Source organism: Eleutherodactylus coqui, chromosome 1 (assembly GCF_035609145.1).
Source record: "Eleutherodactylus coqui strain aEleCoq1 chromosome 1, aEleCoq1.hap1, whole genome shotgun sequence".
In the NCBI taxonomy this organism is placed as follows: domain Eukaryota; kingdom Metazoa; phylum Chordata; class Amphibia; order Anura; family Eleutherodactylidae; genus Eleutherodactylus; species Eleutherodactylus coqui.
This window is the reverse complement of record NC_089837.1, coordinates 314,634,597-314,696,485: the sequence shown is the minus strand read 5'-3', so window position 1 is coordinate 314,696,485 and position 61,889 is coordinate 314,634,597. Positions and strand designations below refer to the sequence as shown.

Genomic DNA, 61,889 nt, shown 5'->3' with positions numbered 1-61,889 from the left:
AGAGGTATCTAGTGGATAGTAATTAGTAGAGATGAGCGAGTATACTCGCTAAGGGCAATTGCTCGAGCGAGCATTGCCCTTAGCGAGTACCTTCCCGCTCGAGACATAAGGTTCGGGTGCCGGCGCAGGGGAGCGGTGAGTAGCGGCTGTCAGCAGGGTGGAGCGGGGGGGGGAGAGAGAGAGATCTCCCCTCCGTTCCTCCCCGCTCTCCCCTGCAGCTCCCTGCCCGCCGCGGGCAGCCGAACCTTTTGTCTCGAGCGGGCAGGTACTCGCTAAGGGCAATGCTCGCTTGAGCAATTGCCCTTAGCGAGTATGCTTGCTCATCACTAGTAATTAGTAATCAAGTCATAATATTAGATTTCATTAAAGACCAATGAATGCCCCATGGGTCCCGAGTCTTAGTTTATTTATCCAAAGGCAATAAGAGAACATTCCAAATAGATGTGGTATGAGGACCCACCAGGAGCATTACAATGCCAACCTGAGTTGGGCATAGTCGAGTTTAGCTTATGCAATAGCTCATGGGTGTGATACCACATCATGAGTTTATATTGATTCTCCTTGTACACAATCTGCAAATACAAGAACTCGTGGAATTAGCCCAAATGCGGTGTCATGTGACAAGTGATTTCCCTACCCGGTAAACTTTATTTAATCATGTAGCCATGTTTGGGAAAAGGATCTTGGGGCAAAATGATGAGCATGTCATAAATAAGTTCTTTAACAGATCGCTCATAGCGCTTAATCTTTCAAAGGGTGATGTCTGAGGAGTAAAATACTGTATTTAGCTTGAATACACCTATAAAGGGTAGTGGATGGTAAATAGTATTTGGATTGTGATTCTGCAAATGAATACAATAGTAAAAATATCTAGATCAATGTCCCCCAGTCTGACTATATTGACTTTATATACAACATTCTGCATGCCTAAGGGTGGTTTTACACAGGCGATAAAATCGTGTGATGCGAGAGTGGGAAAAAACACAGAATTATGAAACTAATGTTTTTCCGTTGCTTTCTTCACATTTGTGATGTTGCAAGATAAAAAAAAAAATCGCAGCATGTCCTTTCTGCGTTTTGGGTTTATCTATGGAGCCTCCTTTTTATTGCATCACAAAGCATGAACTTTCAATTTTTGTTCAATGCGTTTTTTAACATTAGAAAGTCCTATTGACTTTCGCGCAAAACAATTGTGCGCAAAACATCGCAAGTGGTAGTGATGTTTTTGTGAGAAAAAGCAGCGCTGACGCTCAAAAAACGCAGGAAAATAGCAGCGGCTTTGCCGCAATTTTCTCATGGTGATATCGTGACTACCCATATGGAACTAGCCTAACTGAAGACTGACTAGTGGAATACGGGTGTATAAAAATGATGATATAGATTAGACTGATATCAAGTATTACGGTGGACCAGATACATTTAGAAAAGAGCATGGGTCCCAGCATGGAGGTGGTAAGGGAATATTGTGCCAGAGGAGAGCATTGAGATGTACCAATGCTAGTCAATGTTTTACAGTTTTGACACCATTTTACCTATAAGAGGGTGGAAAACAGGACCATTTTGATAGTAAAGTTTGGGTCTCCTTAAATAGAGGGAGAAAATTACGGTGATCTAGTTGGGAGTACAATGAGATGATCTTAATGCGGGTTATCCGATTTCTAGCTCCGGTGTAAAACCCTTTTAACTGGGCATCTGTTTTCCTGGTATCTTTAAAATTAAGCATTAAACACTGTAATAGAGAAGGTGATAGGATATAAAATCAACATTAATAAAACACAGAGGAACTCCCAAATAACCTATCATATGATGTAATAATTGCATGAAGTGACAGGAGGGTAATCAGTGGTGTAAGGAAAAGGAAGACATCAGCAAAAAGTGACATTTTTAAATTCCTTATCTCTTGCACAGACTTTACAGACATCATGATTAAGCTAGATTAGTGCTATTAGAGGCTCAATATTAAGGCCTCGTTCACACGAGCGTTGTTTTGCACACACGTATGTGCGTGCAAAACAGCGCTGCACGGATGGGCAAAAAAAGCGCATGATCGAAGCTGCGTGCCCGTTGCTTTCAATGGGGCCGCCACTGCTGCTGGCGACCCCATTGAAAGCAATGGGCTGCAGGCAACCACTGCAGTGATTTTTCGGGGAAGGGCTTTAAATATAATTCCTTCCTTGAAAATCATCCCTAGCTTGTGTAAAAAAAAATAAAAATAAAAATATATATATATATATATCTCCGCTTGGCTCGCCGGCACTATACTAAAGCTCTTTCAGCAGGCGTGGATTTAAAATCCCCACCTCCTGAAGAGGCTGCGTCTGATTGGCTGAGCGCTCAGGAATTAAAAAAAAATTTTTGCTGATGTTTTCCTGTCCCTTAAATCTTCACTGATAACCCTCCCGTCACTTCATGCAATTATTACATCATTGAGTGCTGCCTGTGATTGGCTGAGCGTTGTGACCAATCACAGGCAGCGCTCAGCTGTTATTCAATGAATCGCAGCAATATTGCATTGTTGGTCCGTGCGATATCGCTGTGGTTTCTTGCAGTGATACCGCGATTTTCTAGCAATACAAAGTCGCATGTGGTTCTACAAAGTCACACAACTTTGGAGCACCACATGCAAGGATTTTTGGAGGGGTGGGGAGGGGGAACTTGAAATATGAGCCCTAGCTGCAGAAATTTTTTTTTTAAATAGGTATACATGAGCTTGGAAGCACTGTCTGGCTCCGCTGCAGCTTCCTCCTGTCCCCGGCACTGGTCTTCTTCGTCTCTTCACGGCCAGAAGAGATGAAGGAGATTAGTGTCGGGGAGAAGACACGCTGGAGATGACAGCGCTTCTAAGGTGGTGTATACTTTTTTTTTTCCTGCAGCTACGGCTTAGTTTCGGGCTTTGACAGTGGGATTTCTTACTTGCAAAGCTTCATCGCACTGCACGAAAGTCGCATTTTCATGCAATGCAACAGGGGAAGGCTCCTTAGGGAAACATGGGCTACAAAACCTCACGAGTCATGTGCATATCGCCGGACCCGCCAGGTTTTTGTGTCGAGATGTCACTTGCTACAAAACATCATACATGTGAATTAACCGAAAGGAAACCATGGGCTTCTCACACATGCGATTTGTAGCATTGCAGCTACACGACAAAATTGCATGACTTTGTCGCCTCTGTGAACGAGGCCTTATTAACTAATTGGGGAAGCCAGACATTTAATCTATTGGCAATAATCTTAGGGCGCTTTTACATGGGACAAAAAAATCGCTTGAGTCAGCGACTCGATGATAACTGTTTACACGTGTAGATCATCGTTTAAATTTCTCAGCATTTCGCTAGTTCATTTCTCTGTCGTGTGTAGGGCTTAGTCTGCACGATTAATTGCTCATATGGGAGTGGAAATGTGCAAACAAAGTGTGTAATTCGCTGTTGGAAGAACAAAAGCAGGTATTAACACGCCCACAAAGTGCTCTACTATTGTCAAGGCATTGGATGGTCGTGGAAGTACGTCATGATGAGCGCCACAGGAACAACATAAACACCTCAAGAAATCATTGGCTCTTCTGATCGCCAGGAGAGTGCCATGTGACGCTGCTGCCTGTGTGACATTTCTTTTTGCTACTTTGAAGGATACTTCGCGCTCTGCACAACACAATGACGATTACTTAATTTGATCACCTGGAGGTATTGCCAGCTTCTTAGAGGGCATATTTGTAAGAGTGAATGGTTCAAACTATGAAGGTGAGTTTTCTCACTTGCACATTGTCTTACTTGATCCTTTCATAGCCTCCAGTATTGTTACCACTTCATTACGGCAAATAAACATGTTGAAGTAAGTATGCCTCAAAGTAAAAAATGTCTTCCTGGCTGCAGCGCCACGTGGCTTTATCCAGGCGTTTGTAATGGTGAATGGAGAGCCACGTGGAGCCTGTGAGACGTTTTTGCTAGCTAATTTGAGCGATACTTCAACGTGTCTCTTCGCTGCTACAGAAAGTACGCCATTTGGTCGTTATAGTCCTTGGTACTCCCAGTTTTATTTCTTGCAAAGAAAGCGAAGTATCCTTGGAGGTTGCAAGCACCAGTGCCAGTGGCTTTATCCAGGTGTGCGTGATGGCCGCGTGGCACCAACGCCATGATGCGTTTTTGGTAGTTACCTCGAGGGATACTTCAAAATGTCTGTTTCGTTGTTATAGTCATTGGTACTCCTGGTTTTAATGGTAAAGAAAGCAAAGTATCCCTTGAAGTTGCAATATAAAATTGTCTCACACACTAGCGAGATGTGGTTTAATTCAGGTGTTCGTAATCGTGAATGATTCCATGAGTAATGGAGAGCCAATTGGCGCTTTTGCCTACAAAACATTTCTGTTCGCTACTTGATAGAAGTTGCACTGAAACATTTCCCTGCACAGAACATCAATCTAAAATTTGTCAAAGTAAAAACTCAAACCCTGCAAACCGTTTATAAGACAAAAATTCAACAAGGTAACTTCCAGCCCAAAATGATTGTCCCTCCTAATGTCCAGTCACCTCCTTTTACAACTTTGACGCGTACAGACTGGCACACTGGATACAGCTACCATATGTTGTAGTTAACATAACTAACATTTAGGCCTCATGCACACGGACAGATTATTGCTGCGGAATCAAGAGCTGGTGATGATTCTTCATGCACGAGTGGAAACCAATTGCGGTTTCTGCTCGCGGACGAAAAATCACAGCATGCTCCATTTTCGCGCGGTTCCCGCACAGACGGCTTCCATTGTAGTCAATGGAGGCTGTTCGATCCGCGGCTCCTCCGCATTTAACATTGCGGACGAGCCACAGATTCCGCTGGAAAAGCAGGAGTTTAAAAAAATTAATGTGTACTGCGCATGTCCAACGGCGAGCCGCGCAAACCATCTGCAGTAGGAGAGAAGCCGGAAGAAGACACATTTGCACGGATGCCAGCGAAGAAGTCAGATAAGCAAGGTCACTTCCCCCGGTCAGGGCAGGATTCCGTAAGCAGAATCCGGACCTGCTGTGTGCAAGTGGCCTTATACTTTTTTTTTCTTTTAAATGTTCCTTTTACTTGTTTTTGGTTTGATTCAATAAATGGAGCTTGTCATAACCTTTGAATTACATAAACTACGTAATGAAGCTCAAAGGTGAGGGACTGGGGAGAGCTGTTTTATACTCGACACTCTAGTCTGTGTGCACCAGCTGCGTGATTCTTTTCAGTCACTGATGCACATGGACTTCGGGGTATACGTAATAGTCCATTAGGGGAGCGTAAACTAGACAGATATCCGTAGTAGTCAACAGACACGTCAAAATATCCATTTGAAGTAGCCAGCAAAAATGTCTCATATGCTGCAGAGCCACATGGTTCTCCATTCGCCATTACGAACGCCTTGATAGAGCTATGTGCAAGACATTTTGATTGCCATTTGGAGAGGTACAGTGACATTATGGTTCACTGCAACTGTGAGGTAAGGTAACAGTAAACAGGACACTACTGGAGGCTACATGGGGATCAAGTAACAGAACATACAAGTGAGAAAACTCGCCTTGTATATATAGAAGTCTCAACTTCTGCAAATATTCCATTGAAGAAGTGGCTGTTCTGCATATGTATGTTGCGTAGCGCTGTCCTATATACTGTAGCATACATATGCAGAACAGCCTCTGACATCGGAGAGCTGTCTTGCATACTGTAACATATGTATGCAGAACCGCCTTTGACACTCTCCCCCGCCCCTCTCCATTGACTTAACATAGCGGCCGCTCAATACTGAATGGTCACTACACTGAACGATGAGCGATCAGCTCACCATCCATCGTTTATGCAGCAGAAACGATGGACGATGAGGTGATAGCTCATTGTTCAATCTAAATAGCGGCCATTCAGTATTAAACGCCGCTATGTTAAGTCAACGGAGAGGGGTGGGGGAACGCGAGAAGAGAAATCTTCTGCAGCCTTCTCATCCCCCTGCTGTACGCTCTGTGAGCAAGCTAGCACTACTAGCTCCCCTGTAACAGCACGGGAGCGAGGACACACAGGAAGGAGTGTCGGGCATCGTTTGCCCGACATTCGTCCCATCTAAATGGACTATTGGAGACCACCCCTACGTGTTTTCATGTACTGTGTGTCTGGGCTTTATTCTACGGGACGTGAAAACATGTTGACATGATAAAGCTGCGGGGTCGGAGATTGTGACAACTCCCTGCTTTTAGGCTTGAAAAAGACTTGCTTAAGTCGAAACGTCGCCATTTTTGTATGGAGCAATAAACTTTTCTTTACATTTGCTACACCTTTGATGCTGCTGCTTCATTTGGATACTACTGCACAGTTTTGGGATTTGAGGTCCGTGATCCCACAAGTGGCTTGGCATAACTATTCATTACACCTCTGCACTTAGGTGCATATCCTAGGTGTGCTGCGGGACCCCTCTTAATAGAATTGAACTCCCTGCTGTTGGGAAATGGAGCTTGGAGCTGTCACCAGGGGCCACCGTGTGCGATGCCTTTTCATATTTAACGGTTAACGAAGATCACGTGATAGTAAAAAAAAAAAAAAAATTTAAAAGTTAGTTTCATCTCCCCTTCATGGATTTGATCAGTGAGGTAATATGAAAATACTCACCTAAGGCCTCCGGCGATGTCCCCCGATGTGATCTTCCTGCACGAACCCTCCCTAGCTTTAGTGCATGCACCCACCGACAAATTGGCGTACTCATGTGCGGAAGCCAGTCAGAAAATTTAAAATCTCCTTGCTCTCTGCTCCCAAAGGCAGTTGAGAGCCTGGGGCAGTGATCAGAGGCCCTGGTGAGCGGTCCCTGGGCACATGACCGCAGTTATCCAATGGTATAAAAAGGTACCTTTGTCAAAAGGAACTTATTCTACCTTATTCAGATCGCTACCTATAGTACCTAAGTAATTTACAAAACGTCCCCGGGAACGCTCACTTTCCTGTAAATCCAGGAGCAGCTTGTCCAGCGCCTTCTGTTTAAGACCGCCACACCTCAGCAAATTTATGAGTCTGAGGAGGTGTGAAGGCTCACAGAACGGCACCCCCAAAGAAATATCCCCCAAAAGAGTGCTGGGTTTGCAGCAAGCATGTGAGGAGGAGGGATACCTGTTTTTATTGCCCCATGTGCCCGTCTCAAACAGGCCTCTGTAATTACCCGTTTTAAGACATACCACACAGTTTTACGTTATTAATTTTATCTAAGATTTAGGGAATATAGAAAAGGTGGGTGGGGTAAGGGGGATTCTTTTTAGGGAGTCAATTTTTTTTTCTGCACAAATGTGCAATAGGGCCTGGAATTTATTCAGTTGTGCCCTGAAAGCCTCCATGTGTCCATTAAGCAGATTGGGGCTACAATCTGGGGGTATTGCTGAACACAAGAACTAGTGCTATAAAATTTGGAGTTTTTCCTGCTTGAAACAAAGAAAACTGTCATGAAAGTGACATATTTGTCACAAAAAGTTATTATTTTTTTTACTTTTCACATGCTTTATATTAATGTTTGCAAAAAAACTGTGGGGTCATTTTGGCAGTTTGATGGCTCTACAAGTGAGCAATGGGACCTGAACTTTATTCAGTTGTGCCCTGAAAGCCAAAGAGAGTTCCCTCCATTATAGGCCTAGCCTTGTGTCCAGTAAGCAGACTGGAGCTACAATGGGTCTGTTACTGAACACGGGACAAACGGGGAAATCCATTTTGGGGTGCACGTAGAGATGAGCGAACGTACTCGTCCGAGCTTGATACTCGTTCGAGTATTAGCGTGTTTGAGATGCTCGTTACTCGAGATGAGTACCACGCGATGTTCGAGTTACTTTCACTTTCATCTCTGAGACGTTAGCGCGCTTTTCTGGCCAATAGAAAGACAGGGAAGGCATTACAACTTCCCCCTGCGACGTTCAAGCCCTATACCACCCCCCTGCAGTGAGTGGCTGGCGAGATCAGGTGTCACCCGAGTATATAAATCGGCCCCTCCCGCGGCTCGCCACAGATGCGTTCTGACATAGTTCAGGGAAAGTGCTGTCTTGCTGGAGTTGCTATAGGGAGAGTGTTAGGAGTTATTTTAGGCTTCAAGAACCCCAACGGTCCTTCTTAGGGCCACATCTAACCGTGTGCAGTAGTGTGGAGGCTGCTTTTTGCAGTGTTGCACTTTTTTTTGTATATCGGCCGTGCAGAGCATTGCGTCCTGCAGTAATTTTACATTGTCCAGGGCCAGTAGGGGTGAGGCAGGGACAGAAGGCATATTTAGTGTATATAGGCAGTGGGCCTTTCCAAAAACATTTGGGAAAAAAAATCTATTTGGGCTGCCTGTGACCGTCCTCAGTGTACTGGGTCTCTGCTGGGGGTAGTTGTCCTAATTCATACGCAGCCAGCTAAGTGTTACAGCAGGCTTGCGCAAAATTCTTTCCTGGCTCTGCTGTGCGTTCCGTAAGCGAAGTCAGCCTCCAACCACAGGCCAATAAGCGGCACATTTAATTACAGCGTTCTGTTTCTGCACTACTGGTAATACAGCATGCTGAGGGGTAGGGGTAGGCCTAGAGGACGTGGACGCGGGCGAGGACGCGGAGGCCCAAGTCAGGGTGTGGGCACAGGCCGAGCCAGTGCGGTGGCCAGGGGTAGAGGCAGGGCCAGACCGAATAATCCACCAACTGTTTCCCAAAGCGCCCCCTCGCGCCATGCCACCCTGCAGAGGCCAAGGTGCTCTAAGGTGTGGCAGTTTTTCACAGAGACGCCTGACGACCGACGAACAGTGGTGTGCAACCTTTGTCGCGCCAAGATCAGCTGGGGAGTCACCACCACCAGCATGCGCAGGCATATGATGGGCAAGCACCCCACAAGGTGGGACGAAGGCCGTTCACCGCCTCCGGTTTGCACCACTGCCTCTCCCCCTGTGCCCCAACCTGCCACTGAGATCCAACCCCACTCTGAGGACACAGGCACGAGTGCCTACCGGCCTGCACCCACACCCTCACCTCCGCTGTCCTCGGCCCCATCCAGCAATGTCTCTCAGCGCAGCGTCCAGACGTCGCTAGCGCAACTGTTTGAGCGCAAGCGCAAGTACGCCGCCACGCACCCGCACGCTCAAGCGTTAAACGTGCACATAGCCAAATTGATGAGCCTGGAGATGCTGCCGTATAGGCTTGTGGAAACGGAGGCTTTCAAAAGCATGATGGCGGCGGCGGCCCCGCGCTACTCGGTTCCCAGTCGCCACTACTTTTCCCGATGTGCCGTCCCAGCCCTGCACGACCACGTCTCCCGCAACATTGTACGCGCCCTCACCAACGCGGTTACTGCCAAGGTCCACTTAACAACAGACACGTGGACAAGCACAGGCGGGCAGGGCCACTATATCTCCCTGACGGCACATTGGGTGAATTTAGTGGAGGCTGGGACAGAGTCAGAGCCTGGGACCGCTCACGTCCTACCCACCCCCAGAATTGCGGGCCCCAGCTCGGTGCTGGTATCTGCGGCGGTGTATGCTTCCTCCACGAAACCACCCTCCTCCTCCAACGCAACATCTGTCTCGCAATCAAGATGTGTCAGCAGCAGCACGTCGCCAGCAGTCGGTGTCGCTCGGCGTGGCAGCACAGTGGTGGGCAAGCGTCAGCAGGCCGTGCTGAAACTACTCAGCTTAGAAGATAAGAGGCACACGGCCCACGAACTGCTGCAGGGTCTGACAGAGCAGACCGACCGCTGGCTTGCGCCGCTGAGCCTCCAACCGGGCATGGTCGTGTGTGACAACGGCCGTAACCTGGTGGCGGCTCTGCAGCTCGGCAGCCTCACGCACGTGCCATGCCTGGCCCATGTCTTTAATTTGGTGGTTCAGCGCTTTCTGAAAAGCTACCCACGCTTGTCATACCTGCTCGGAAAGGTGCGCCGGGTCAGCGCACATTTCCGCAAGTCCAAGACGGACGCTGCCACCCTGCGGACCCTGCAACATCGGTTTAATCTGCCAGTGCACCGACTGCTGTGCGACGTGCCCACACGGTGGAACTCTACGCTCCACATGTTGGCCAGACTCTATGAGCAGCGTAGAGCTATAGTGGAATACCAACTCCAACATGGGCGGCGTAGTGGGAGTCAGCCTCCTCAATTCTTTACAGAAGAGTGGGCCTGGTTGGCAGACATCTGCCAGGTCCTTGGAAACTTTGAGGAGTCTAACCAGATGGTGAGCGGGGATGCTGCAATCATTAGCGTCACCATTCCTCTGCTATGCCTCTTGAGAAGTTCCCTGCAAAGCATAAAGGCAGACGCTTTGCACTCGGAAACCGAGGCGGGGGAAGACAGTATGTCGCTGGATAGTCAGAGCACCCTCATGTCTATATCTCAGCGCGTTGAGGAGGAGGGGGAGGAGCATGAGGAGGAGGGGGAAGAGACAGCTTGGCCCACTGCTGAGGGTACCCATGCTGCTTGCCTGTCATCCTTTCAGCGTGTATGGCCTGAGGAGGAGGAGGAGGATCCTGAAAGTGATCTTCCTAGTGAGGACAGCCATGTGTTGCATACAGGTACCCTGGCACACATGGCTGACTTCATGTTAGGATGCCTTTCTCGAGACCCTCGCGTTACACGCATTCTGGCCACTACGGATTACTGGGTGTACACACTGCTCGACCCACGGTATAAGGAGAACCTTTCCACTCTCATACCCGAAGAGGAAAGGGGTTCGAGAGTGATGCTATACCACAGGACCCTGGCGGACAAACTGATGGTAACATTCCCATCCGACAGCGCTAGTGGCAGAAGGTGCAGTTCCGAGGGCCAGGTAGCAGGGGAGGCGCAGAGATCAGGCAGCATGTACAGTGCAGGCAGGGGAACATTCTCCAAGGCCTTTGCAAGCTTTATGGCTCCCCAGCAAGACTGTGTCACCGCTCCCCAGTCAAGGCTGAGTTGGCGGGAGCACTGTAAAAGGATGGTGAGGGAGTACGTAGCCGATCGCACGACCGTCCTCGGTGACGCCTCTGCCCCCTACAACTACTGGGTGTCGAAGCTGGACACGTGGCCTGAACTCGCGCTGTATGCCCTGGAGGTGCTTGCTTGTCCTGCAGCTAGCGTCTTGTCAGAGAGGGTGTTTAGTGCGGCTGGGGGAATCATCACGGATAAGCGTACCCGCCTGTCAACCGACAGTGCCGACAGGCTTACACTCATCAAGATGAACAAAGCCTGGATTTCCCCAGACTTCTCTTCTCCACCAGCGGACAGCAGCGATACCTAAGCAATACATAGGCTGCACCCGCGGATGGAAGCATCGTTCTCTATCACCATCAAAAACGGGGACCTTTTTGCTTCATCAATCTGTGTATTCTATTCATCCTCCTCCTCCTGCTCCTCCTCCTGAAACCTCACGTAAGCACGCCAAACGGGCAATTTTTCTTAGGCCAACAAGGCTCAGTCATATAATTTTTGTAAACAATTTTTATACGTTTCAATGCTCATTAAAGCGTTGAAACTTGCACCTGAACCAATTTTTATTTTAACTGGGCTGCCTCCAGGCCTAGTTACCAATTAAGCCACATTAACCAAAGCGATTAATGTGTTTCACCTGCCCTCTTGGTTGGGCATGGGCAATTTTTCTGAGGTACATTAGTACTGTTGGTACACCAATTTTTTGGGGCCCTCGCCTACAGTGTAATCCAATTAATTTTTTGCCCACCTGCATTAAAGCTGACGTTACATCAGCTGTGCTGGGCACTGCAATGGGATATATTTATGTACCGCCAGTGGCTTCCTGGGACCCACCCATGCTGTCAGTCCACATGGACTTCCCATTAGGGAGATGTACGTGCCTGTGTATACTTATAAAAAACTCGAGCCTGACTGGGGCATGCAGTTTGGGCCGAAGCCCACCTGCATTTAATCTGACGTTAGCTCTGCTGTCCAGGGCACTGCAATGGGATATATTTATGTACAGCGGGTGGGTTCCAGGGAGCCACCCATGCTGTGGGTGCACACGGAATTCCCATTGCGGAGTTGTACCTGCCTGTGACTATTTATAAAAAAACGCAGTCTGACTGGGGCATGCAGACACCTTGACAGAATGAATAGTGTGTGGCACATAGGTTCCCCATTGCTATGCCCACGTGTGCAGCTCCTGATGGCGGTGGCACAGGATTATATTTCTCATTGCTTCTGTACAGCATTGTGGGCTATCGTCCTGCCCCTTTTAAAGAGGGTTGCTGCCTAGCTGTGCCAACCCTCTGCAGTGTGTGCCTGCGGTTCCTCCTCATGGCAGACGCACTTATAAATAGACATGAGTGTGGCGTGGCATGAGGGCAGCTGAAGGCTGCGCAGGGACACTTTGGTGTGTGCTGTGGACACTGGGTTGTGCGGGCGGGGGGGGGGGGGGGGGGTGGGCAGCATGTAACCCAGGAGAAGTGGCAGCGGAGTGTCATGCAGGCAGTGATTGTGCTTTGTTGGAGGTAGTGTGGTGCTTAGCTAAGGTATGCATTGCTAATGAGGGCTTTTCAGAAGTAAAAGTTGTTCGGAGGGGGGGGGCCCACTCTTGCCGCTATTGTGGCTTAATAGTGGGACCTGGGAACTTGAGATGCAGCCCAATATGTAGCCCCTCGCCTGCCCTATCCGTTGCTGTGTCGTTCCCATCACTTTCTTGAATTGCCCAGATTTTCACAAATGGAAACCTTAGCGAGCATCGGCGATATACAAAAATGCTCGGGTCACCCATTGACTTCAATGGGGTTCGTTACTCGAAACGAACCCTCGAGCATCGCGAAAATTTCGTCTCGAGTAACGAGCACCCGAGCATTTTGGTGCTCGCTCATCTCTAGGTGCAAGTCTTCATTCATATGTGTGCTGTATAAAAAAAAACTTTTTAAAATGACATAATTGCTGAAAAAATGAAAATCATAATTTTTTTCCTTCTGCTTAGATTCATTCAAAAACTGTGTGTCAAAATATGCTGTACACCCCTAGATGAATTTGTTAAGGGGTTTAGTTTTCAAAATTGGGTCATTTGTGGGGGTTCTCCATCGTTTTGGCAGCTCAATGCTCTACAAGTGGGCAATGGGGCTTGAAACACTTTCAAGTAAAATTACTGTTCTGAAAGCCACCGGCTGCTCCTTTCAGTTTGGGCCCCGTTGTGCATACAGACATAATATTAGGGTCACAATGGGTATGTTTCTGAACACAGGACAAACAGGTATCCCTTTTGGGTGCAAATACTCAAAAAATCTGTCTTTAAAATGACATATTTGCAAAAATATAACATTTTATTTTTTCTCCTCTAAATTGCATTAATTCCTGGAAAAATACTGTGGGGTCAAAATACTCATGACACCCCTCAGTGAATACACTAAGGGGTGTAGTTTTTAAATGGGGTCATTTGTGGGGGTATCTATCATTCTAACACCTAAGAACCTTTGCAATCTTGGCTTGGTGCAGGAAAACAAAATGTTCCTCAAAATTTTAATACTTAGGCCAGCTTCACATGGATGAAAAAAATCGATCGAGATTTGTGCGTTGCGAGACACACAAATATTGGACGAATGTGAACGCCGTTCTTTTGAATGGGGTCATACGCATGAACGATGTTTTCCCACGTAGTATCATGATCTTGGAAACAAATTGCGGCACATCCTATATTTCAGCATGCTCTTGCATCGCATCGTCCATAGTGTTCAATGGGGCCGGCGGCAGCTAACAGAAAACAATGGGAGAAGATCCGCCGCAGCTAACAGACGTGGTGGAGGGTCACTATTTCCCTGAAGTAATGCGGTTTTGTTACAAAAACACCAGTAATTTTGTGGCAAAATTGCATGTTGGCGATATCAAGTCGCATGCTGTTGAATCACGGCCCGATATCTCCCTCGTCCTTAATGTTAAATTTGTACGTCTCCTAAATTGGTTTTTAAAAAACTAAAGTTTTTCAAGTATGCTTCCAGAATAAAGTAAACAGATGGAAATATATATCACATCAAAAGTTTGTACAGCATGTTTGCACATATTTGACATATTGCAGTTAAAAATGTGAAGAAATGACAACTTTTTAAAATGTTCCCAATTTTGGCACTTTTAATAAATATCCGTCAATTTTTACCACCTTAATGAAATACAATATGTGGCGAAAGAACAGTGTCAAAATTACTTGGATATGCAAAATCTTCACACGATTTTCCGGCAATGCAACAACACTACAAAACGCATGTTTGTGAAACCCATGCTTTTCAATGGGTTCCTTCACATTTGTGATGTTTTTACTAATGCCATGCGGTGTGCTATATTTTGTAGCCCATGCTTCCCTATGGAGCCTCCTTGTTTACTGAATCGCATAGCATGAACTTGTGATTTTCGTGCTATGTGATACATTCTTAACATTAGAAACTCCTATTAATTTTCTCATGATAAAATCGCATGATTTTATTGCGGGTAGCGACACAATGCAAGATTTTTCACAAAAACATCACTGATACTACAAAATCATGGGAACAAAGCTGCGATAACGCAGCTATTTTCTAGCGGCAATATCGCTGTCGTCTGCTGGAGGAACCAGTGTCAGGCAGCTGCTGCCAAGACAAATAGGATCATGGGGTGCATCAAAAGAGGTCTATGGGCACATGACGAGAACATCGTTCTTCCTGTTTACAATCACTGGTTAGACCACACATGGAATATTGTGTACAGTTTTGGGCACTGGTACTTAAAAAGGATATAGCAGAGATTGAGCGGGTTCAAAGGCGGCCAACTAAAATAATAAATGGAATGGGCCGACTACAATACTCAGAGAGGTTATCAAAATTGGGATATTTAGTTTAGAAAAAAGATGACTGAGGAGCGACCTAAAAACTATATATAAATATATCAGGGGACAATACAGAGATCTCTCCCATCATCTATTTATACCCAGGACTGTGACTGTAACAAGAAGGCATCCTATACATAAAGGAAAGAAGGTTTCTACACTGACATGAGGCCGCTTTCACACCGGTGGGAAAATAGTGCACGATTTGTGTGCTGCTATACGTGTAAATCTCGCATGAATATGAACACAATTCTTTGATGCGATACAGGAAAATATTGCGCATGATCACATACTTTCGCAGGCAGTCATGCGCAGTACACCTTTTTTTAATATATATTTATTTCTTGCGCTGTTGCTTAGCGTAATTACGTATGGGTAGCGGGTTTATCCGTGACCATAGAGAACAATGAACTCCATGTCGCAGATATTCTTAGTATAATTAACCCTTTCCAATCCAATTTGTATCCTGGTTTTTCTAGGGGGCTTACTCTTTTTCTGCTGTTATACAACGGCGCTATCTGCTGGCTAAAGCCAGTACTGCATGAGGTGACAAGTTGGATAGGCTCTGACAGCAGAAAGGCTGGCAATATACAGTAAGAGAACCCCGACGGACGTCTTCCAACATCAGAGCTGTACAGCCTTAAATAATATTGTCTTTAGAAGTCAGACAGTGGATTGGAAAGGGTTAAAAATGCTGCTTTTGTCACAAAACATTGCACATACGATTTAACCCATAGGAAAGCATGGGCTTCACATACATGCGATTTGTAGCATTGTAGCAGCGTGACAAAATTGCGCGACTTTGTCGCCCATGTGAACGAGGCCTAATAGATACACCGGACGCATCACCATAGCAACCTCTATCCACATTATGTCCCCATTCAATCGCTTGCGCAGAGATAGCAAATAGATAGGGGTTGCTATGGTGATGCGCCAATCAGCATTATGTCCCTTTTGATCTCCTAAAAAAGGACAATAAATACCGGTATGATGACAATCACTCCTAAACCATGACAAAGTGTTGAGTCTCATATTAGTCAAATGGCATAAACACCTAAATTCTAACTAGATCTATCATTAGCCCTCTAAGACTATAAATGGGGTCTCATACATATCAGAGGGGTCTCGTAGTTGCATCATGCAATCATATATATCCTGTCCTCCCCTTTACCACTAGAAATATGCTAAGTGACAAGTAGTGACCACCTTCAATCCCCATGTACATGGTACAATGAAAATATCAATGACATCCATCTATGTTCAAAGGAGTTTATTACAAATAGACATCAGAGTGAATCCCGTAATCAACAGGTCACATAGTTCCAAGCACCATCAGTGTACGTAATTGATTGGACAGTTCCTTTATTAAGTTTTCATATTTTATAAGTTGAGGAGTCCAAGTGCCACACACCATCACCAATTCCCAAGGGTTCTGTAATGAAAACAAAAATGTATGACTACAGAGATGTCTTCATAAAGATAAAAAACATGTAAATATATTAAAAAGACAAACTCACAGAGGACCACCTCAAATAAAGGGTAATGGATTATATTTAAGATTTAACCCCTTAATGACATGGCCTATTCTGGCGTTGAGGACCAAGCGATTTTTGGTATTTTTCCATCTCCATTTTTCAAAAGCCATAACTTTTTTATTTTTCCGGCGACGCGGCCGTATAAGGGCTTGTTTTTTTGTGTGGCGAACTGTAGTTTCTATCGGTGCCACTTTTGGGTACATAGACTATATTGTAAAACTTTTATTTTTTTATGATAACAGGGAGAGAAAACACATCAATTCTGCCATACATTTTTTTTTTTACGGCATTAATCATGCAGCATAAATGACACACTAAATTTTTTCTGCGGGCCGGTACGGTTACAACGATACTAAAATTCTTATATTTTTTTTTGGGTGTTTACACTTTTTTGCAATAAAAACCCTTTCTTTTGGAAATCTTTTTTTTCCTCTATAGCTGCATTCAAAGTCCTGTAACTTTTTTATTTTTCTCTGTACGGAGCTCTGTGAGGGCTTATTTTTTGCGAGACGAGCTGTAGTTTTTATTGGTACCATTTTGGGGAATGTACGGCTTTTTTGATCGCTTTTATTGTATTTTTTGGGAGGCAAAATGCTAAAAATTTGCATTTTGCCTCCGTTTTTTACCGTTTTTTTTACGCTTTTTGCTGTACAAAATAAAAAGCGTGTTCAACTTTTTGTACACGTCGTTACGGACGCGTCAATACCAAATATGTTGGGTTTTAATTTTTTTTTACCTTTCTTTATGCTAATATTATAAAAAGCACAAAAAAGGGTTTTTTTTACATTTTCTTTTTTTTTACTTTTTTCTTTTCTTTTTTTTACACAATGTGAGTCCCTCTGAGGGACTTGCAGCACTGAACCTATGATCGCTGTGATAAGGCATGGCAGAGCTACTGCTCTGCCATGCCTTATCGCTTATACAGCGATCATAGGCATAGGCAAGACAGGACGCCAGTGTCTGGCGCGCTCCCTTTGTGAACTCTTTCCCTGCCGCGATCTACTTAGATCGCGGCAGGGAAGGGGTTAACAGCGGGGGGGCGCATCTCCAATGCCCCCCCCCCGCTGTTGCAGCGGGATGCCGCCTGTGACTGACAGCCGGCTCCCGCTGCGGGATAGCGCGAGGTCAGTCATGATCTTGCGCTATCCCGATGACGTACCGGTACGTCATTTTGCGCGAAGTACTCGCCTCCCATGACGTACCGGTACGTCATGGAGCGGGAAGGGGTTAAACCCCTACAGGGTGTCGAGCTCAAAGATCCATTTTAATTCTAGAAATTTCAGTTTCTTCTCTCTGTCTCCGCCTCTAATGTTAAAGGGTACAGAGTCAATAACATGAAATTTTAACTGGCTTATCGTATGCCCCATTTCCACCAAGTGTTTCGCCACAGGTAGATCAACTTTCTTCATTCTGATGGTACTTTTATGTTTCGTTATCCTACTCCTGACTTCCATGGTCATTCCACCTATGCCCAATAGTCCACAGGGGCACATTATCATGTACACAACAAACGCAGAGGTGCATGAATATTTTTGGTTTAATGTAGTAGACTTCTCCTGTATGCGGTGAACCTGTCACCCTTCGTCATACTGTGTCAGCACGCACATCCCAAACAGGGAAAATGAACCCCTTTAACCAGAGCTAATGTGCGTTGTGCCACATGTTCTGTTGGTCTCTGCATGTTGTGTACCAATCTATCTTTCAGATTGGTCCCCCTTCTGTTGGCCATCATGGGTGGTAATCCAAACTCAGTAACAATGGAACAACAATGAGTGAGCATCGGACAGTGTCTACCTATGATCTGTTTGAGCCTGCCACTGAGAGGTCCAAATGTTGACACAAATGGAATCTGAATCGAATCGTTTTTCTCTGTTCTAGGTGTCAAGAGTGTCTCACAATCTACTTGAAGTGCTTTCCTAGCAAACTCTTCCACATGTTCTCTAGGGTAACCTCTTTTACAGAATTTATCGCACATTTGTGATAAGACGGCTATCGATAAATTCCTCGTCCACCACTTGTCTCACCCTTAGCATCCGGCTCCATGGCAGTGAGTTCAGCATTCTAGAGGGGTGATAACTGCTATAACTCAACAGGTTGTTACTATCTGTGGGTTTGATGTACAAATCTATTTTGAGGGTACCATCACAGTTCAGGACTAAAATGTTCAAGAACTGTACCTTTTCTTTAGAAAAGGTTAAAGTTAATTTGAGCTCAGGTAGTATACTATTGAGTTCAATATGGAACTCTGTCTCAGTGCCCTCCCGAATTATGAAAAAGTCATCAATATACCTCCCCCATGCCTGAACTTTGGTCCAGGATGGGGAGGTATATATGTATGATTCTTCTATGTGGTCCATAAAAATGTTGGCATAGGTCAGGACCACGTTCGACCCCATAGCAGTACCCTGCATTTGGTGATAGAATGTGCCCTTGTATAGGAAAAAAATCCTATGCAGCACAGTCTCTAGCCGAGACAGAACAAACTCAATATTTCTATTAGAAAAATAAGATCTAATTAGACAATTCCTGGTTGCTTCCTGGCCCCTATTGTGATTAATGATAGTGTATAATGAAGTCAGGTCAAATATTCCCAGTATAGATTTCTCGGTAATAGTGACCTCTAGTTTTAATTTTAAAATTTGCAGTGTCGCGTATGTATGATTTTGCTTCAATGGCGAAACACCTCAGGACCCTATCTAAAAACTGAGAAACATTGTTATATAGTGACCCCCTCCCAGATATAATAGGACAACCAGGAGGGGATGCCAGGTTTTATTAATCTTGGGAAGTGTATATAAAATCAATACCACAGGGAAAGAAGGAAGCAGAAAGTCGAATAATGCTTTATCAATAATCCCTTGATCCAGGGCATCATCCAGTATTACTTTAAAACTAGCTTGATACTGTGTGCTGGGATTACTTTTCAGAGGTTCATATACCTCTATGTCTTCCAGTTGAGTGAGAATTTCACGATGGTTATAACTGGTGTCCATGATCACAATCGCCCCACCTTTGTCTGCTGCCCTGACAGTATTACCGGACTCCTCACTGAGTATCTTCATTGCCTATGTCTCTGACTTGCTAGAATTATGTCTCTGTTTTAGTTTGTACCTCTATGATCTTAATCAATACACATCTTGCATCACCAAGTCACATATTCATTATCAGGTGGCTGAAATCTACTTCTGTTGCGCAGTCCAACACCCCTCGAAGTAAATTTATTATGGGGGTTGGACTGCACAACATCAGCGGATCCAGTGTCACTCTGGATAGAAAAATAAGGCCTTAGTTTCAACTTTCTGAAAAAGTTCCTATAATCTAGGTCAATCTGGAACCAGTTGAACCTAGGAACTGGACAGTAGGAAAGTCCTTTGGAAAGGACATCAATTTGAATATCAGACAGTACCATTGAAGAAATATTCACTACCAGCGACCTGTCCATCACTTGGTCCTCTATTGGTCCCGGGCCTTGTAAGGATGGTTGGACCTTCTCCTTCGAGACCTATCATGCTTACTACCACCCCTCCTGTGCGCTCCTGTTTTAGGGTTTGTCCTTCGATTTAAACGGTGGGGCGTCGTTCTAAAAAATGCTGCCCATCTGATGCTGTTCCTCTTATAAACTCGTCCGTGGAGTCGGATCCAGCCGATGTCAGACCAAAATTAGGAGTATTCCACTTTATCTAAAACGGGCCATGCTGGGCAGTTCCCACTTACATCTGACAAGGAAAAGAAAGACAACATTTGAGTCAGCAAGATCGTGGCTACAAAGCTATGCGGCTTGTAGCACTAACATGAAGACATGACAGGTCCTCTTTAACTCTACAAAGACATGAGTATACTGAATTTATATAATAAAAAAGTTATTTGAGCAGTACATTAAAATCCTATATATTAAATAATACTAATAAAATTATTAAGAGACCCAGTAGATAGGACTTGGACGTCATTCCCAACACATCAATAACTCAGTAATCCCCTCCCAGAATGACATAACGTGGGCAACCCCAAAACAGGTGAAAGAAATCAGCCCTTTCTTCAGGGCAGCTAAGGGCCTTTTCACATGGAACGACTATTGTTCCGATTGTCGCTGGATCATGCGAATCTGAACAATAGTTCAGTGTAAGCGCTGCCAGCGACTGAACGATGGACTTTGTTTCCTTATCATTCGTTTCTGCAGGCATAAAAATTAAACAACAATCAGCCTGAGTAAACAGGAGGTCACTTCTCTATTGTGGGGGGTCAAACTCAGACCGTTGAGCTAATGCTGTCCGCCTCCCAATTGGTTTCAGGATTGAGTACTCAGAGACAACTTAGATGGGTGACCACACGAGTATGCGGTTAGCCAAAGAAGAAGTGAAGTTTATTCAAAGAATTACAGATGATATAGAAAAGGTTTGCTGACGTATTGATTTGATTACTGCGCATGCCCCAGGCATGCATAACATCTGCAGATTTTTAATTAGCATTACACATCTTTCAAAGAAGTCTCCTACATGAGCAATGCATCAATGTCCCGTGACACCTGTAACAAAAACAAAACATTCCCGGACGCTTCTTCTAGAAGGGAGTGAACTTTCTCAAGGGAAAGGAGGCATGAGAGAGAGAAAGCTGATAAGGATTCAAAGTCATTATTATAATTGGGTCTAACATTTTTCTAGGTAGAAGGTGAAATTAATACAGATACATGTGTTGAAGCAAAACAAGCAAAGAGATACAAAATGGAGTCGCTGTAGTCTATTATTAAGCGTCAGCCCTTACACGTATAAGCTTAAACCTTTAGCAGAAGAAGACGCAAATTATAAACACATAAGTATTCTGTGAAATGCACTTATCAATTTAAAAGGCATAAACGTGAATTAACCCCTCACATTCCCCCGTTTTGGACATGGAGTCAAGACAAGTATGACTCCTAGTCCATAAACACGTGATTCATATCGGCGAAAAGAAAGCTTTTTCAGTACATTTAGAAATACATGAAATTATAACCTTAATTGCTCTATAAATGCATAACAAAATCATCACAACTTGTAATATACTTTGTAGGATCCCCATAAACCAACCTCCTAAACCAGAAAACCAATTGGCAGGGTTACTCGTCCAGTGTTCTCCGCTCTAATCTTTGGCCTTGAGAGGCACGCATTCCTTCTCTGTAAACTCTCACTATACCCCCCTTTCGGAGACAAGGGGGGGGGGGGGCTTGCAGCTGCGGCTTTTCACAAGAAGCACACATTAACCCTTTATCTCTTTCTAATCTTCCATTTTCAAAACCATACAATTCGCACAATACATTCAACGTCTGTCTTTCTTCTCTGACTTTGAATTTTTATCTCTCTCTGGAACAGAACAATCTTATATTTTTGGAAAACAGCCAGAATGTCCAGGCTCCAAGCAACAAGAGAAAACTAATATTTCTCTGCACTGACTATCAAACCCAGACGGCAGAGGAATAGTTAAACACATAAAAGAAAGGACAAAACATATAGATTACATAACATGAAGACATACAGACAATATTGGTTATTTGACACATAATTATCCACAGATTCTACATGAACTTGCTATATGTCCCAAAGGAACACAAACTATAAAAGAATTCCCTTTTTCTGATAATTACCGTATCTACACGTGCCTTACTCCATCTATCTAACATACGTTACCCAACTTTGGCTTATCTCTGAATCTTTCTGAGACTTGTGGGTCTCAGATTCCCAAAATTCTAACTTGCTTTGTCTGTCCTTTGTTATTTCTCTAACTTGCTTTTCTCAACAACTTGCTAGATTATCTATGGAGTCTGTCCCGGAGCTGAACCTTCTCCTCCTGGTTGCTATAGTATTTAACCGCCACTGCGGGGCGCTCCTCATCCATAGCAAACCCTACTGCCTTTTTATACAAGTCTCCGGGCTTGGCTTGTCGCCAATCAGGGGTGCATGCTTTTATTTTATCTGCCAATGATGGGCCAATGCCTTGCATGAACGCTTCACACATCATTGGGTAGTACACTTCATCTGCACAGAGGGTGAGACCCATGTCTCTAGCCTTTGTTTCTAGTCTTCCAAAATAGCATTCAACGGTTTCATTCTTTCCCCGTCTGCACATAGTTAAAGCTGTTTGTTTTCGTAAAGGGTTTTGTTGTCCGCACCTGGGACAATGCCAATAAGGTTTTTCTCTTCGGGGCTCTTGTGGCGGATTTGCAGCAGTACAACTCTGACACTCAGGAAGAATTCCAGAGCTGTTTGCGGTTGGTAAGATCGGGTGCATTCTGGCTGGATCAGGCACTGGGGGTGCATACACAAGTATGCCCTCATCCCTCGGTTCACAATCCCACCGTTCTACGTTTACCTTTCTACTGTATTTGATTATGGCCTCTATTCCTTTATCTAGACCGGCGTCTTTGATAGCTTTCATGTGTTTTGTTCCGTACTGCCGCCAGAACTCATAGTTAAAGGTTCCTGCTCTTTTAAGCCCTATCAGCTTGTAAACTTTACTGGCTTGCTTATTACTGTCCTCCCCCTCTCTCTCCCTAATTATCTCAATAGGGGTCAAGAAAGTCGTAGACTGTCTGGACCCCATACTAATAATTGGACTTGCCATTTTTGATTTACCCAGTCACGGAGTAGTGAGGATGTACAGAACGTCCTCTGGGTAAATCTGGCGGTCGCAATGACCTTTTAGTCCCCTCTGCCAGGTACGCGGCTGGCAGGGCACGTATGCTTACTATGGACTTGATGTCCGCTGTTTCTACCTCAGTCCTTCGGGTAGATCAGGACAGTCCCTTCTGTCAGGTACGCGGCTGACAGGGCACGTATGCTTCCTTATTAGTAGACTTTTTTATGGAGAGAGAGGAGACCACGGCTCACCTCTATACGCAGCTTTTGTAATCTTATAACAAATTACAGCTAGGAAAATGAGTGCGGCAGTCAAAGTACAACAAAAAGCTATCAGTTCAATGCTTGCAGCAGACAGCATGGCAATATACACATGTGGGTTCTTCCGTCTAGCACGGTTATCAAGAACACCGTAAATAACGGGCAGAAGTATCCTATAAGCATGCAGCGACAAACCTTTCTGTCGACACGTGACTTTTGAAGACAGGGGAGCTCAGATCTAGAATGGTAAGTCAATGGCTTACCTTACACCGGTGTTTTGTAGATCTGGGGTCCCGTGGCCTCCAGTCCAGGTGGTCGGCAGGCAGGGTCGTCAGATATCGTCTGCAGGTAAGGAATTAAATTCTGGCCCCACGTTGGGCGCCAAGTAATGTGGGGGGTCAAACTCAGACCGTTGAGCTAATGCTGTCCGCCTCCCAATTGGTTTCAGGATTGAGTACTCAGAGACAACTTAGATGGGTGACCACACGAGTATGCGGTTAGCCAAAGAAGAAGTGAAGTTTATTCAAAGAATTACAGATGATATAGAAAAGGTTTGCTGACGTATTGATTTGATTACTGCGTATAACATCTGCAGATTTTTAATTAGCATTACACATCTTTCAAAGAAGTCTCCTACATGAGCAATGCATCAATGTCCGGTGACACCTGTAACAAAAACAAAACATTCCCGAACGCTTCTTCTAGAAGGGAGTGAACTTTCTCAAGGGAAAGGAGGCATGAGAGAGAGACAGCTGATAAGGATTCAAAGTCATTATTATAATTGGGTCTAACATTTTTCTAGGTAGAAGGTGAAATTAATACAGATACATGTGTTGAAGCAAAACAAGCAAAGAGATACAAAATGGAGTCGCTGTAGTCTATTATTAAGCGTCAGCCCTTACACGTATAAGCTTAAACCTTTAGCAGAAGAAGACGCAAATTATAAACACATAAGTATTCTGTGAAATACACTTATCAATTTAAAAGGCATAAACGTGAATTAACCCCTCACATTATAAACGACTGCCTGTTTACTGTGAATGGTTAAACAATTTCTGGCCCGCTCCACCTTCATTCAATGGAGCGACAATTGCTGGGATAACTGTTAGGTGCTTAAGCGCCCAACAACTGTCTAGTCTAAAAGGACCCTAAGACATTGCGCTGGTGTGAATTTTGGACACTTGTAGTATCCACCACTTCTATTATATCTATATTGAAAATTGCACTGCAGCAATGTGCATACACTTGCTGAAAGGTTTCATGTAATATATAGAGTTATGCTATACTAAGCACACTTAATCAGGCTGAATTGGAAGTGGATGCTGTCTATACAAGTAACAACAAGCCAGGCTGGCATCAGTACACATGCCTAACCTGTCAGAAAACAGAGTGTGCAAGGATAGATATTGTACAGTAGGTGTCAGTAAGCCAAGTCAGAGGCTGCTTCTCATTTGCAGATCTACTGATACAAAGCAGGAATTGTATAATATGGGTGATGAGTGCTGTTGTCCGGCTTAAAGGGGTTGTCTCGCGAAAGCAAGTGTGGTTAAGCACTTCTGTATGGCCATATTAATGCACTTTGTAATATACATCGTGCATTAAATATGAGCCATACAGAAGTTATTCACTTGCCTTCCCTGCGCTGGCGTCCCCGTCTCCATGGCTCCGTCTAACTTCAGCGTCTAATCGCCAGATTAGACGCGCTTGCGCAGAAGGGTCTTCTGGCTTCGGCTCGGCAGCAGCGGCGTTCTGGCTCCGCCCCCTTCTACGCGTCATTGCGTAGCTCCGCCCCGTCACGTGTGCCGATTCCAGCCAATCAGGAGGCTGGAATCGGCGCACATGACGGGGCGGAGCTACGCGATGATGCTTAGAAGGGGACGGAGCCAGAATGCCGCTCGTGCCGGACCGAACAGATGGCAGAAGACCCTTCTGCGCAAGTGCGTCTAATCGGGTGATTAGACGCTGAAGTTAGACGGAGCCATGGAGACGGGGACGCCAGCGCAGGAAAGGTAAGTGAATAACTACTGTATGGCACATATTTAATGCACGATGTATATTACAAAGTGCATTAATATGGCCATACAGAAGTGTATAACCCCACTTGCTTTCGCGAGACAACCCCTTTAAGGGCTCCTGCACAGGGTGGATATTTGCTGCGGAATCTGCAGCTGACATCCGAGCGGAAATCAATTGCGATACTCCATTTTCATGTGGGCTTCGCACGGACCATTAACCTTCCATTATGGGAGAGATCTCTCTTTTGATCCTTGATATATTTAGTTATTAGGTTACTCTGAAACAGGTGATGGTGTTGTGTGTGGCATGGTGGTGACAGACGGTTCTTCTGGTGCACGGCAGGCTGGACTCCTTCACCAGCAGAAGTGCCTGCACAGGGGGTGGAGACTCATGGCTGCAGCTCATAGAGCTGTGGAGTGATGGGGGGAGGGAGGCAACCCTCCTACAGCCCCTCAGTCATCTTTTTTTTTTCTACTACGTAAACCCAATGTTAATAATCTTTATGAATATTGTAGTACAGCCAGTTAATTAATGTATGGAAATTTAGTTGCCCCTACACCCTCCTCCTGTGAAGGCAATTTTTTCCAATTTTCAATACATTTTTCTTGAGTACCAATGTTTGAGACTGTACACAGTATTTCATATGTGGTCTTCAATGTGATAGACTGCTGTTTCCTATAATTCAGAATTCTATAATAACAGGGTCTACTCCACTGAATTAGCGCATAGCCAATGTCGTGCCAATATTCAAAAAGGGGTCAAAAAGTGAATCAGGAAACTTCAGGCCGGTAAGTCTTACTTCCATTGAAGGGTTTCTAAGAGATGCTATCCTGGCATACCTGAAGGAAAATAGCTGTCTAACAACATATATTAGCATGAGTTTGAGAGATCGCTCCAGTTAAACCAACCTGATCAGCTTCTATGAGGAGGTACAGTTAGGGCCAGAAATATTTGGACAGTGACACAAGTTTTGTTATTTTAGCTGTTTACAAAAACATGTTCAGAAATACAATTATATATATAATATGGGCTGAAAGTGCACACTCCCAGCTGCAATATGAGAGTTTCCACATCCAAATCGGAGAAAGGGTTTAGGAATCATAGCTCTGTAATGCATAGCCTCCTCTTTTTCAAGGGACCAAAAGTAATTGGACAATGGACTCTAAGGGCTGCAATTAACTCAGAAGGTGTCTCCCTCGTTAACCTGTAATCAATTAAGTAGTTAAAAGGTCTGGGGTTGATTCCAGGTGTGTGGTTTTGGATTTGGAAGCTGTTGCTGTGACCAGACAACATGCGGTCAAAGGAACTCTCAATTGAGGTGAAGCAGAACATCCTGAGGCTGAAAAAAAAGAAAAAATCCATCAGAGAGATAGCAGACATGCTTGGAGTAGCAAAATCAACAGTCGGGTACATTCTGAGAAAAAAGGAATTCACTGGTGAGCTTGGGAACTCAAAAAGGCCTGGGCGTCCACGGAAGACAACGGTGGTGGATGATCGCCGCATACTTTCTTTGGTGAAGAAGAACCCGTTCACAACATCAACTGAAGTCCAGAACACTCTCAGGGAAGTAGGTGTATCTGTCTCTAAGTCAACAGTAAAGAGAAGACTCCATGAAAGTAAATACAAAGGGTTCACATCTAGATGCAAACCATTCATTAATTCCAAAAATAGACAGGCCAGAGTTAAATTTGCCGAAAAACACCTCAAGAAGCCAGTCCAGTTCTGGAAAAGTATTCTATGGACAGATGAGACAAAGATCAACCTGTACCAGAATGATGGGAAGAAAAAAGTTTGGAGAAGAAAGGGAACAGCACATGATCCAAGGCACACCACATCCTCTGTAAAAAAATAGTGGAGGCAACGTGATGGCATGGGCATGCATGGCTTTCAATGGCACTGGGTCACTTGTGTTTATTGATGACATAACAGCAGACAAGAGTAGCCGGATGAATTCTGAAGTGTACCGGGATATACTTTCAGCCCAGATTCAGCCAAATGCTGCAAAGTTGATCGGACGGCGCTTCACAGTACAGATGGACAATGACCCCAAGCATACAGCCAAAGCTACCCAGGAGTTCATGAGTGCAAAAAAGTGGAACATTCTGCAATGGCCAAGTCAATCACCAGATCTTAACCCAATTGAGCATGCATTTCACTTGCTCAAATCCAGACTTCAGACGGAAAGACCCACAAACAAGCAAGACCTGAAGGCTGCGGCTGTAAAGGCCTGGCAAAGCATTAAGAAGGAGGAAACCCAGCGTTTGGTGATGTCCATGGGTTCCAGACTTAAGGCAGTGATTGCCTCCAAAGGATTCGCAACAAAATATTGAAAAAAAAATATTTTGTTTGGGTTATGTTTATTTGTCCAATTACTTTTGAGCTCCTAAAATGTGGAGTGTTTGTAAAGAAATGTGTACAATTCCTACATTTTCTATCAGATATTTTTGTTCAACCCTTTAAATTAAACGTTACAATCTGCACTTGAGTTCTGTTGTAGAGGCTTCATTTCAAATCCAATGCGGTGGCATGCAGAGCCCAACTCGCGACAATTGTGTTACTGTCCAAATATTTCTGGCCCTAACTGTATTCCTGCACATACTTACAGAGAACTTGTGGAAAAGCCTTGACGGGTTGCCGCTGCAATACAAGCAAAAGGAGGGCCGACACCTTACTAAATAGAAGAATACAGCACTTTCTATGTAAAACATCCAATGTTCAAATACTTTTGTCCATATAGTGTATATCAGGGGACATGATCTCTCCCATGAACTATTTATACCAAGGACTGTGACTGTAACAAGGTACATCCTCTGGGTCTAGACGAGAGAAGGTTTCTACATCAACATAGAAGGGGATTATTTACTGTAAGAGCAGTGAAACTATGAAACTCTCTGTCTGAGGATGTGGGGACAGCGAACTCGATAAGGCTGCCTGTCCACAAGCATTTTTGCATTGCGTTCCCCGCGCCAAAAATCCAGCTGCGTGGAACGCATTGCACGCTTTCCATGGCGGTGCTATGGAAAGCGCAGCATTCCTGTCCACGAGCGGAGAAGCATGCTGCGAATTGCTGTGATTCTCTGGGGTCAGCCTATCTGTTAGATAGGCTCGCCGCGGAGATCCGTCTGCAGGCTCCTACTCCCTGGCAGCGGAGATCTGCCGCGGGATACCGCAACCCATGGACAGGCAGCCTTACGCCTCATGTCCATGGGCAAAAGAAGAATTAAAATCCGCAGCGGATTTTAACTCTTCTCCCGTACGCGGATCCGCATCCCATAGGGATGCATTGACCACCCGCGGGTAGATAAATACCCGCGGATGGTCAATAAAAGGGATTTTAAAAAAAATGGAGCATGAAAAAATCTTGACTGTGCTCCATTTTCGTGCGGGTCTCCCGCGGGGACGGCTCCTGCGGGCTTCTATTGAAGCCTATGGAAGCCGTCCGGATCCGCGGGAGACCTAAAATAGGAATTTAAAAGAATTAACTCACCCGCAGCGGACCAGGAAGGTCTTCTCTTCCTCACGGCCGGATCTTTCTTGCTTCGGCTCGGCGGATGTGCCCGGCGCATGCGTGCCGCCGGCGTGACAAGTTCATCCGCCGGCCGAAAAAGAAGATCCGGCCGTGAGGAAGAGAAGACCTTCCTGGTCCGCTGCAGGTGAGTTAATTCTTTTAAATTCCAATTTTAAGCGCTCATGTCCGCGGGGCAGGAGGGACCGGCTGCAGATTCTCCATGTAGAATCCGTAGCGGGCCTGATTTTCCCCGTGGACATGAGGCCTTAGAGTTTAAGAGGAGCCTGGACACCTATCTTGAGTGTTACAATATTACATGTTATAGTCATTTATTACTTCAAGAGGGCTGTTGATCCAGGGATTATTCCGATTGCCATCGGGAAGTGTTTTTCCCCCTAAAATGGGGAAAATTGCCTTCTACCTCATTGTTTTGGGGTTTTTTTGCCTTCCTCTAAATCAACATTGCGGGCAGGGGTGTGTGTAATAAGCTAAACTGGATGGACATATGCCTTTTTTCGGCCTAACATACTATGTTACTACGAGAAGTAGAAGACCTTTACCTTACCTCTTTACCCACCCCTTCTACACCCTGAACACATTGTTTCCCTCTTTGTGTGACAGTTGATCTCTACATATTCTACACCCAACCACTCCAGCAGGATTTGCAAGATGTACTGAGCAATTTCAAAGTGCCAACTGAAGCCATGTTGGCAGAGGGGCTACACAAGACCAGCCACTTCCTTCCCCACCTCTTCCTGTGTATAGACACCTATAGAAACCTGTTGCCAAGCCAGTCAGGCTCAAACCAAAATATTTTTATTCGTTATTTCAAGTATTATTTTACGTTTGGCCAGATTTTTTGGCCATTGTTAGAATAAAAAAGTATATTTAAAAATAAGCTATACAAAAAGATTGTTGTGAAAGAAAATTGAAGGTTTTAAAAATAATATATATTGATTGAAAATAGTTCTTTATTCAAATTTATGTTTTGTGTCCATTTATATACCCCTTAGGCTTCTTGCACACAGGCGGAAATTCCGTGGCAAGATTTCACACAGAATTTCCGCCGTTGCACGCTGCCATAGGATTGCATTAGTTTATGCAACCCGATGCAGACAGTAGCGATTTGACTGCGTGAAAACTCGCGCAGTAACAAAATCGTGGTATGTCCTATTATTGCAAGACTCGCACAGAAATGTCACCGCTGAAGCGCCGGCCCAGAAGACGCCGGAGGTGAGCCGAGAATCTTAGCCGGAATCTGACCTGGTGGTCTACATTCACCTCTAAGGACATGTCCTATTTTGGCCATAAGGTTGCGACGATTTTGGGGGCATTTTCATCTCCACTTTTCAAAAGCCATAATCTTTTAATTTTTCCGTCAACATAGCCATATAAATGTTTGTTCTTTGCGAGGTAAACTGGTACTATTTTTTATAATTTATTGTAAAAGTTTTAATCATTTTTTTTTTAAGGCAGGGGGAAAAAACATCAATTCTGACATTTTAGGCCAGCTACAAACAAACAGGTCGGATTCCGGATGCGGGATCCTGCACAGAAATCAGACACTGTGCCAGGCAGGTGACCCTGCATACGTGTCATTTTCTGTGCTGCGTATGGTACGGTCAGCTTGCTGTCGGACATGCGCAGTGTAGATTTTTTTTTTAAACCCCTGCTTTGCCTAGCGATGTCGCGGAATCTGCGATCTTTCCGCAATGTAAATGCGGAATGGCCGCGGGTCAGATGGCTTCTATTAATTTCAATGGAAGACATCCGCGCGGAATCTGTGCAAAAATCGAGCATGCAGTTGATTTCCGCTTGTGTGCAGGAAAAAGCGCTTTTGCATAGCATGTTACGGAGGGTACTTGCTGCAGAACCCGAAGGCGGGTAGGCGCTCCATATTCCGCAATGCAAATCCAGTCGCGTGCAGCCGGCCTTACTGGAAGAAACTGCACTAGTATTTTGTGCGGGGTCTTCGCCAGAACTTCCATTGATGACGTGGAACCGCCCATATTTGCGTTTTGTTTTTTTCTGCTCTAAAAACAGAAAGGGGAGACAGAATTATAACTGACAGCCGTAACTGAAGTGTGAATGCAGCTCACAGAGCTCCTATTTACTATTCTATTAGTATAATAACACAAGCCATAGTTGCATTGGAGCAATTCTCACGTCTTCCCCTCTAACAATGCTGTACCACGTGGTCTGCTTTATCTAGCGGCCACCATCCCCACACCGGAAGTAGCTCTGCTCCTTTTACACTAGAGAGTAAATGGATGTCGCTTTGTTATGTTCCCACTTGTCTCTTGCCAAACGGAACCGAAATGCTCACAAAACGCACACTTGTAGGCACAGCTGGCCCACCAAAAATGGCGTCTGTATAGCGAAAGAACAGTTCGCTCTCTTCTGTTTGGCAGCGGCTCTCCCCGCCCCGTTTGCAGGCGTCTCCTGACGTCACTTCCGCTGGGTGGGGCACCTCGTTGCTTTTATCTATTGAGAAGGTGTCGCTCGTTTGGATTCGGCTGAAGCTACGTGCGCAGTTAGTCAGCAGAGAACCATGGAGTCCGAGACCAAGTACCTGCCCGAGCTGATGGCGGAGAAGGACAGCCTGGACCCGTCGTTCACACACGCCATGAGCCTGCTCTCTAGCGGTTAGTAATCCCGGGGGGGAGGGGAGGTGCGCATGTAATGGATGGGGATAGAGCAGGGCGGGAAAATGGAGGCCTGAGCCTTTGTGTGACTGGGGTTGTAGAGGGTGAAGGCGGGAGGGCGCGGCAGCCGTGTACGGCTATCAGCGCACATCTGTAAGCGGGCCGGAGCAGTGAGTGCGCGGCCTGCACTGTAGGACCGGAGTGTCTGCGGGCCGCCAGTACAGACGGCGGCGGCTCCACTACTTGGTGCCCGCGCCTCTCAGGCCCCGCAGCAGTACCGCTCCTTCTAACGTATAACTGACCCCTCCCCCACCCGTAGAGGAGCGCTGTCAGCTTGTAAGAGGGTCCTTGTGTGAGCAGCCATGTGCGCTCCCCTCAGCCCAGGCCGGCCGTTTCCTGCAGCAGACAACGGCTGTGCAGCGTGACGGCCGCTACTGATATCTCCTCCGTAAGGCCGGAAGCGTGTTTGTTGGAGTAATGGGTGTTACGTATCTGTATCTTACTGTACTGAAAGCATGTGCCACAAGACCCCCCCCACCCCTCATTCCTGGGACTGGGTAATTAGTATAATTTAATGTGTTTTTGCACACACCAATTAATGAGTGGAAGTTTTTCTTGCATATATAGGCAGTGTGAATCCGGCCCGGGGCTCGTGCTTCAGTGGGGCAGCTTTGGAGCTCATAACTACGGTTGTCAGGGGTACAAAACGAAGTAATGGAGTTACGACTACTTGACCAGTCATTGCATTCAGTAAGGGCCTGCTCACGGCCGTATGCTTAAAGCGCTGTGTAGCGAGCGGTTGTGCCCTGCACATGATGGCGTATCTCGCACGCGCTGTGGGCAGTGTGGCTAATTTTCTCTTTTTCTTTTTCTTTTTGGGTAAATAGCTGCAAACCCGCAGTATTCTGCTGCATGTACAGGGTTTGCACTCAGAAGGGAAAAAGGCTGTATGCGTGTAATACGCAGTGAACTAGTGGGATTGTTCTCAGTAACAGAAACCAGGTAATCTTGTAGCTATGATACCTTTTGATGGTTGGCAAAAATACATGATATAGCAAGCTTTCGGGTCTTCCATCGATCCTTCGTCAGGCTTAAATGAAACTGGTTTGGATGGGGCACATATATAACAGTTTTCCCCAGAAAGTAAGCTCTACTCTGGTTTTCGGGGGAAGTTTAAAATCTAAGCCATCGCCGGAAAATATACCCTAGTTAAAGTATATGAAGAAAAGAAAAAAATACTCACCTGGCCCACTGTGTCTGAGTAACTTGTGATGGTACCCGGCGATGCGGCAAGCTGCTCTGTTCTCTGCTCTGACATATCCTCTTCTTTGTGGTGACGGGACTTTGAATACCCCGCTTCCGGCAAAGCGAGCGATGTGATTGGCTGCCGCTCGACCCAATCAGAGCTGGCGCCCTGTCACTCACAGCCATTCAGTGAATGACATCACTGCCAGTGATTGGTTCATCAAGCGCTGGCTCTGAAGAAAACTTTTAATGCTCAAAGCTCTAGCACCCATATTTACAATGTTCTTGCTGATTTTTAGATGCCGGATCAAAACATTTCAGCAATGTGTAAAAATTTTGGGGGAAATCCCACGATTTTATAAGAATTCTGGGTAGCACCTCAAGAGTTCTGAAGAAAACTCTTAATGCTCGAAGCTCTAGAACCCATTTTTTTGCTTAATTCGCTAGAACCATTTTTAAAATTAATTGGCAACTCTAGAACTCTTTGGGGTGCATCCAGAACTTATGAAAAATGAACTTTTTTTTAAAGATGGGGTCTTAACCTCTTCACAGAGGTCAGCCGGGGGCCTTTTAAAAGGCCCCAGGGCTGCCTTAGCAGACTGCCTATCAAGCCATCCTCATGGGGTGGCTTGATAGACTGCCTGTCAAATGGCAGTATGACATAATGCTATAGCATTACATCATACTGCAGCAGCGATCAAAGCATCGCTGGTTGTAGTCTCCCCAGAGAGACTTTAAAGTAAAGTTTAAAAAAAATCAATAACGTTTTAATTGTTAAAAAAAGTAGTAAAAGTTTAAATCTCCCCCTTTTTGCCATATCTATTAAAAAAATCTAAATCATAAAATAAAATTTGGTATCGCCATGTCTGTAAAAGTCCGATCTATTAAAGTAGCCCTTTTTTTCCCACACGGTGAATGTCTTTCGGGGGGAAAAAAATTTAAAAACACAAATGCACTTTTTCAGTTGCCCTGTCTCCCAGAAAAAACGCAATAAAAAGCAATCAAATGTATTCCGGATCGGTACTTTTGGAAAGTACAGGACATCCGCAAAAAATGAGCCCTTGCTCAACTACGTCGGCGGAAAAATAAAGTTATTACGTGCACAAGATGACGGCAGAAAATAATTGGAAAAAATTCAACTTTGAAAAAAATAGTAAAAAAAATACTATTCTATGGGTCAGTATGATTACTATGATACCAAACTTGTATAAAGTTATGTCGTTTTTCTTGCAGTTTGTGCACCGTAGAAACAAGATGCACTGAAAGATGGCGGAATGTTTTGTTTTTTTTCCATCTTACTCCACTTATAATTTTTAAAGTTTTTCAGTACATTATATGGTACGTTAAATAGTACCATTAAAAACTACAACTCGTCCCACAAAAAACAAGCTTTCATACAGTGACGTCGATAGATAAATACAGGAGTTATGATTTTTTTAAAGGGGGGGCCGTGTCATTAAGAGGTTAAAGGGGTTGTCTCGCGAAATCAAGTGGGTTATACACTTCTGTATGGCCATATTAATGCACTTTGTAATATACATCGTGCATTAAATATGAGCCATACAGAAGTTATTCACTTACCTGCTCCGTTGCTAGCGTCCCCGTCGCCATGGTTCCGTCTAATTTCGGTGTCTTCTTGCTTTTTTAGACGCGCTTGCGCTGTGCGGTCTTCTCCCTTCGGCTCCGCTCGGCAGCATCGCCGTTTTGGCTCCGCCCCCTTGTACGCGTCATCGTGTTGCTCCGCCCCCGTCACGTGCCGATTCCAGCCAATCAGGAGGCTGGAACCGGCACACGTCATGGGCGGAGCTACGCGATGACGCGTACAAGGGGCGGAGCCAAAACGCCGATGCTGCCGAGCGGAGCCGAAGGGAGAAGACGGATCTGCGCAAGCGCGTCTAGAAAAGCAAGAAGACAACGAAATTAGACGGAACCATGGCGACGGGGACGCTAGCAACGGAGCAGGTAAGTGAATAACTTCTGTATGGCTCATATTTAATGCACGATGTATATTACAAAGTGCATTAATATGGCCATACAGAAGTGTATAACCCCACTTGATTTCGCGGGACAACCCCTTTAAGCGATTACTTGGCTACAGGACATTATTTTCCCTATACCACCTAACTGTGCTGTCTTTTACAGGTTCTCCTTTAACATCTGTTGGCTGTAATGTAACGTTCTTCGATTAGGATACAGCTATGACGCGTGTTTGTATCCAGATCTTTAGCTGTACATCCTTTCACTTCGAGGCATCATGAGTTTAATTAGATTTCTCAGTAATGAAGAGGCATGGAAACAGACAATGATTGCATTCAGACCGACTCTGCATGCTGCATACAACAGTGCTGCCACTGATTGCTGTGATGGAAGGTGTTTCGTCACTTCTATTTATCCAGCCAACCCGATGGTAGCATGCTTGTTGGACTAGTCTTTACATGCCCTGTTTATAATGTAATCTTTGACATCTGATTCCAGTGGTGATTCAGGTGTTGAGATAGCTCCTAATAGCCCAATTCTCTCTGCACACAGCCCCACTTTGTTCGCTGAGGGAATAGCTGCTGGAGCCTCCGTGATGACCCCCCTCCCTCTTTAGAGCAGCTGTTCTTTGTCTAGGAGCATGTGTGGCCTGGTTTCATGGCTGATGTGAATATACATTCATATCGTCTACACCTCCTTTAGGCCGGTCTTGCATGACCGGCTTTGAATTGCAGATTCCACGGTCGCTGTTCGTGCAGACGAGCTGTGGTAATACACTGGCATTGAAAGGCATGTAGTTCATAAGCTTCCCTCACCTGTGGGTACGCATCGCAAATTCCGCTAGCGGAAGAAATTGCAGCCTACTCTATTGCACACTGGTTTCTGCGCTGATGGTCTCCATTGATGTGTATGGATGCGTGCACCCTGCAGTCCATATACAATTAACATTGCATATGGTCGTCAGAATTGCTTGCAATGGCCTAGATGACTAGAGATATGGAGCCCTGCTATGTCTTCGTTTGGGCTACACTTGGACTGTAAACATTGCTACATAAATTGAAACAAGACAGGTCCATAAAGTTTAACCTGAGGCAGGTTTATGGGATGTCATTGACATTCCTGTTTGGCTGCAGCCGGCACATGGTTAAAGAATCCAAATATTGTGTTCTAAGGAAACAAAAGACCGTATGTCCCAGAGTGTCTGGGCAAGCAGCGTGGCAAGTTCGTGTGTGGAGGGGTACAGTATGTTGAAATAACCCACATACAATGATCTTTAACACAGAAATGCCCTTTAAATACACTGCAAGCTCATAATCTCCTATTCATGCTCTGGATGTGGGATTTAGCAGTTACACCCTTTCCCCACCTTCTCAGAGGCCATTCTCTAATTCTGCATTTTCACTCTTCCCATGCAGTGTGCCAGGTTCTTCTTGACAAAAGCTTCTCCTTTCTCTCAAAATCTATGGGCAGCATGAGCTGCCCCCTCCCCCTTTCCTATAATCCATCTTGGTTTCTGTAAGGCATATTTCACATAACAGGCATTTGGAAAGGAGCCCTCTTGTGGCCAGCACTTTAGAGAGATTCAAAAACCTTTTTGGTGAATTAACTCGCACTTCTGCTAGTCGTCACATAAGCATCGGTCAATGATCATTTAAGCACTAAGTTTTGAAGCAGTAAAAACTGACCCTTCCCTTTCTGTTCCACCTACAAGGGTCTAATAAAAATTAAAGCTAGGACTTTACACGTGTGGTTAAAGATGGCAGTTTCACATTGGGTTCACACAAGTGGTGAAAGGTGTAGCTTTTTAACTGCTGTTTTGGGGGTCACAGTAGCTTGCAGATGCTTTGTGACTGAACTCCCTTTCATTGCTTGCGGTGAAGGCAACATGACACTGCATTAATTGGCTGTGTGACACGATGCACCCAAAGTTGCCTGTAGCCTTTAGCTTTAAGTGTTGGTCCAGACTTGGAAACTCCTATCAACTAGTTAGAATGAAGATGATAGTTTAGCCTCCTAACTGTATGCTTCTGGCCTTTAGTTTTATTTTGGGAAAATATAGACGGTGATCACACTGTCTTCCCAGCAGACAGAGGTAGCATTGGCTGTAGCTGGTCATGTGATGTACCGATCCATCAAATGGTGCAGCATGGAGGAAGAACAAGCAAGGGGAAGTCTAAAGATCGAGATGACTGGTAGGCATCAGAGGGGAGGCTGCAGTGCACAGAAGTGTCTGCAACACAGATAAAGGCCCAGTGTATGACAGGCAATTGGGTGAGGGGTGCAGTGATTGGGGAGGGGGGGGGGGGGGGAGTTCAGGAGTAGCCTTAGGGCTCATGTCCACGGGCAAAATATGATTTAAGATCCGCAGCGGATCTCCCGCATGCGGATCCGCACCCCATAGGGATGCATTGACCACCCGCGGGTAGATAAATACCCGCGGATCGTCAATAAAAGGGATTTTAAAAAAAATGGAGCATGGAAAAATCTGGACCATGCTCCATTTTCGTGCAGGTCTCCCGCGGGGACGGCTCCCGCGGGCTTCTATTGAAGCCTATGGAAGCCGTCCGGATCCGCGGGAGACCTAAAATAGGAATTTAAAGTATTTACCATCCGTAGCGGACCGGGAAGGTCTCCTCTTCCTCACGGCCGCATCTTCCTTGCTTCGGCTCGGCGGATGTGCCCGGCGCATGCGCGCCGACGACGTGCCGCTGGCGTGAGGAATTCATCCGCCGGCCGAAAATGAAGATCCGGCCGTGAGGAACAGCTGACCTTCCCCGCCCGCGCCGGATAGGTAAATGCTTTTAAATTCTTATTTTCGGCGCTCATGTCCGCGGGGCAGGAGGGACCCGCTGCAGATTCTACATGGAGAATCTGCAGCGGATCTTATTTTCCCCGTGGACATGAGGCCTTATAATATCTAAGCCTTCCCTTTTTTACCTCTGCTGTTATGGTCCTTTTTTTAGCTGGCTGATAAATTTTAAAAAAATTTCACTTGTATACGTCTTGGTGGGTTTTTTACTTCACTGTTAGCAGCTTGTTTCCTTTAACTTCATTTTTACATTTTTCTATTCAATGCTCTTTCTAAACCCATAGCCTTTTAAAGTGACTGTCGCCAAAACTTTACTAAAACCAGATGAACATTTAATGCTTCTAATCTGTTTTTTTATTTTCTGGTTGTAGATTTTTATTCTATTGCACATGACTATGGGGGATACCATTTTTCCTGAGCTACACTTAAAAGCATCTCCAAGGCCGCCTGCAGACAGGCGGGTCGGATCCGGCGGCGAGAATTCTTGCCATGGGACCCGACTCGAGCGCCTGCAGGGACCAGCGCGTTCTTGCCCGCTGGCGCCGGCTGTTTGATGTGCCGGCTTGCCGGGCAGCCGGCGCATGTGCAGACCGGAGCCGGTGGCGGGCAAGTGACATTTCTGTGCGGGGCTCTGCAAGCCCCGCACAGAAATATCGCGCGGCCGTCTGCATAGGATTGCGTTTGTTAACGCAATCCTATGCAGGCTTCCAGCGGCGGAAATTCCGTGGGAAATCCCGCCGCACAATTTCTGCTCATGTGCAGGGGGCCTAAATGCGGTATTTCGCAGGCAGGATCCTACCCGGTCATGGACATGAGGCCTTAGAGGGGACACTTATTTTTTTTGTTCCTATCAGACATAAGCCGCCTGCAGATGGGCGGGTCGGATCCGACGGCGAGGATTCCTGGCGCAGGACCCGACCCAAACGCCTGCCGGAACCAGCTGTTCTGGCTGTTTGATGTGCCGCGGGTGAGAGATCTTGTGCGTCCAAATCACGGCCGACTGCATAGGATTGTGTTTAACGCAATCCTATGCAGGCTTCCAGCGGCGGATATTCCGTGGGAAATCCTGTGGTGGAATTTCCGCTCGTGTGCAGGTGCCCATAGGAAATACACTGTACTAATGTATTTGGCAACAGTATCACTGGGGTTCGACAGTTGGCAATCCCATCACTCAACAGAGGGGACACTTATTTATAGGTTTAAACATGTTAGTATTGGTTTCTTTAATGTCTGCTGCTCAATTAGTCACTTTTGCTGTGAGGAAGTTTGGTCATGTTTCTTGCATTATTATTTAGGCATGGGGTGAATTTGTTAGCTTTCTGCCAAATGTGTATAATCACTTCACTTCTATCTCCTATTTACCTCCCTTCCTATTATATTGAACTGCTCCTTATGCAGATACAATATCAATCTTCATTTGGGGAGTCAATTTTTGTTGACTATTGTGATAAAAATTTATTTTCTAAGACTTCCTCTGCAGTTATCCATTGGTGACCTCATATGGCTTGAAACTTTTTTGCAAAAGACATATCTGCAGTTTTGAGTAGTTGTAAGTTTAATGGATATCTTTGTGTTTTATTGCAGAAATTGAAAGGCTGAAAAAAGGAGGTGACCCGAAAAAGGATGAAGAAGACACTTATTTGGACTTATTTTCGCACAAGAACATGAAACTGAAGGAGCGCATTTTGATTCCAGTCAAACTGTACCCTAAAGTGAGTAATATGGCTACCTCATGTTGCTGTGACTAGGGTTAGAAATTGTTTAAAGCAGTTCACCTTTCACATATTCACAGCAATTTCCTAAACACATACCAAGTATTTGAGTGATTCTGCTAGTACTTAAAGGGGTTTTCCAGAACTTAAACTTAATGAACAGGGAATGTAATAAAATGGTGAAAAATAAGCCACACCCACTTTCTTAAATGACCTAGTCCAGCACAGCAGCCTTGGTCCCCACCGCTCTGAACACGGAAGAAGCTGCAGTCATTACCTGTGTACGTGACTGCTCAGCTAATTGATGGTCTTGTGCTGGGGAAGGTCTTCTAAGGAGGAGTGTGTATGTAACTTATTCCTGTCCATTGCGTTTGTAATCTTTGTACTCCCCATAGTAACTGCACACTTCACTTGTTTTTAATGTTGCAGTTACCTTACTGATTTGTTTCGAATTCTTAAGTCAATCTTACTTATCTTGAAAATTTGTGTTCCTAGTTTAACTTTGTTGGCAAGATCTTGGGTCCTCAAGGCAATACAATCAAGAGGCTGCAGGAAGAGACTGGCGCCAAAATTTCTGTACTAGGGAAAGGATCAATGAGGGATAAGGCAAAGGTATGTATTCCTGTAGACTAACTGCTTTTTGCGAACAGTAACTAGTCTATTGGTGGTACAATACCTTAGGTTTTTGTTGGAAAAAAAAATCTTCATGTTTTTTAGGAGGAGGAACTGCGTAAGGGTGGAGACCCAAAATACAGTCACTTAAATATGGACCTTCATGTTTTCATTGAAGTTTTTGGCCCACCCTGTGAGGCATATACCCGAATGGCGCATGCTATGGAGGAAGTCAAGAAGTTTTTAGTACCGGTATGTAGACTTTTATGCTGTGATATTGCTCTTGTTTTACTACTGATATGCTGCTAATGGATTTTGTTGCAAAAGATGTAGTAGATCTGAATTCCTGCATGGTAAGGCAATGCACTTCTTAAACTGTTGTACGATTTCTGAAACAATCTTGTATGTTCTGCATTTTAAAGTATTCTCTGTTTATATTCCTGTTCACTGTATATGTTGGACAATCTTTGTAAATCTGAAACCCTGCTAGGAAGATGTTCCTGTTGTGATGTAAGGGAAGGGCTAAATTGTGTTTTGAGCCAATCTGATGCAGCACTTCCCTTACTTCATGTATTGTATTACTTTAGACTGAATGTATTCGTGAATGAGGTGGTTTCTGAACACTTATGATGGGTACACTTTAAGTATATAGGACAGAGTTGCTCAAACAATCCTTTCCTCAACATTTCTGCTTGGGAACGTTTCATTCTCCCAAGACAAATCATTGCAAAGCTGGCAATTCCACTATCTGAGCCAAAATTTGCCCACAGTGGAGCAGTAAATGAAAATGAGGCAATGGATCTGGACGTGCTTACTGATTTTGTCCTATTTCTTAAAAGTACCGTATTTTAATTGTCAAAACCCCATGTATATGTTCACGTTTGCTCACAGGATATGATGGATGATATTTGTCAGGAGCAATTCTTGGAGTTGTCATATCTGAATGGAGCCCCGCCAGAGGCAGTCCGTGGAGGAAGGGGAGGACCATCTCGTGGTAGAGGAGGAGCGCTATCTGCTGCAGTTCCATCAGCAAGGTAATGTTGACTGGAATTACCTTGTATTTTCAACCATAGGTTTGGGTTTACTATGCTGTTGCCTATTAAATATTTTCAGTCCATATATAGTTATGCTTGGTGGTGGGGCTCTAAACTTTAAAGTCGAGAGCTCAGCTAGTGAGTGACAGAAAACTAACATAATTTAGCATACTGGCTGACCATCTTTTACCATAGTTCCAGTTTTCACTGCATTAATCTTTTCAACATGTTACAATCGCATGACAGATGAGCCCTGGGTTTGTATGGTGCCAGCTGGGGAGCAGAACATGCTTCATTTGAAACATGCTGCCTGTGTGACACAGCTGACACCAGGCCTCAGTGCCCAGAGTTGGAGAGCACTCTGATCTTGACAGTCTTATTCCTTAGATGCTGCAGCATTTGTGGTTCAACACAATTTGGAGAATGTGCAAACTGTTGTCATGGCGGAAGAGGCTTAATGAAGGTCTCCAGGCATACCACTCTAGTATTGTGGCACAGTGTAATTGAAACAGAGCCAAAGCATAATACACTGCTTCTGCATGTACCATAAAAGGGAGTTAAAGAAAAATATAGAACTTTTTGTTTCCATTGATGAATTTCAGTGTTAACCCATGTTAGAATTGGAAAACTGAGGGATCTCAGTGACTGCAAATGAGACAGTTTTTGGTGCTACACCAGCTGGGGTCATAACTTTGAGGAAAAAAATCTTGTGGCATTTTCTCACACAACAATGTTGAGCATATTCTGATAATCTTGTGATTGAGGAAAAACATCAAGCGAAAGGGTTCCTGTGGAAATAGCTCAGCTATGAAAAGGATCAAAGGATGCAAAATGTGATGAACACAGGCTGCACTTCAGGACATATACAATGCTGGTGCTTCAACTAACTTGTCAGAACGTAGAACTTGCTCCGTAGCATGGATGGGCCGTAATAGCAGATGCCAGTTCTAGTGCCATTGCTGTTTAAGAGACAGCTAGTGGGCAAAACGGTGCAAAAAACCATCGCCTTGTCAGATAAATCCAGATTTCTGTTGCACCTTGCTGATGTCTAAAGGTAGAATTTGGCAGTCAGTATGAATCAGTGAACCGGCCCAGTCAGCTGTACACAGCAGTACCTCCGTCTAATTTGCAGCAATTGAAGAAATTATCCTGTTTGCTGGGGCCAATATTCCTGCAGAATGATTTCAACTCTTACTGGAATCTAGGCCACAATAAATTACTGTGGTTCTGAAAACCAAAGTAGGCCCACGGTGTGCTGCTAGATCATTCTATAAAGTGGCCATTTCAGTTTTTTTAATCAGAATTGCGCTTAAGGGTGTTTCACCTCGGCTCCCATAAAAATGATCAGTTATATGCACCCAAAAATGATGCAGAAAACTGGTTTGCTTTGTACAAAAAAGCCCTCTTTAGGCTCAATTGATGGAGAAAAATTTATAGCAAAAAAAAATGAAGACTATTTAAATTGGGTGCATTGGAGATCTAGAATAGCACTGGTATTCAGCCTGACTTCTATGAATAATTGTACTTGGGGGGTGGTAGGAGGAAGTATGGGAAGGGGGCACATGAGTAAGGAATACAAAACTAATTCATATGAAAAGTGGGAAATGCAGGTATTAGAAAAATTAAAAGCAAGTGGTAAGTACATGGAGTATAAAGTGTAAACTTTAATTTACATAATGTGGGCACTGAAGTAGAATCCTCATTTTCCATGGGGAGCTAGAGATGTGGGGATGGTAGGTGCAAGTATCTGGCTGGGAGATTATGGAGGGCAATTCTAAAGCAAAAAGGGCACATTATCATGTAATGAAACTATACTCAGTGGTTGTTTTTAATTTCTACTGAAAAAATGTCTTTTACTTGCAGTATTAAAGGGGTTGTCCCGCGAAAGCAAGTGGGTCTATACACTTCTGTATGGCCATATTAATGCACTTTGTAATGTACATCGTGCATTAATTATGAGCCATACAGAAGTTATCAGAAGTTATTCACTTACCTGTTCCGTTGCTAGCGTCGTCGTCTCCATGGTGCCGTCTAATTTTCAGCGTCTAATCGCCGGATTAGACGCGCTTGCGCAGTCCGGTCTTCTTCTTTTCTGAATGGGGCCGCTCGTGCCGGAGAGCGGCTCCTGGTAGCTCCGCCCCGTCACGTGCCGATTCCAGCCAATCAGGAGGCTGAAATCGGCAAAGGACCACACAGAAGCCCTGCGGTCCACCGAGGGAGAAGATCCCGGCGGCCATCTTCACCAGGTAAGTAAGTCACCGGAGCACGGGGATTCAGGTAAGCACTGTCCGGTGTTCTTTTTTAACCCCTGCATCGGGTTTGTCTTGCGCGGAACGGGGGGGGGCGGGGGGGGGCTGTTGGGGAGAAAAAAAAAACCGTTCCGGCGCGGGACAACCCCTTTAAATGATGCACTTATGAATCAATGAATACCCACCATATCATTTTATTCTTTATAGTGAACTTTTACTTGCATATATTATGTCTGTTTTTAAAAATGCCATTTAAAAAGTGTTGTGTTATATATTCTCAATTAGTCTAGGTGTACACGGCTGGAGCTGTGAGTTGCACCTGAGACCCAGCACAACTCATGGGGCAGCACTTGGGCACACAGACAATACACATTCACAGGCATAGCATGTCCTACTACTTGTCAGTGACTAGGAGTGAGTGTCTTGCAGACTATGGTCCCTTGTTTGGGTGGGGGGGTCCATGTGTATAGCCTCATAGGCTGTAATGGGCTGTTTGTGGAATTGCACTTAGTGTACGTTCATGCGTACCTAGCCTTAGGCTAACCTACCAATTAGTATCATGTGGCTCTTAACACCTTTCTTTGTTCATGCACTATTACTACCCAAATGTGATGTATTCTCTCCTTCAGTTAAGTTCATACCACTCTGGGCCCTAAGAGGATTGGATTTAGGCAAAGTGGGGTCCAAGATAATAAAATATTTTACCAACACCAGTCAGATTCAGTTCAGGAGATAGTGTGCAAAGCGCTGTACCGCTTAACTCCACCACTTCCAATGGTTAATGCTAGTATATTAGAATATCAGGTGCACCAGTCCCATGGCATACTGTATGCCCCCCCCCCCCCCCCCCCCCCAAACATATGTTTAATTTGAAATATAATGTACAGAGGTACAGTGATATATTTTTAAGGCATGGCCTTGAATTCCACTGCAAGAGTTGTGCCAGATAGTTCTTTTGCAGCCTTCCTCATAGTCCTTCCAATACTGTAACAGCATGTATAGGGTTCTCAGCCATTTCTTTGGTAACAGGCTGGAGTTGCCTTTTATGCTATGTGTCTGTCGGAGCAAATTGCTCATCATGAAGTTATTTGTCATGCATAATCACTTTAGTGGATTATTGCTTTACAGCAGAGAACCCAGTATCGTAGCTACTTCAGAGCGTACTAATGTTAGTATGGGTTAGAGAAGAATCATAGAGAAAAGCTAGAAAAGAAAAATATCAAAAGGAGAGAAGAAAAAAAACAAAGGGGGTGAGGAAAAGTCCTCACCGATGTACGTGGTTGGCTCATATAACTGGAAAATGAAATTCCAAAAGATTTGAATAGTCGGGCATTCCCAACAGAAGTCCGATACAGATAGATAAATGCGATAGATGAGGTCTGGACCTAGGGAGCAGCTTGTAGTTCTTTTCCTGCGCAAGCCATTGGTAGTTTATGTGAGAATACAAATGCTTTGTCTCAATAGGTATCTTGAGACCACAAACAGCTATACACATAGCTTTGAAGTAAAGCCACTGTAGTGATCAAAGGGGTTTTTAGGACATTTAAAGGGGTTGTCCCGAGCCAAAACCTCAATTTTCAATTGGCCCATTCCCCCTGTCACCCCCCCCCCCCCCCCCCCCAACCCGGCATAAAGCAGCCCTTTAAAGCAGTTATAAACCGCTTCCTACTTACCGTTTTGAAGAAATAATAACTTATAAAGTTCTTCTTCCAAGATGGCGCCTGTGATGTCCCAGGGTGCGTTCCACGGTGCACCGCGCTTCCAGGAGGCTTTCATGCGTGCTCCCGAGACGCCGGTCACGTGAGCAGGTGACTGACGTAATCGGTGGAGGCGTGCACTTGTAATGAAACGCCGCTCCCGTGCAGTGATAGCTCGTCTGCGCATGCGCAGACGAGCTGTATCACGCGGGCACGCTGGAGCGGCTCGTCCACAGCGGGGAGAGTACAGACTGCGCAAGCGCGTCTAAAACAGACTGCTGAGGAAGAAATTAGACGGCTCCATGGCGACGGGGACGCAGAGACAGCGCGAGGACGGAGACAAGTGAGTGAATAACTTCCGTATGGCTCATATTTAATGCATGATGTATATTACAAAGTGCATTAATATGGCCATACAGAAGTGTATAACCCCACTTGCTTTCTCGGGACAACCCCTTTAATTAAAAAAAAAATTCCTCTGAGATGATTCTTCTATGACCATTGAAGCCTGTCCGTGGCTAAATGGTCACATGCAGTGTACAAATACATAGATCAATGGCTACTACTATTATGACCAAGTAATGCGAAAAACTAGTGTACAAGAGAAGAAAGCAGTCAAATGACTTGTTAAAAAAAAAAATAAAAAAATTGAAAGGCCGCCTGCACACGGGTGGAAATCCCACGACGGGATTTCCCGCGATATTTCTGCCACTGAAAGCCTGCATAGGAGTGCATTACAATACGCACTCCTATGCAGACGGCTGCGGTTTGGCTGCGTGAAATCTCGCGTGGCAAACAAACCGCGGCAGGTCCTATTTCTGTGCGGGGCTCGCAGAGCCTCGCACAGAAATGTCACTCACCCGGCCGCCGGCTCCAGTCTGCGCATGCGCTGGCAGACGGCACATGAAAGAGCCGGGGCCGCCGGGCGCGAGTGAGTAGGCGGTCGGGTCCCGCGGCGAGAATTCTGCAGGCGGCCAAAGTCTGTATGAGATATAAACAATGTTTGCACAATGTATCACACCCGAAGAAAGTGAACATTTAATTTAAGACTCCTCGTGAATGGGGAGCATGTGCAATAGTGTGACGTTCAAGGCACTTTTTTTTATATCCATTCAGCAACATCCAGAGTTTTTAATTTCTCCCCCCCCCCCCCCCCCCCCTCCCCCCCAAATTATTAAACACTATACAAAGGCTGATATTACCCCGTACAGTGGTAGACCCCAGCTCTACACAGGCAGTCTGCAGACCATTTTACCAATTTGAATAGAGGTAATATCTTGTAGTGGATGTTAACTGTCCCTCGTTAAAAAGGAGTAGTAGAGTTGGATATGTGTTTATCTTGCAAGGGGATAGGGGGACAAAGAAGGAGTAGTATTGGAGGCAACCGAGGAGCGTAAGCACATAGGTCTCGGGCTGTCATTTGGTGCATGTGGGGAGTGATTTCAGGAGGGCTACACTGCATAGTACTTATCACGCATTCCGTGGTGAAGAAAGATGAGTCTTTTATATGTCAGGAAAGAATTCACACTAATCCATTGTGTAAGATAGAATGATGTTGTTCATCTAGTTGCGCGCTGTCTTTCCTTTAACTTTGGAAAAGTGTCTCAAACTGGCTGAATCCTACTGGCTCTGCCTCGCAATTGAGACAGACAGCTCTTCTATCTGGGTAGAATTTCGATACTAGCAGTGGTCATGTAAGCTTGATGAAGAATGTACAATTGTGTGGCCAGCTTGGCCTATCCCAGTGATCCTTTTTGGGCACTGCCAGGAAATGGTCCCATTAGTCAAACCATATCATACAGCAGTTCATATCTCTTTAAGGGCTTGAAAGGACTTAAGACCCCCCTAGGGGGGTTTAGTTGACTTAAGTACTGTATACCTTGTTGGAGCCACACTGGATCCAGGACAGTAGAAAATTCTGGCACACTAATGTTGTACCACAGGGGTGTATAAGCATGGTAAGGGAGGTTACTGTATTATGCCAAAACTCTCAGCCAAACCAGTTTAACTTACAGAAGGATATAGTTTTCAGCAAGAGGGAGAGTAGATGTGTGGTTTTTAAAAACCATGCCCAGGGTCAGAAATTAGGGGGGTGGATTGTCCGTCACTAATGCTTGGATGTGATGCTGTTCAGTGCATGACATGTGAGAATTGTGCATTACAAAGTAACACAACTCTATATCTAGAACTACCATCCCTCCCCAAGAGTTTTCCACAGCACACCATGATTAAGCTCTATTTTATTGTCACATGAATTAGGTCTAGCAGGAGTTGATTTTCTGGAATACAGACTTTAAAGATGGGAGACAGCTGAGTAACATATAGAATTTTGAGCAGTAATTCTCTACCAACGTCTGGCTTGCCCAAGATTGTCTTGGTACGCACTTTTATGTCCGCGCTCAGTAATATCCATTCTCCCATTTAGTAGTAGTGACCTATTTACATCTCCACTGTGTAATATTGTGCACTCTATGGCTGGTCCCACTGAAGAATGTGTTTTTGGAAGAAAAAAAACAAACTGAACCCTTTTTCTGCTCCTTTTCGGCTCTGGTTGCTGTTACTCCAGATTCCGTCGCTCTCCACTCCTCCTGAAAGCCAGTTATGTGTCGTCTGAACACTTGGTTAGACTCCTATACTAGTAGAGTTTGAAGGAACTTCTGTGGGTCATCAGGTCCAACTCCCTGTTCAGTGCAGGATTCAATAAATCATCAAATGCCTAGGTTTATATCTGCCCTAGCATAAAATAAATCTTTATTGGAAATAATTTAAAATGAAATCAGCCATTCTTGGGCTTATTTAAAAACAAAGGTGGGAGATCAAGTGGTGAAGAAAATCCATATAGAATGGTTAGATTCTGTAGTGTATTCATACATGTAGCTGGTAACCAGTATTCCAAATCTATGAAAGTATAAAATCCCAAAGGAATGTGAGTCTAGTCTGCAGGACAAGAGTCGGCTAAATACGAAGTGCTACAACTTGGCAATCCACCCACCTGCACGCGCCTGACATCTTTCACTACAAAAAACTGGCTATGTGCTTGAGCCGGTCACTCCCAACAATTAGTCATGGGGAGAGAACTAAAAGTATATGGACAGCCAATCATTTGCCTTTGTATTACAAATTTGGAGGCCTAAAATTGGCCACAGGTAAAAACACAAATGTTTTCCATTTCACCCCACTTAAAACAGAATGTCAAGTTTGAAGTGGTAACCCAAAAAAAGAAATACAACTAATGCAGCTTTGTTGACAGCAAAAAAGAATTGCAGCTTTTGGAAGGCAGTTGTGGAAAACCAAATTGCTTATGTCATAGTACAGGGGCTTACAATGTTTCAGCAGCGTTGGTGCTTGGTTGCCAAGATAAGTGCTGTAAGAAGCATGTCTCGCGTGGTGTAGCTTTACTGTCCAGGGGTCACTTTTAGTTCCATGTGTTCAACTTTTTGAATGTGTATCATTCTTGGGCAGGTCTCCTAGATGTTTAGCATGTAGCACTGCAACAACAGAACTGGTTAATGCAGCTAGCTTAATTTTTTATTTTTTTTTTTCTTCACTTTTTCAGGGGCAGAGCTGGCCCTATACGTCCTCTTGTTCCAAGGGGAGCCCCAGGAAGAGGTACTCTTTCACGCGGTGCCAGTGTTAGCCGAAGTGTAGCACCCTCTTCTGCATCCAGAGGAACAGCTTCTGCTAGGGCTCGGGCTGCTTCAATTCAAAGGATTTCTCTGCCACCACCTGCACCTGACGCTTATGATGACTATGTAAGTTGATGGATGCTTATTGCATGAATTCTATTGTGGTGAACATATTAAAAACTTAGGTTTCTTGGTACTAAAGTGAAGATCGATGTCTGTCCTTTTACTTGAATTCCTGTTGAAGTGTTTCTCCTGGTTTACTGTTTTCTTTAAAACATTACATTCTTTTTTCAGGGCTATGATGATGCTTATGCAGAGCCAAGCTATGAAGCTTACGAGAGTTATTACAGTCAGAGTCCAGGGTGAGCTTATTTACTAGCCAAAATGTTCTTGACTGGAAAAGCTGTTTACTAAACTAACTTTAAGTTGTTTTTTTTTTTTAGCAACTGTCAAACTTCCTTTAATTTACAATTGTTTCTTGGTGTAGCAAATTTTATTTTTGCTCTTTGCTAAAGGCTTAAAGATGTAAAATAGTCTAGAGTCTCGTACCCTAGGCTGATGCCTGGCTACATTATCTTTTAACTTTTTGCTTTTTATCGAAACAAATCCTAGAGACAAACTTTACGGTTAGCAGTGTGTTAACGTTGTGCAGGGCCCCACTCTAAAGCCTAAATATACCAGCGAGTGCCTCTTCTGCAAGTCTGACTGGTTTTTGCAGCCATGTGACAAAGGAACACCTCCATGCTAAACAATCTTTGATTCCTATAAAGCCTCTTAACCCTGTAAACCTTTGCTCTGCTCTGACCAGTATTTTAGTGCAAGTCAATGTGTTTTGCAAGAAATTACAATTGTCAGTAGTAGGGAAATGCAGGCAAGAGATGGTGGTGGGCTGCACTATGATTTCTTGAGACATTTTCCCATTTCCTACGCAGATCCTGCATAACATCCCACATGAAATAGATCAGTTAGATTAGTGTTGCCTGGCTAGAAGCACTGATGTGATGGAGGCCTTAAAATGCATATAGTCATTAACTTGTCAAATGTCTTTTCTTCAGAGATACTGAGTATTACGACTATGGGCATGGAGAGGGTCCAGAATCCTATGAAAGTTATGGTAAGTAAACCCTTGTTTCAAAGCCTAGCTTTCTTTACAAAAGTATGTATTGAAAATCGGCAAAATTATTTTGCTTGTCTAAATATTTGTGTTAAATGTCTGTAGCTTAAGCCAAAGAATAGGGTGGTTCACGGCACATTCACATTGGTGCTTTTAGGTTGTTTTCCTGCTCCTTTTATGGTGCAGTAAAACTGCACACAGTGCCCAAATAAAACAATCGCATGATGGGAACTGACAGACCCAATTGACTTTAAAGAAAAAATAAATTTAGTTTCCAGCTGGGCTTCCAGCATTTTAAAGAAAGAAATGGCACCGCATACTAAATTTCATCATGTTTAAGCAACGGATGTTCCAAACGGAACCTTGGATGCTGATGTGAACGAGCCCTAATGTGAGCATTTTTATTAAACCATCTGCTTCCCCCCTCAATTTGGGAAAAATATTGAGGTCATGTAATTTTAAGTTTCATGGTTAAACGTTCTGCAAAACATAGGCTTTCCATAAAATCCTTATGCACTAATATAATGTACCATGATCTTTGTTATAGGACAAGATAATTGGAATGGCTCTCGGCCCTCCTTGAAAGTACCATCAGCTGCTAAAGGCAGTAGCTACAGAGACCACCCATACAGACGCTTCTAAGACTGCTACTCGTCCAATTATTACTGATATCTTGTGTCCAAGGACTTCCTGTTCCTTATCCCACAACACAAGTAATTCTCTGTGCTCTGTGACTCCTTTCCTCTCCCATCCAAACTCCCTTGATCTTACCTGACCTCTCCCTCCATAGGACCGCTTTTAAAATTGGTGAAAATAAAATATCCATTTGAGGATATTTAACCCCATTTTTATTTTCGTTGTTAAAACACAAAACAAAAAAAAACTTTAAAACGTTAATGCTTTTTCATGTAAAATGGTTTAACTAGTTATGCTAAGTGACATTGTTTGAAAATGAAGATTTCTAACAAGCTTAATGTTAGCTGTAGACTCTGTCCTGAACGAAGCTGCATTTCAATATTCCATTTTTTTTTTATTTGAGCTAAATAGTAATTAGCTGTAATATTGTTTGCTGTTTTAAAAATCCAAGCAGTTGACTTTGTAATTATAATCCACTTTATGTTATTAAACCTTATGGACAAAAATCTTTCAGTGTTGTCTTCACTTGTATTCAACCAGGGTGTAAAAATTAGTTTCCAAAAAAGCTATGTTTTCTGGCTTTGACTAATGTAGTCAAGCCTTATGAACTCTTATCTAGTATTCACAAGTGTGTACCTTATTTTTTTTTAAAGTTTCCTAGATGGTGAAACTTCCCAACTTTCAAGATCAGGATTCTGACGTCTCGAAGACTCTTGTCTGAGAGATCATGGCCTGTTTAAATTACAAAAAAGGGACAAAATACAAAAATCTCATTGTGTACAAAATAGAAATTTACAGGGTAGTTTGGTTACCAATACTTTTTAAAATGGTCTTGAATTAATACACTAGTATTTACATCTGGGTATAAAATTACTCTAAAGACTTGCACGCATCAGTTAAATTCCTTCAGGAATGTATGAAAGATTAAATGACCTTTTTTTAAAATGCATTATTGTAATGTGGTGCTTAATTGTCCTGATTTCCAAAAATTAATTACCCCTTTTTGTGGACTTTTTTTTCCCAGTATGATCTATTCTTTCCTAGAAGCTTTTTGGCTTTAGTGTATAACTGAACCATGTCATTTATAGCAATTCAATGTTAAAACAGATAGTAGCAAAATCCCTTTTGATCTGATTAAGTCTGTTAGCACTTTTGACCATACGAAATTGCTGATATCGCTATGTTGGAGCCATTGAGGGAGATTAAACATACCTGTATTTATGCTTTTACTATCGCCAGCATTCGGAAAACAAACTTTTGCTGCAGCACATAGTGCTTCAGCAAGTGCATTGAAAATGGTCCGTCCGCCTGAAGTGCACTTGGCTCTCTGCATTGAACTGCTCTGACAGTAGCATTCATGACCCTCCAACCTCCCCACTCTGATTATAGCAATCTCCTGGTTAGATGCTAGAACAGTCATTGCTATGGAGCACCTCAATGCAGTGTGCCAAGTGCTCCTCAGGGAGAGAGATGGCCTTTAGGGAACTTGCTGGAGCAGCACGCATTGCAGTAGAAGCTCATTTTCAGAGTACTGCTTATAGTAAAAGCATAAGCACTGGCATCTTTAATCCCTTCTCCGCACCTCCCCTCTAACACTAGACTGCCTTTAAATGTAGTGTCTGGATTCTAGTATTCTTGACAGCAAGACTAGCACTGTTAAACGTACTGGAAAGGTCCATGAGACCTTTGAACGGTAGGGTGAACAGAGCCAAAGTCTGCATTCTTTAAAAAAAGTTGCGATATATTAACTACTAATTATGCACAATGCAAATTGTGCCAAGTCTATTTAACACATGCTTCGGTGTCTGTTTGTGGATCTCGAAAATGCAGTTTATATGGGACAGTAATTTCAGCTGCCTGGTGGCCTTAGTGGGCAACTTCATTACTTCTCATCAAACCCATTTTGTATTTTCCATAAGGTGGGCTGGTGATTGAGAAAACTGCACATGACTGATCACAGAAACAGCTGCTGGTGCATGTGATGCTATTTGGGTGCACCCTTGAAATTGTATATGGTATATGTAATCGGGATTTGGGCTGCAAAAAAATCAGCAAAAGACCTTTTTGTGTGCTTTCTATAACACATGGTCCATAATCTCCTTTTCAGATACACTTCCTGAAGAGCCTTTTTAATTTTATATGTATGAAAATGTTCATTGCTTTATAATAAACTAACCTTGTTCTTAGTTTTAGTGATTAAAAAAGACTGGATCCAGGTGGTAAAAATGTTTAAAACCTAAAAAGATGGATACTGATGGTTGAAAATGTATTAATAGCACAGGCTTCCTTTTTAGAAACACCCTATTTGCTTTCCATGCACAAGCATATGAAAAATGTAAAAACCTACAGTATCATAAGTTGTCCAATGTTAGAACAGTCTATGCTACTAAACTTGACCACTATGTCTTACTGGTGGAGTTATAATGTAAAAATGCTCTACCTAAAAGTGGCTCTGAAAATATGCTGCCTTTAACTGGTGCAAAGAATTGTAAGTAGAGATTCACTGTCTGTGGTGCAGATATCGCAAAATATACTGATTGCTGTACAAGAAATATTGTAAATGTATGCTTTGTCTACTGTAGTCATAAGAGATCTGCATTTACCGACTTGAGTAACTGCATCATTGTATATAGCCATACAGGGCAGCCTCTTATGAATCTAGCAGACCCAGAAGTGTTCATTTGCTGCAATGTTTGTGTAGTAAACGTGTTTTGTTTTTTTTGTGCATTGTTTGCCATCACACAGTGGACCTCTACAATTGTAATATCCTGCCCTTAATTAGGTGACACTTCTGCTTTTAAGGATGTCACATTGAATTCCACAACTTCTAATACAATATATGCAAAACAATACTTAGCTGTAACAGTATTTTTTTGACGATATTAACATATAAATGATTTTCCCACATTTAAGGTCCATTCTATCCTTCCTAGGAGTTTTTAAATTCCTATGGCAGGGCTCCTTTTTGGCTGCACAGAGTAAACCTTGTACGTGCACACACAAAATAGAGGGACACAATAAACTTGTTATTTGTAGTCTAACGGAAAAAAAGACTGGACAGTTCCCATGGGCTGTGGACATCGTACAAATGCCAAGGTTCCTTAACCTTAAAAAGAAAAGAAAAATCCTGCGAGAGACTCAGGATGTGTAAATCATGCATCGCAAACCAGGTAACAGAATTCCCTAATACTGCTCTCCGCACGTTGATGTATCAAAACAAATGTCCTGTCCATTCTAACTGAAATGACCTAGAAGGATTGATCATTGGATCAATGTTTGAATATCTAGGTTCACTGGTTAAAGTGTACAGGCTTGTCAATATTTCGTGTTAATAGCCATATAAACTGATAGCAGATTGAACGTTATCTTCAGAACTTATCAAAAAGCTTTAAAAGCCATGTAAAACAGAACTGTTAACATGCAAATTGACGTAAAAAGGTTTCCAAGTTGCCTTTAATGCCAATAGCCTTTAAATCTGCTACCTTTTTAATAAATCTGCTCAGTTATTGAAAGTTATAAAAAGAAAAAAAAACTTCAGCCCCCACTGCTCCTACAACTTTAATTTTTTTGCTTTAAGTTTATTTTGTTTTTTTCTTTTGCCTTGCAATTTCTGCTCTGCTTTAATAATCTGACTGTTATATCTTGTTTTACAGATGGTGGTTGGAAATGTGAACAGTTTGACTTGCAGGTAAGGATTTGTTGCTGTATCCTTTCTCCTCTCATATCTATATTAGGATTCTAAACACATAAGCCAAATCCTTGTCCAGACTCTCAGCTGTGTCCAGTGAGACTGAGGAAGAGGCGTGCTTGCCTCAGAACGCTGTGTTAATTTGCCGGCTTTCATCTAAAAAAAAAACTAAAAACTTTTCCATCAAAACTTCAAGCTTGTGTACATCTGTCCAAAAAGGTCGCACCATTACATCAGTGGTTTTTTCTTCCTTTCGCCTCCATATCTAGATTAAGAAAGAAAACCCTTGATGAATTTAAAAGCATGCTTAAAAAAAAGCTGATATGCATAGTGCTGGGCTTGAAGAGGTGGTGCATGGCATATGGGTTCAAAGAACGGCAAAGAAAGAAACCATGTGGGATGCATTATGTTTGGAACCTTCATTCAGCATATAAATGAACTATATAAGCATCATTTATGCACTGATGAATGTAATTTTATGCCCAGGATAGTTTTTCTTTCTAAATCAATTTTGTTGTGTAGAGGTATTGAGTTTTATTTCATTTATTTTTCCTTCATATAGGACTGAACACGGCTACATTAAAATTTGATCTGCAAGTTTCCAGAAGGCCATCTATTTAGTCAGTGGAGATTGCAAACCTAAAAGGAGATGTAAGATTATGAAGTCAAGAATATCAAGAACCTTTTGACTTTTCGCACAGGTAAAAAACCTACAACCAGCTTGTAGCCTGGCATCCACATTCCAAATCTAAAGCCTAACATTTAATGTGTTTTTAGTGGTCAGGCTTAAGATATTTTGCCAGATTTGGCCAATATTTGTGCTAAGCTGGCAACAAATATTGACATTGACTGTGTATGGCCAGCATAAGTGACGGACACCTAATATTACAAGAAAACCATTACAAACTCGTTATCGGAGGATATAAATCTCCAGAATGGCTTTTTGCTTACAAATGAACAGGTTCTAACGGTTGTGTGGGTACCCTAGCACACATTTAGTGGTTCTGCCCAATTATACGACCTTTCTGAAGTTAGATTGAAAGCTCCATACAAAATATTTGTGACAGCTCCTTCAGGCTCACTCCAGAGATTGTGATCCTATCAAAGTTTCTTCAAATTACAAACCCTTAAAAACAATCTAATCTCCCACTTGATTGTGAAGTCCCTAATCCCTGCTATGTGGCTGAATTTAACTGCTCCTTCACATGTATAATGGATTGTTAATGTAATTAGAAGAACTCACTAGTTGGGCTAATGGATCACAGGTCTAACCTGACCTCAACTTAATTCTTCCAAAGCTCTAAATGCATCCACTGCAAACTTGTAATTGTGTTGCTGAGATGCTAATGAGTGGGCGGGACAGTGGACCTTAGCTCCACCCATGTTCAGCGCCCTCCCATTGCCAACGCTGGAGTAGAGGAGAGACAGAGCTGGTGAGGGGGGACTGCTTAGATGGAAGCATATATCGGCTAGCTATAAATGCAATAGGAAATGGTATGACTGGGGGTCTTGGATCTTACATTAGGGGGACTATAGATGACAGGTAATTGGTATGGAGACTTCAAAAAGGTTACTACATTTGAATGTTAGTGCCTGTCAGTGCATGTTTTTAAATGTCACAGGAATTGTGCTGGGATGGGTGGTTTCGACAGCCGGTCTTCTGTTCAGGACCATTACATGCTGCAGTCAGTAGCATCTGCTTCCTGTAAGTGTTCGAGGGAGGATCTGTGTTGTGATTCTGGGATGCTGATAAGCTGTATCAGCAGGAGGCTTGATCAAGCTGTCTTCAACCCCCTAAGAACCAGGGTGTTTCAGACCTAAAGGACCAGACACTCTAGTGACTTTATCCATGTGGTGGTTTTGTTTGTTTTTTTTTTTTATTTATTTATTTATTTTTCTCTTTATACCACGTTCAGAAAATACTCGCCTGCCTACAATACAAAAAGTCATATCTAAGGTGAAGACCATGTGGAGACCAGGTTTTTAATAAATATATAGTGAAAGGACTGATTGACTTGGCACTAATTCTCTAACTTCCTGGTGTCTTACAGACAAAATTTGGCAGGAGCATTCTTTAGGTCCTAAATAGGAAAGTAAAGGGGTCACAATTCGATTATTCACTGCTAATTGCAAAAGTGCACCACTATGTAATGTAACTTTTCATAGGACATCGGTACATGCAGTCTGAGGAGAATCTAATGGTCCTCTGTGTATACATATTTTATTCCTCGGTTCCTCTGAAATAACCATGACTTCATGATTTTCCGTGCAAACAGGTAAACGCCTGTACCAAATTAAATCAGGTGAAGCCAGGTATATCAGCGTGTGTGAGATTTTTTTTTTTTTATGTATGTCTATATGATATGCTTCTCTCAGTAATTTGTACCTGGCTTGTATTTGGCTGGGATTTTTATGTTGTCCCTACGCCTTTTGGTGTTTCAGGAAGATGAATGCAGTACTATGCTGTTTAGTCCACTCTTCCCATGGTGTTAGGAGTTTTGCTAAGTCTATTAAGGGTTTGGCAGTTTCGTAACTAGTTTACTCCTGCAACTGCAGGATCTTTTATTTGTACTACTTGCTCTGAGATCTATTTTAGGATGATGTATCACGTGTGCTTGTGTGATCCCTGACAGACACCAGTTTTCTGCCATATAATGTATTTTTCTAACTGTGTTTAAGGTATTCCTTGATCATGTTTAATTACCTTTTGTAAGCATAAGAAAGCATTTGTTGACTATAATCACTTAAATCCTGATTCATAATCTGTATTAAAGAGTCATTTTACTGAAACTTTGTTCCTGAAAAATGACTCTCCATAGTTACTCCAGATTTTTTACAGCCTCTTATGTCACCAAAAGTAGTTTTCATACAACTTTGTAATACTCTCCCCTTCATGGACCACAAGAATACAGTAGTATTATGAAAAGCTCACTGTATGATTGAAAGATCTGTTTAATTCCTATGCACCCACTACTGACCCAATTAAATATTTATCTGTATATGTTAAGATTGAAAATCTCTGCAATGCAATCATTTGACTTGATGTGGTGGTTTTAACTTTATTCAATGGTAAATTAGACAGATTACACACCACACTTTAGCCTAATGTTCTGTCTCATCAGCAGTTTGTTCCCCAATGCAAAAACTCTCCTTACTTTGGCGTCAAATCCCCTATTTGTCAGTGGTATTTGGGATACAGATACCTGAATAAGGGAGATGTCAAACTATTCTTCAAATGATCTTAAACTTTACAAACCAAGTTGGAGCAGATCTCTCCAAACAGAATCTTCTGTATTTATCATGGATTGGGAGAATCAATGCTGTAAATATGGTTATACTGCCCCGCTATCTATCTCTTTTGCACATTACCCAACCCCATTTCCCTTTGATTGAATTGCTTTGCAGCTGTTTTCAGAGCTATGTGGACACTGGCAGAATGTCTCATATCTGGTGGTCATGTCCAGTGGGTAATTTATGGTCCTTAGTCACAGCTTTAATTAAGGAAGTTACTGGTATCTCTTGCCCTAATTTGCCATCTATATGCCTCTTGGGTGATTAGTCCCTTTTTTTAATATGCCAAATTCAGTGCATAGATTAACTCAATGCATTCTTTTGGCTACTAGGATCCATATTGCAGCTAAATGGCAATACCTGGGGGGGCTCATCATGGAGACCTATCTGATAGGCTCACCTCAGAGAACCGCAGCATGCTGTGATTTGAATCCCGTGAGCGGAGAATCTTTATGATTCTCCGCTCGTGGACGTCGGGCTGTGCTTTCCATATTAAGTCTATGGAAAGCCTTCACTGCATTACCCACAGCCGGATTATCGCCGCAGATAACAGTGACATATCGCCTGTGGACAGGGGGGGCCTTAATCTTCCACTTGATCAATTGACAAGGCTACATAATTTGTAGTCTTTAATAATTGGCACATGTCTTAAAAAAACTGAATAAGTTTTGTTCTAATATAAACTATTTTTCTCCTAATAGGTGCCACAAGGTGAGCATCAGCAGAAGTCTGCTCACTTTGTATTTGGAACTTGGAGGAAGCCTACAACTTTTATTTTGAAGTATTGCTAACTACATGCAGATTGCACCCTGATAAAAGCTAATCATTCAAATCTGCTAGAAATGGCAACTTCGCTTATTGGACATATCAAATTAGATTGCCCTACTGTGAGTTTTTTATTGCATCAGATATACTGTAAATATACTGAAACATAGCTGTAAATTGAAATGAGGTAATAGTCCTTTAGCAGAATTTCTTTCTGTAACAATGTGAATTTTTTGTACTATGCTCTAATAAAAGTATAACATTAAAGGTTCTGGTATGTACTTCTTGATTGCTATGCATCAAAATGTAAACTCTTGTTGCCAAGATCCACAACCTTCAAATATCACTTTGATATCCCAGAACTGGGACTCTACCACTCCAAATTACAGGGGGGTATCTGGATTAGAATATCCATTTTAAAAATACTGTTGGATAAATATCCTGAACAGTCGGCACAGTGTGTCTACAAAAGGCAACTTACAGTTTGTAATACCTAGTATGTCTGAATTACACTGACCCTTTATTTTTAATGAGCAATATCATTCTTTAATTCCTGGTGGTAACGCTTCAGGAGAACAGAAGGATTGGGGCAACCCCCCCCCCCCCCCTTAAACTAAGTTTCAACTGAGCATGGTCGGTTCAACCAGCCCTTAGCAAAATAAATTTCTATTACAGCCAAGGTGTGTTGGGTGATAAACTTACTGACAAGTTTAACAAAATAATCACTATAAATTCTGAGATACATAGGTTGAAAATAAAATTGTTGCCAATCAACATACAGCACAATAAGTTAACTTTGTTACATGTACTAATACAAAGGCTACAATCAATCTTCTGAGTTAACCAAATAAAAGGAAATCTGAAGACTTCTCATGAAGTACACAATGTAAAACACACATTTGGGCAAATTAAATCTGACAGTGTAACGGTAGAATGTGGTTTGTATTATAAACTGTTTTATTAAATATAGCAAGAAGGCAACATTTAGCTAAAAGACTTAGGATGCCTGTCCATAGGCGTGATTTCGCCGCCAGTGAATGAGCGTTTCTATGGGAAGCGCCGGCATCTATCCACGAGCGGAGAATCATTGCGATTCTCCGCTCGTGGTGGGCAATTCGCAACATGCTGCGAATTCCCCCGATTCTCCGCGGCAAGCCTATCTATCAGATAGTGCTGACCGGCGGAGAATCAGCGGCGATCTGCCGCGGGACTTTGCATCGCCTGTGGACAGGGGGCCAAAGAATAGTTGCACTGTTTACAAAAAAAACTAGAGAACTGCACCATGAACTAGCAGACCAGAAAGTCAAAAGCTAGATCCCACAATTGCAAAACTCTCTAAATGCAATCTATTTTATACTGCTTCCAAGATGTGAAATCAGTTGGGTCTCAAACAATAACAGTATGGCAGTAACTGTTATGGTCCATTGATACAAATGGAAGAAACTATGGACAGATTTGTGTATCCTGACATCCTACAAAACATGACTCTGCATGCGATCAGGTGTAGGGATAGACTCTGGTTCCATTCTGTGTACTTGCATTCGATCAGATGCAGGGAGAGAAGACCACTTGTGAGCTTTATCTTCTGAAGGTCCATAGGGGGATAGAATGGGTACATTAGAAGGGTGACTTTAGAAAGGCTATTTAAGTTCAGGCCTTCATTGCAGCCCCTCAAATCAAAACTTCATGCCTTACCGCCCATTTTGCTGCCTCTTAAGTAAGGCACCATAATCTGGATGTTTGAGTATATTTGTCATTCCACTCATTAAAGGGGTTGTCTCACGAAAGCAAGTGGGGTTCAGCACTTCTGTATGGCCATATTAATGCACTTTATAATATACATCGTGCATTAAATATGAGCCATACAGAAGTTATTCACTTACCTTCCCTGCGCTGGCGTCCCCGTCTCCATGGCTCCGTCTAACTTCAGCGTCTAATCGCCCTATTAGACGCGCTTGCTTAGAAGGGTCTTCTGCCTTCGGGTCTGTCCGGCAGCAGTGGCGTTCTGGCTCTACCCCCTTCTACACGTCACGTGTGCCGATTCCAGCCTCCTGATTGGCTGTATGGCTCATATTTAATGCACGATGTATATTACAAAGTGCATTAATATGGCCATACAGAAGTGCTTAACTCCACTTGCTTTCGCGAGACAACCCCTTTGACTATAAAGGATTAATTTTTATCATTTTAAACTTTGAATACACATAGTATTGGGGCATATTGGACCATAACTCTACCAACCTTTAAAGTGCATATCTGTCAGGTGTTTAATCTATTGGGCCTGTCATGATTATCATATTCCCCATATATTCAAGGCCCTTTGGCACAAAACTATTAGGCCTCTTTCACATGGATGACATATCGCCGCTATAAGATCGCAGCGATATTGCAGCTTTGTTCCTGCAAGTTTGTAGCGTCAGTGATGCTTTATTCTATTTTTTTTTTAAACTTACGGCTGCTGCCCACGATAAAATCGCACGATGGCAAAGATGGAGTTTTTGTGTCTTTTAGGGTGAATTCAAACATTGCTGAATTTCACATTCTGCAGCCAAAATTTCACAAAGTACAGTACAATGTAAGCAAATGAGGTTTTAACAAAGCCCATTCACTCTCAGCAGAAGAAATTTGCTGTGGAATCCAGTCATATGGATTGTTGGACTTCTTGCGATCTGTGAGATTACACAAATTTTATGCTGCACTGCAACCACATTGATTTCTATTGGATAGAGCGCTCAAAGGGCTACACTGAACTGTTAATGTAGCCCGATCCCCAAAGATATGCACTTATTCCAGTTTCCACATTTTGCAGTACCAGCAGTGTGGATGACCTTTCAAGAAATCTCATCCACACACAGCAGAAAAATCCAGTGTGTAAATTAACCTGTGTAATTTTTCAATCCATTAATCTTATGCTCCAGATTTTACATCTTCAAATAAGGGTGTAAAATCTGCATGTATGGTGCATTTATAACATCGGTTCCAAACCAAAATCTGCAACAGACTTAACTGGAAATTCCACTACATGGAAACGTACCCAGAGGACCCATCACTTCTCCAGACAGGCTTGTTCTAGTGCCCTGGTGGCGAACATGCACTACTGAGGCTGATATTGGGGACATTATTACTACTGAGGCCACTGGGGGAGGGGGGTTCCACTATTACTATGGAGGCCACTCTGCAAGTGGCAGCATACCTCAAGTTGACTTGTATGTTTACATGTGGCAAAAATACTGCGGAATGGTAAATTACACAACATTTCTGCATCGAAAAAGTCAAAATCCAGATTTTGACTGGAAATCAGATGCGGGTATGCAGCTGATTTTTATACTATGTGACACTCCCCACGCGCCTATGTAGGTTTCCTGCTGTTGGCGCTTCTGGTTCCCAGCAGCCTGGTCAGGCGAGGCCACTACTACAGGCTGCTGGGAACCAGAAGCCAGGGAGTGCTGACAGCGAGAAGCCTTCAGAGGAGGTGAAGGGGAGCACTGTACAGTATGAAATCGGCTGTGGGTACACAGGTGATTTTCCAGTCAATCTGCACCAATGGTGCTCCAGCTAGGAAACAAAACCAGGGTTTCCTCCCTGTGTGTCTTTATAAAAAGGACAGGGCTGTTTCAAAATACAGGTAAAATCATACATCATAAGTCCTGACCCTTGATGTGTTAGCACTTTGCTATAAGTAGATTTTGGGGTTGCAGTTTGGGTACGAGGTCTCCGAAAGGTTCACAATCACTGTTCTAGTGAATATTTGTATTCTCTAAAGCAATTCTGGAACACATTTTATCATAACTGTGTAATGTCTGGTATTCCTCCTACAAATCAGTAAATTTTCAACTGGTTACCAGTTTTTGGGGGTGAGGGCACAGTCTGACACTAACCAATCAGTGCGCACAGTGCAAGACTAAGGACATATCCGTTTAAGGTAAATGGTAACATTCAGTTGTCAATTTATTCATAAATTTATGATCACATAGGAATGGAACAGTGCAGAAATCTGAAAGATGCTTTAGAATTGGTATGGGGAAAACAAGTATCAAACTACGGATGACTATCTGTCCTCCCAGGCGTCAGTGGGTTTGAGTGATTTTACATGCTCTGCCTCTGATCACATGA

General features: G+C 43.6%; 1 protein-coding gene and 1 long non-coding RNA gene across 4 annotated transcripts; one reads left to right on the top strand and one right to left on the bottom strand.

Annotated features, from left to right (window-relative positions):
- Positions 1–16,006: 16,006 nt before the first annotated feature.
- Positions 16,007–30,900, bottom strand: LOC136574416 (uncharacterized). Of its 2 annotated transcripts, XR_010786293.1 has the most exons (4): positions 30,843–30,895; positions 30,614–30,709; positions 19,693–20,002; positions 16,007–16,183 (listed from the first exon to the last, which is right to left on the bottom strand). It is a non-coding gene; the product is annotated as an uncharacterized lncRNA (long non-coding RNA). The 2 variants fall into 2 exon arrangements; XR_010786294.1 differs by lacking the exon at positions 30,614–30,709 and having other exon boundaries at positions 30,843–30,900.
- A 223-nt stretch (positions 30,901–31,123) lies between these two features.
- On the top strand, positions 31,124–50,538 carry KHDRBS1 (KH RNA binding domain containing, signal transduction associated 1). 2 transcript variants are annotated; one of them, XM_066575011.1, is made up of 9 exons: positions 31,124–31,321; positions 38,937–39,064; positions 39,560–39,676; positions 39,782–39,928; positions 40,568–40,710; positions 48,213–48,408; positions 48,577–48,644; positions 49,338–49,396; positions 49,944–50,538. In XM_066575011.1, exons 1-9 carry the CDS (start codon positions 31,228–31,230, stop codon positions 50,036–50,038), a joined length of 1,047 nt encoding a protein of 348 aa, XP_066431108.1. In that variant the 5' UTR covers positions 31,124–31,227; the 3' UTR covers positions 50,039–50,538. The 2 variants fall into 2 exon arrangements, with proteins under 2 accessions (XP_066431108.1, XP_066431109.1); XM_066575012.1 differs by having other exon boundaries at positions 31,125–31,321; positions 40,592–40,710.
- The last annotated feature ends 11,351 nt before the right edge of the window (positions 50,539–61,889 follow it).

Coding starts and splice junctions, on each gene's coding strand:
- KHDRBS1 (XM_066575011.1), top strand. CDS start 31,228: ATGGAGTCCGAGACCAAGTACCTGCCCGAGCTGATGGCGGAGAAGGAC. Junction 48,645..49,337: donor TATTACAGTCAGAGTCCAGG/GTGAGCTTATTT, acceptor TCTTTTCTTCAG/AGATACTGAGTATTACGACT. Junction 49,397..49,943: donor AGAATCCTATGAAAGTTATG/GTAAGTAAACCC, acceptor TCTTTGTTATAG/GACAAGATAATTGGAATGGC.